General features: G+C 45.5%; 3 protein-coding genes across 5 annotated transcripts; 2 read left to right on the forward strand and 1 right to left on the reverse strand.

Annotated features, from left to right (window-relative positions):
* Positions 1 to 1,195: 1,195 nt before the first annotated feature.
* LOC118697142 (excitatory amino acid transporter 4-like) lies at positions 1,196 to 26,708 on the forward strand. Of its 3 annotated transcripts, XM_036399675.1 has the most exons (12): positions 1,196 to 1,342; positions 12,295 to 12,552; positions 13,428 to 13,565; positions 14,345 to 14,549; positions 15,383 to 15,425; positions 15,954 to 16,294; positions 18,612 to 18,845; positions 19,886 to 20,080; positions 20,510 to 20,644; positions 22,051 to 22,154; positions 24,348 to 24,374; positions 25,042 to 26,708. In XM_036399675.1, exons 2-11 carry the CDS (start codon positions 12,339 to 12,341, stop codon positions 24,350 to 24,352), a joined length of 1,614 nt encoding a protein of 537 aa, XP_036255568.1. In that variant the 5' UTR covers positions 1,196 to 1,342; positions 12,295 to 12,338; the 3' UTR covers positions 24,353 to 24,374; positions 25,042 to 26,708. The 3 variants fall into 3 exon arrangements, with proteins under 3 accessions (XP_036255568.1, XP_036255567.1, XP_036255566.1); XM_036399674.1 differs by lacking the exon at positions 24,348 to 24,374; XM_036399673.1 differs by lacking the exons at positions 24,348 to 24,374; positions 25,042 to 26,708 and having other exon boundaries at positions 22,051 to 22,407.
* A 1,943-nt stretch (positions 26,709 to 28,651) lies between these two features.
* Positions 28,652 to 50,210, forward strand: LONP1 (lon peptidase 1, mitochondrial). Its single transcript, XM_036399248.2, has 18 exons — positions 28,652 to 28,894; positions 30,884 to 30,972; positions 31,366 to 31,485; positions 32,628 to 32,856; positions 33,377 to 33,438; positions 34,033 to 34,162; positions 34,640 to 34,723; positions 36,432 to 36,652; positions 37,911 to 38,049; positions 38,827 to 39,005; positions 42,343 to 42,430; positions 44,273 to 44,395; positions 45,099 to 45,215; positions 45,506 to 45,646; positions 45,732 to 45,897; positions 46,849 to 47,057; positions 48,321 to 48,485; positions 49,829 to 50,210. The coding sequence occupies exons 3-18, from the start codon at positions 31,409 to 31,411 to the stop codon at positions 49,991 to 49,993; spliced, it is 2,295 nt and encodes a 764-aa protein (XP_036255141.1). The 5' UTR covers positions 28,652 to 28,894; positions 30,884 to 30,972; positions 31,366 to 31,408; the 3' UTR covers positions 49,994 to 50,210.
* Positions 50,211 to 51,268: 1,058 nt separating this feature from the next.
* Positions 51,269 to 53,019, reverse strand: RPL36 (ribosomal protein L36). The gene is made up of 3 exons (XM_036399249.2): positions 52,835 to 53,019; positions 51,957 to 52,091; positions 51,269 to 51,399 (listed from the first exon to the last, which is right to left on the reverse strand). Exons 1-3 carry the CDS (start codon positions 52,925 to 52,927, stop codon positions 51,310 to 51,312), a joined length of 318 nt encoding a protein of 105 aa, XP_036255142.1. The 5' UTR covers positions 52,928 to 53,019; the 3' UTR covers positions 51,269 to 51,309.
* Positions 53,020 to 63,643: the final 10,624 nt, after the last annotated feature.

Below are 63,643 nucleotides of genomic sequence, written 5' to 3' on the forward strand. Positions count from 1 at the left end.
AAATCTAAACAATTCTATGATCAATGTCTGAAAAAGCCATTTGGTGCTGGGAGTTGCTCTCTGTAACCTGGGCTGAAGAGGTCCAGTTCTCCTCTTCCTACAGCTGATGAGGACACAAGATTTGGGGGGATTTAATTTCCAGCGTCATCTATAAAATGAACATGATGCTTTGCCTTTGACCTATGTCTGACTAGATGAGTTCAAACTCTGTGGCAAGCTCCAGCTGCAGACACAACATAGCCTTGGTATGCCAAAGCCAGAGCACACAGCAAAATCCCTACACTGGGGCCACCTGAATTAGGGAGAAGGCTACTTTCATTAAACAACTATGTCCATTGTGAGGCATGTATCTGGTAGGACTAGAAACAGAGGTGCTGTTGTAACTTTAATGTTGTGGCTCGATTTTTTGATATAATTTTTCACTCTGCCACATTCAGAGGCCAGAGTGGTCTCTGTGGTGTTCACACCTGTAACCTGACTTGTGGTTTTGACATAGTGCATTGGTTGAAATTTTGAAGTGTGGGACTTTTATCTAAGAAACTGCATCAGGAATCAATATTTAAGAAACCAGTGAGCAGTGGAAGTTTCTCCTGCTTCCTTGGAAGCAGAGTCTGTTTCCCTGACAGACTCTACAGCTACTGTATTTCCTTTGCATGCTCAGTGAACTGATTCCTCCATAAGATGTGCCTAATACATTGAAGAGAAGCTGCAGCAGTTTGGCTGAGGCACAGACACATGTCTTATCCCCTAAGGCTGATCTGGACAAACCACAGGAGTGTCTGGACCTCAGAGGTCCTGTACACACAGACTGGACCAGTGAAGGACCTGCCTGTACAATACTCAGCTGTTGCTGCTGGATGCATGCAGCCTCCCTTGTGGAAGGAACCCTTGTAAGGGCAGGAATGGAATGGGGATGAGATTTGATTTTCATTTAACAGCTGCCTTGCTCTCTGTTATTGCTAGCTCTCCTTGAAGCTTGTGTGAGGAGACAGAAGAAAGTGCAAACCCACTGGTACTGTGAAACCCAATAAGGGCTCTATGCAACCTCCTGATGACAGGTGCTTTCTGTGCTCTGGTCTGGTGCAATCATCAAAGATTTTTTCTGTCTCCTCCTACATGCCACTCCCCCACCCCTTTCTGCCATGTATCCTGAGCATATACAGTCTTCCTTTCCTCTCTCAGGAGGTATTGCTCAGAGGTCTCTGCTAACACTGTACTTTTCTAGGGAGAAAATCCTGCTTTCTGCCTTTGAAAGAATTAAAGAACAAAACAACGCAGAATAATCCCCCAAGACGAAAACTACTTGCTTCCCTCTGTGCTTGGAAACCTGCACTGGTTCCAGGTGAGTGGTTTTATCAGTGAATCTGAATGCATGAATAAGAGTGATGCCAGTACCAGGGGCTGAAGCAGGGAAGATTTCCTTGGGCATCTGCATGAGAGTGGCAGGGATAGCTCTCATCTGCTTTAGGACAGGGAGCTGCCCAGTGGGGGGTGCTCTAAAAATGGGACTCTGTGTCTTGGGTTGGGGTTAAATGCCTGGTGGGAAGCTTGAGCGAGACAACCTTACCACAGGACCTTGGCATGAGTAGGGAGCATTGTGGAGAGTGGCACTTGTCCCTCCAGTATTGTACTTAGGTCCCAAACCCACTGCTCCACTGGTGATCACTGTCATTGTAGAGCTCAACTGGGCTGAAATTCCTGCCTATTGTAGATTCCTCTCCCTTTAGCTGGTACTCTCTCACAGAGATGGGCCAGTGGCTGGGCCCTGAACAGATCTGTTCTCTTCCTGGGTCCATTGTTGTGGTAGGAGTTGTCTGGGGGGTAGCTTACTGACAGGTATCAAGAAAGAGAAATGCCCTACTGAGCAGAAAACCCTTCCAGGGACTGCTTTAGCAATGCAAAGATGGCTGAGTTGGGCTTGTGAATGGGAATTTTCAACATAGGCTCTTTGATTGCACTGCTTTCAGCTTGTATTTCCCTTCCCAAGGGCAAGCAATAGGCCAGGCTGCAAAGGATCTAATAGCATGAGGGGTGAGGATGCCTTCAGCCAAGGGGAGTCTATGAACCCTGTGAGGATTGAGATCTTGGTCCTCAGGACTGAAAAAAAAAGCCCAGGCAGTAGCACAATGGCTGGATTTAATGCGCCTGATCACAGGCACTGAGCTATCGATGAGGGGATGTCAGGTAGGAGTGGGGACATCTGCTCCTCCTTTGCCATCTTTGCAAAGACAATCCCCACAAAGAGCCTCTTTTTACTCAGCTGGCAGTAGGGGGACTGTAGCTTCCCACTCTGGAGTGCCCATGGTCTGCTTAAAAGCCAGTAGAACTTGAGAGCTGCCAACAGCAACTTTCAGACCACTGAGCAGAGTGACATGCCCCTTCTTCATAAGCTCTGAGCCTCCCCTCCCACCATGTGAGGATGGGCTATTTAACTCCTCTCCCTTGGTGACCCAGCACCAGAAGTCCACCTCGGAAAGACTGGCACAGATTTTTCAGTAACCCCTTGCCTTGCCCTTCCATATCTGCCTAACTGTGCATAACTCTTTCCAAAGCCTCTCCTTCTGCAGAGATTTCTCCTTCTTCTCCCACTTTGGGTGCTTCCTTGCTGCCATCTGAAGAGACTTCCCTCACTGAAAATTCTGCTGGTTTTGATGTTGAACATAAAGCAGAGTTTCCTTGGAGACAAGAGAAACAGTGGACTCCAAGTACTGGTTATTTCACAGTCTTTCTGGCTTTCAGCAATGAAAACTAAAATGGGGTTGCATTAGCAGAGGGAAGAGGGAGCCTGGGGCAGCTGTCATTGAGGGGGACACCTGACATGCTTTTCCAGTGTCATCCTTTCAGCAGCATGGCTTGACCGAGTGCCATGTGCCATGCCCCTGGCAGGGTGTGATGGTACACACTGTACCAAACACTGCTGTCTTGGGATTATATTGCCTCTCTTCCACCAGCCCCTGGAGGCTGGTAAACCTGGGAGAGGGTTTGCAATGGGCATTTCTATTTTGGCTGACTTCTGCCGGTCCCAGGAGTAAAACTGGCTAATTAGATTAACCCCTTTTTGTGTTCTTCTACACAGACATTAGCAATAGTGGGACAATGTGTAAAGCAGCTGCATTTTAGTCATTGTTTCCCATCATTTTTTTCTGAATACTGACAGCTGCACCTGTCCCAGCCAAGTGCCTGAACCCTCTGAAGAGTGGAGCTCTCCTCTGCTGTGCGTGACATGCAGATTTTTGCCTCTCTTGGGGCAGCTTATTTGATCATCAACTGATATCTCTTGGACACATTAGTAATCAGAAAGCTGTGTTAGCATGTCCATGTGAGGGCAGGGGAAGCAGGCATGAGTGGCAGCTGTGTTCTGCCTCATGAGATAGTGGAGCACAGGGCAAGAAGGCAGACACAGTCTTCATCTGAAATTTTTGGGTTTTTTTCCAATCCCACACACCATAGCAAGAGTGCCCTGTAATGCCATGTCCTGCCAGTGGTCAGGACCTTCCCCTTTCCAAGAGGAGTATCTCACAGTGGATCCACTTGATTGATTGCTCCCCCTCTGCTGTGTCACCCCTGAGTCCTCACAATCTGTCCAACAGACACAAGTGGCATTTGGCTGTTTCAATGAAGCAGCATTTTCTTGTTTGTCTTTCAGTGCGGTACAGAAGTGCTGTGCAGGGGTCAGAGGGTCAGAGAAGAGTGGAGAACCAACCATGTCTCTGTGCTAATTATAAATGTAAATCACCTCCAGGACACTGCCATGGACAGGGTGTGTCAGTGCTGTCTGAAGTCTCGTAAAGCTTTGTCTTACAGCACATCAGCAGAAGGACGGTCACAGCATTGCTGAGGTTGGCAGGGACCCCTAAACATCATCCAGTGCAATCCCTCTGCCCAAAACAGAGTCAGCCACAGTTGGTTGCTCAGGACTGTGTACAGACAGCTTTTGAATACCTCCAAGAGTGGAGAACACCCCACTAGCCCCTTTGGGCGACCTGCCTCAGTGTTCAGTCTGTCTTGCAGTAGCAAAGACACTCTTTATTCTTAAGGAGAATTTTCTGGTACTTCAATTCATGTCTGCCACCTCTCATGATCACTGTGCAACACTGAGAAAGGTCTGGCACTGAATTCTTCACACCCTCCCTGCAGGTGTACATAGATAAGACCTACCCCAAGCCTTCTCTCCTTCAGGCTGAGCCATCCCAGATCTCCCAGTCTTTCCTCATGGGAGATGCCCCAGTCCCTCCATCACCTTTGTGGTCCTTCAGTGGACTCTCTTCCCTATATCCATACTGGGAAACCCAGACCTGGACACAGAATGCCAGCTGTGGCCTGACCAGTGCTGAGTCAGAGGGGAGGGATCACCTCTCTCAACCTGCTGGCACAAGCACAGAAGTGTTTCTGGACTCTAGTGCTGGTCCCACCTGGGATGTCATGGGAGTTCTGTGGTCCCAGGGGTGATGTACCAGATGCAGGCCTTAAGAAACTGTTATTAGGGGTTTGATGTTGAGTTTTATCTGGACCATTTAAAGTAGTCAGATATATTTCTTCATCCAACATGGCCTTTCTCTAACCATTACCTGGACAAAGCTAGGCCAGAGATCTCTGCAGCCCACCCCCATGCTCAGAACACTTGCTTCTTTGTGTCATCTGAGCTGTTGCATGTCTCTGGAATGAGGGCAGAGTTGCCTACAGGCATGAAGTAGATTTATTTTTATTTCCCTACATGTAGTTTCTCTTCTTGCCATGAAGCGGCATTAAAGCATGAGAAGCTCACGTGAAACAGAGAATAATCCCCTTTGGTTCCAAACAGTCAAACAGCTTCTCTGCAGGCAGCAGAACTGTCTATTCTCCCTGGCAAAACTCAATGTATCACCACTCCACAGAACTGACCTCCTCTGGCCAGCCCCACTGCCCTGACCTCTTGAGAGATGTTTTCCATGTGGAACTGTGCCCCCTGCAGATCTACATGCTGTCTATATCTGCATATGCAGATGCAACCTATCTCCTCCAGCTCTGCCCAGATCTTGCCTCCAGATGCGGCCCTACTGCCCCAGCACTGGGCTCTGCACTGTGCTGATACTGCCCAGTGACAGGCACCGCACCCATGGGGCTCTGCAGGGCTCCCCCAGCACCGTAGAACACAGAGACTGAGAGTCTGCCCGCCTGCCCCGGGGACAGACTGGATTCATGACCAGTGCATTTCTGAGGAAAGTCTGCCCTCCATCTCTGCGGATAGTCTGAAACGTGCACGGCTCAGGAGGAGCTTGTTTGTGAGCTCCCATGGATGCAAACTGTCTTAATACAGACAGTGCAAAACTTTGCAGCACATGAAGAGAAATTTATAAATACTTATAGCCTGCCTCTTGATGTTTGAATAACTGAATGTAGAAACATTTCAGTGATGACAGCTTTATAACAGTCAAACTTGGCTCGGTTTTTCCTGAAGCTGAGCCTGCACAACAAAGAAAGTAAGTAATTGAAGACTTGCAGAGCAACTTTCCTAGAATGTGAGTTAAATGCAAAATTTCTTCAGCAAGCAACTTGAAATTTGTCCGAATAATTTCATTTTTCTTCTGCTGTTGTAATGTAGCAATATTTAAGATGTGTATATGGGTTTCTAAATACAAGTTTCAAGCATTTAATATTGCAATGTGAAAGCTGTATCATTCCCACAAGTGAGATTCATGTCTTGGCATTTTCCCTTTATCAGAAGACAAAGTCTGAGATTACTCTCACTCTAAATTTCAAACACAGCACTGTACCAACTATTAGGAGGAAAATAAACTCCATCCCAGCTACCACTCATCGTCTCAGGGATGAAATATTTTCTTCTTTGTCCCCTAATGTCTCCCAAATAATTCCTAGTACTTTCTTCTGTCAGTCTGTGCTTTTCTGTGGTCTTTCCAGTTTCTTTGTGAGTCAACTCACAAAGAAACTGGAATTGAGAGTTTTTCATTCTGTGTTTACTGCTTTTCATTTATGCATAGAGCAGATCATTCTTCCTGTCACTTGTGTGCAGATGAACAGCTCAGCCCTATGCACACTTTCTTTTTTGAAATCTCAACTGAAATCTCTGTTGGCATCCTCTCACCAAAAGTGATGATGAAAAGGGGATCTCCTCTTTCATTCCCTTTCATATCCATTGCTTTAAAAACCTTTCATACGTAACCCTTTACAAAAGTTTTTAAAAACCCTAACTGATCTGACACTGAAGCCATATCCTTACTGATGTGGATTTTCCTTCAACTAGATGCATTTGAACATTGCTTTTTACTTCTCCTGCTTCCCTAGTTCTTCTTTTAAACAAGCTAGCCTTTTCTCTGGGATAGGGGCATGGTCAAAATATGGGAGGCTGTGTGTCTTTACAGAGCCTGTTGTCAAAGATTACATTCAAGATACTATTTCAAGAAGTTTCTCTGCTGGGTACAATATTTTACTCTCGGATTTTGAATGTGGAACTTTGTGGGACCAAAATTATACAATTTGTGAGAATGGGATGCAAATCTGCGCTGCTGCTTCCACATTTGGCTCTCCAGCACTGTGAGTGTGCCATGGCTATCTCCAATCTCCCTTCAACCAGAATTTTAATACCTTCTATCTTTAAAACATGCTCACAGGAAGATGCTGCACACTGAATGCTTTTTTGATGTCGGCTTTTCTGATGTTGGCTGCTTTAACAGAGACAAAAGATAAAGAGGACAGATGTTCTTCAATGTTCAGTACAACGAGGAACAGATGCATCTCAGTTGATGCAGAGCTTCCCTGTTTTCTAGCTCTTTATAAGTGCTTAAGCTCTATTGCACTCCTCCCCCCATGTTGGAAATCTCCTTGGGTAGATGGGGGAGATAAACACAGAAAAATCTGCAAAGAGCAGGACAAAATGTAATGCAGAAGCCTTCCTTCCCATTTTTTACTTTCACCAACATCAGACTGATACCTCTAAAATAGCCAAAATTCCTCTGTTTATGTGAAACCTCACTGCCAGGAACTAGGTATTAGTTTTGCAACATTGATTCTTCTTGCAAAATATCTTGTGCTCCCTGCTCAAACCTTGTCATTACCACCAAAAATACTCTGTCAAATATCTTGGTGTTTCTGGCAGAGTGGAGACTGGTGACGCAGTCACTGATAGAACAACCTTCACCGAGAGAGCAAAGCCACCTTCTTCCTCACAAGAAGGAAAATCCAAGCCATGGACAAGAGAATTTTTGCGACTTTACTGCAAGAGTCTGAGAACTTCCTGCTCATGCAATGGAACATTTACAAAATTCCAGACCAGCATCACAGAGAGAGTGTGCTGTGGAGGGGGCTGCTCTGTTGCAAAATATGCAAATAGACAAAGGGAGCAAGACAGCAAGAGGGTGGGGACATCAAAGGAGCAAAATCTGCTAATGAGTTCCTTCTGTGCAATAACTTTTGCTCTAAAAGGCAGCTGAACACATGGTGCAACATGGGATCTAATGATTAATCATGTACTTTCTCATATCAAAATAGAAATTTCATTTTGTTTGGACAAAAATACATTTTCCAGATGGGGAGACATCTGGAGAAAAAATTGTGTGAGTCCTTTTATATCTGTGGGTTCTGCTCCCACCTTCCCTGTACAGGAAATTGTGCCATTGCTCTGGTATGGTCCAACACTAAGAAAGGCAAGGTTTGCAGGAGGAGGAGCCCACTTTTCCCTACTGGGTCTTCTCTCAGGTCACCACAGCAAAGGAAAAGTTTGGTTTGTGTGTAGAAAGTCTGAAGTGGGTGATTTTAGAGTAATCAATGTGTCTTTTGACTTCTCTAAACTGTTGGGAGCTTTCCACGTCAAAGTAAGGTAGTACTTCACATTACCAATGTGTGCTGGGTCATTTGATGAAGAGTGAGTGGTTTGGGAGTAAGAAGAAGAGTGTCTGGGGCTTGAAAGTTTCTCTGGTGGTTCTTCTTTTGGAAGTGATTGCCTCGGTTGCTCTACTGTAAGAAGCCACATGGCATCCCTGCTGACTAAAAAGCAAGCCAGTGTTATTCTAATCCACCAGAAAGGTGTAAGGGAAGACACAAAGAACTACACAAAGACCGATGAGTCTAACCTCAGTTTCTAGAAAGATCATGGAGAAAGTTGTACTGAATACTACTGAAAAGTATTTGAAGAATAATGCAATCTTCAACATGGATTTACAGAGAAAAAGTCCTCTCTAACCAGTTTGATTTCCTTCTAGGATGAGGTCACACCCCAAGTTGATAAAGGAAGGTGGTGCATGCAGTTCTCCTGGCTTTAGTGCAGCTTTTGATACTGTCCCTCACAGCATCCTTCTGGACAGTTGTCCAGCTGTGGGAGGGGCAAGCTGATGATGTGCAGTGTAAAGAGCCGGCTGGACGTCAGGGCTTGAATGGTTGTAATGAATGGGGCTGTGTCTGGCTGGTGAGTGGTCACTGGTGGTGTCCTTGGGGCTTAACACTGGGGCCAGTACTGTTCAGTATTTTTATCCATGATCCAGATGCAGGAATTGAATATCCCATTAGCAAGCTTGCTGACAAAATCAAACGGGGAGGTGCCATTGACTTTCTTGAGGAACAAGAGGCCTCAAAGGAGAATTTTGATGAATTGGACCATTGGGCTATCTCAGGTATGAAATGGAAGTAGTCCAAGTGCTATTTTTTGCAGCTGGGAGGGAGTAACACTGAGTACAAGTCTAAACTGGGAGAGGAGAGTCTGAAGAGCAGAGAGGGACCTGTGAAGGTCCTCAAACATGTCCAGGGGAAGGGAATGTTGAGTGAACTTTCTGGTGAAGAGCTGGAAGGCATGTCCTACAAGGAGCAGTTGAGTGAGCTTGTCTTCTTCAGAGAAACGGAGGCTGGGATGCATTGCTTTCTGCAGCTTCCTCAGGAGGGAATGTGGAGAGGGAGGTGCTGGACTGTTCTCTCTGAGATCCTGGGGCATCACAACTGGGAATGGTCCAAAGTCGTGCCAGGGAATGATCAGACTGGATGTTAGGAAGTCCTAATGCCCAAGAAACAGGACAAGGAGTAATGGCCTTAAATGAAACCACAAAAAGTTCCATGTCAGAATGAGGTAGCACTTCCTGACATTAAAAGCGGGAGAGGACTGAAACAGCTGCCCAAGCAGGTCATGGAGTCTCCCTCTAGAGACATTTAAACCCACCTAGGTGTGTTCCAGTGTCACCTGTTCTGGGTCATTTGTTGAACTCTTTATCTGGAAGGCTATAAATGATATGAGTTTATTGTGGGACACAAGGGGATTGAATTCATAGTTTCTAAACCTACTGTCAGGTTCAGGTGGCACAATCTCAATGAACTGAAAGAATCTTGCTGTTTCTTTTTCTTATGTGTAGCTGTGAAAAACAGGACTGGCAGTGAAAGGAAGGAAGATAGGCAAATTTTCACACAGCCTAGTGTGTATTGTCTCCAACAGATAAAAGTGGGGTAATGGTAAGGTAATGGTAATAGTAAGGAATGGAATGCTTCGTCAAGCTGGAATGAGTGGATCAAAATCCATGGAATGCTGTTTGCTGACCTAAAAGCTGGGGTGACCACAGCAGCACTGCTAGGTTCCTGCAGCAAATACACATCCTCATTGCCAGTGGCCTTTGTGCAGCTTAGCCTTGGGAGGGCTTAGAGTCACCTGGCTGGGCCACCTCAGGTGTGTCTGCTGTTCTGAACCTCATGAAGGCATTAGCATCTATGCAAACAAACCTTGTCTCAGAATGGAGGTTGATCTCCACCTTCTGTGCACGACCTTGCAATCTTGTACCACTGTGGTGGTTTGACAGGAAATGTGTTTTTAGAGATGCTGTGTTTTTGGCCAATGGATATTCAGATTTTAATATTGGCATTTAACCTGACCATTGAGACATGGACACGCCTCTGAGAACACGGAGTTAAAAGCAGAGCTCTCCCCTGGGAGGGTCCTCTTGGGTTTTCGGCGAGAAAGAGTTTGGGTCTCTCCCCCGGCCCAGCTGCTGGCTGGGCAGGGGGAGGGGAAAGCCATGTGGCCGAGAGAAGTAGGCCTGACCCGGGGGTGGAAGGGTGGAAGAGAGAGAGAGAGACCGGGAGCCATCGGGCAGCCCCCCCTGAGAGACACAGAGAGAGAGAGAGAGAGAGAGCCGCTGCCTGGGACTGTAACCTTGAGACTTGATAAACATGGGCCTGTGCCGGCAGCACGGCTGAGACGGAGAAGAGGGGGGGGTTCAGCCGGCCGCTTGTAAGAGCTTTTAACCCCTTTTTGGAGAATGAGAACTTTACAGAACATTGACCTTTTCTAGAAGATAAAGTGGAAGATGAAGAAAGAAATGGGCCAGTGTGAAAGAAGTCTGGGCGAGTGAGAGATAGTAGAAGAATAGAGAAGAATCCTAGTGAGAAGAGATGATAGAGTAGCTTTTGCTAGACTCTTTTTGTATAGCCATAGACAGAACCATGTTCCTTGTGATACAGAGACTGCATTCTAGGGGGAGGCAATGGCCTCAGAACCAAGAAAGTTCAGTGTTAGTGCCCCTCGGCCCCAGGGGGTGAAAATATGGGGGGGACAGGTGTCCCAAAGGAGAGATTGTGGAGACAAGTGTCCCAAAAGAGAGACTGTGCCTTTTTTTAGAACGAGACAGAGCATCCTTAAAAAAAGACAACCCTAGAAGCAGTTCTGGTCCATGTTCAGTAGTGAGAGCACTGGACATGGAAAAGAAGAAGTCACGACGGCAGATGTACTCCGGGCGGTGCCACAAGTGACACAGAAACACACGAGGCTTCAGCTGTGTTTCCAGGGGAAGCCCATGGTACAAGAAAGACTCCTCTCCTCTTGATGAACTGAAGATTGATTGTCTAAAAGTAGTGCTAGACTGAGAGTTAGTGATTTGAAGAACAAATGTATTGAGTTAGAAATTTGGTGGGGGGAGGAGGAAATGCATTTGTGAAGTTTTCATTTTCCCTGTGTGTGTGTTCCTTTTTATCTGTAGTTGTAGAGTAGTTAATAAAGTTCTGGTTCTTTTCTTCCCTAAGTAAGAGCCTGCTTTGCTTATTCCTGGTCACATCTCACAGCAGCTACCAGAGAGAATGTATCTTCATAGAGGCACTGGCATTGTGCCAGTGTCAAACCATGACAACCACAAAGACGCTCCTCTTAAAGGCAATGTCTTCAGTTCACTATAGGCATTTATCTGGGTCCAAGTGGAAGATACTAGGTGTGTAATTTATGGAGAACATAGTCTCATTTGTAAGGATTTCTTTGATTTAAATTTAGGATTACAAATGGACTAGCTCTTATTTGACTTGCAACACCAAAGGTTTTCCAGCACTTGCTGATGTGCTAAGGTGACTTTGTTCTTCTTTGGTTTCATTTAGGTTTGTATTACCTTTGCAAATTCCTGGGAATAAGAATAATTTTCAGACCTTCCATCTGTTAAGGCACAGTGACAGAAGGAAAATGGCACCTGCATAGTCCAGCAATAATCTTCCTCACTGTGTGAACTGTTGGGTGGCTGGTGCCTTCTAGCACCTAGAGGGGACTGATTTGCCTGTGCAGCCTCCTTGTTCTTCTGTTCTGAGGAATATAGAAATAACAGTAAAAACTAAACAGATAAATTACAGTAGACTGTCCAGGCCTTTCAGCCAATTGGCAATGGAGCAGAATTAGTTCTTTATTTATCTCTTTAGAGTAGGTTTGATTTCAGTCTTAGTATTTATCAAGACAGAACATCAGGTTAATCCCATTAGTGGAGTTTACAAGAGATACTACTTGAAAGTCCTGTTGTGTTTCAAAGGAAAGTCAGTAAATAAAGTCTTATCCTCAGACTTCATGTAAGGCAAGGGGATAATGTTCCTTTCTACAGAAACAGCCAGCACCAATTGCTGTTATGGGGAAAGTTGTTGTGGTAGGGACTTGTCCGCCTTGGAGGTCCATCAGAAATGTTGTTTGCTGCTTGGTTTTGTTTGGAAGAGTGGGGTATGGGAAGAGAGTTTGTTGCCAGGTGATAAAAATTAATTCCATTCCAAAGTATTCAAACTTTGAACAAGCTTGGCTGGCTGCGGAACCCATTCTGGCTGCCCAGGCCAACATAAAACACTCCTCAGTCCAGCTTGGGTGCTATAGGGGCCAGAGCTTCTCTAGAGGCACCAAAGCAGTAGTGACAAGACCCTGGCAGCCCTTTACATAGCCTTCACCAAGGGCTGCTCCTTGCAGATGGTCAGAGGAGGTCATTAATCAACTTTAAATAAAGCTCTGCAAGCAGGCCCCAGGGAAATGACCTAAAGATGAAGGCAAGATGTGCTACAGCTTATGCTTTCCTGCCTGTACTTCTCCCTGCCCAGCCTAGGCAGAGCTGTGCCTGGAGGACTAAGCAGCTGTGCTGACCATGAGCGAGCAGACCCACGTCAACAGCCTGTTCCTCAACGAGGATGCAGCCAAGCGGCTCCACGCCAACAGCCGGGTGCAGCGGTTCCAGCAGGCTGTGCACAAGCGGGCAGCGCGGGCCAAGAAGCGGATGCACAGCATCACTGCTCAGAGTGCTAAAAGCTTCTTCAGGAGAAATGCCTTCGTCCTCTTCACCATTGCTGCGGTCCTACTAGGTATGGAGCTGGTGGCAACACCAGGCACCATTTATAAATATGGGGAAATGTTTGTTTATTTTATGAAGATTTTTATTTTATCACAGCGATTTGACTGAGGAGTTGAAGCTGATGAGCTGGCAGCTCAAAGTGCTGCCCACATCATGAGTACTTTTGTGCAAGATCAAGGGACCCAACAGAGAGTGTGTGTGTGTGGGAGGAAGTCCTTGTTGATCCTTTCTAGAGCAGTATAGAAACACTCTATGATAGAAAGAGTTTGATGGTCCAACTCAACCAATCCTTGTACAAATCATCCAGGTTTCTTCAGAGGCATCTTGTGAGTGCAGCTGTAGGCACAAGGGCATTTCAGATTTGTCCCAAAGGTGTAGCCTGACAGGACCAGAAATGCTGCAAATGGCCGTGATACAATGCAAACCAAATCTGCTTAGCAGATAGCAGGTTGTCCCTAGCTTTTGATCCAGGCTACATGACTCTAACTGGCTGAACTCAGCTTTAAGAGGTGGATAGACAAAGAATCTGAACTATGTAGTCACACTTATTTTAGTCTGTGAGATCATATCTCTCATCACAGCATTTTGTATTAATGAGCTTCCTGGGAACAGACTCCAGAAGAGCAATAGAGCAAGAGCAATAGAGAACAAGGAGACCTGTGGTTTTGCACAAGACTCCTCTGCACATAAATACGTCAGAGAGAGAGAGAGAGAGAGTGTATAATAAAAACTGGATGATAGCCTTTTAGAAAATGAGCATTTGTTCCTTTGTAAAGAAGAGCAACTGAGAGTAAATGAGAAGAGAAAAACCACATTGTAGGACTGAGGGACAGACCACTGGATCACACTGTGCCACTTCCATTCTCATCCCTTGCTGATCCACAGGAATTATCCTGGCCTTCTCCCTCCGGCCCTACCAGCTGACCTATCGCCAGATCAAGTATTTCTCCTTCCCTGGAGAGCTGCTGATGCGTATGCTCCAGATGCTGGTTCTTCCTCTCATTGTCTCTAGCTTGATTACAGGTGAGAAGTACTTTCTGCTGCTTTCAGCCAAGACAGTGGTCAGCAAAGCTGTTGTTTGGGTACCTCTTCATGACCCAGCTGGAGGTGCTTGCATTAGTTTGGCTAGTAGTGATGAGCCTGAATCTACAGCCATAGGGAACATGATCCACACTGAGACCTCTGCCGGCTCAGCAGTAGTGCAGAGAAGCAGAAGAACTTGTGCTTTCTCAGAAGACTGGGGAGAATACAATGCAGTGGTTCCAATGCCCAGCACTAACAAGAATTTAATCCAAGTTTGTTGCCCAAGTAAATTTCAGGTTTTCTCCAAACTAGAGAAGGTTAATTTTTGTTAGTACAAAAGGATTGAATTTGATCACCGGCTGGAGGGCTTGTTTCACCCAGATCCTCAAGTAAGACATGACAGACAATTTTTCAGACAGCAGTAGGGATTGCAAGGTGTTCCACCTGCTGAAACCTCCCACCATTAGGGATTGAAAGGCCCAATGTACTAGGAGGGGGTAATTTCCCTTCTGAGAACTTTAAAAGAAAATTGCTACATTCTCAAATGCAGACTAAGATCCACCAGTGCTATGCTTCTTCATGACCACAAGCCACATTCTTCCATATCAACATCACCCTGGAACTCCAAATTCTGTTCCTTGTGGGCTGTGCTTCCTAGAGACCTTGGCTCCCTGTCCAAAACATGCACGAGCCTTGCACCCTTTGAATCTTCCTCAAGTTTTCCTTTTCTCTCTAAGATGATAGGCTTCCTCACATAGTCTCTCTGTGTGACATCCCAGGAATGGCGTCACTGGACAGCAGAGTCTCAGGGAAGATGGGGATGCGGGCTATCATCTACTACATGGTAACCACAATCATAGCTGTCTTCATTGGCATCTTCATGGTGATCATCATACACCCAGGAAAAGGATCTAAGGACAAACTTCACAGAGAAGGCAGAATTGAGCAGGTGCAGACCACAGATGCCTTCATGGACTTGGTGAGGTAGGTAAACAAGATAGTCTCATGTTGAGACCGTATCAGTGAGATTACATTCCTCCATGGAGCATCCTTTTGAAGTATCACAGCTTTAGGCATACAGTCTTAGGGAAAGAGGTTAAAGGCTGAGTCTTGGCAAGCCTAGTATTTCTAGTTTAGTCTAGCTAACTGGCTTTGCCACTCTGAGACTGAGTACTTGGCCTGGAATCCAGCCCTTCTCCAGAGGTATTAATATAAGAGGTCATGGTGTGCTCCACAAAACAAGAAATGAAAACCATCAGTGGGCTACCTAGGTTTCAGAAATTCACCTGGCAAAGGCTACTCCAAATATCCATCTTTAATGACTAAGGAAATCAAGGAAGTGGTTCCCAAGACATTGCCTTTTCTTCCCTTGCTTGACCTTACTCAGTGAATTGCAAAGCTGTACCATGTCAAGTGGTTTTTGAGGTACAGGATAACAGAGAGCTCACATGACAGCTATAGAGGTGAGGCTGAGAGCAAGGCAGTGTATTAATCATTGTAGTATGGTACTGTTTCAAGGTCCGGTTTGGTTTGATGATGGTTTTACAATGTACCTATATCCCAGGGCAGTATGTGTGTCATCTCTTTCCACATACCTGAATAACCTTCTGGAGTCCGAAAACAGGTAGTGGAAGTCTGACAAGTTGCAAGATCAGCATATTCCCTTCTTCTGTCAGTCAGACCAAAAGGGCTTAAGTGGACATTGTGAAAGTTGTGACCTCAGACATTGCTCCAGGACAAAGAAGTTGGCCAGGAAGCCCATGTTTTCTTCCTAGTTCAACAGGACAATAACTCTTTCTTTGTTTTATCTACTATAGGAATATGTTCCCACCCAACCTGGTAGAAGCCTGCTTCAAACAGGTATGAAATCTCATCTTTGCACCTTGTACCCTGGACCATGGTCCTATCTACTTCTCTGAGGGATGGAATAGCACTTTATTCCCCAGGTCTGACTGCTGCAGGAGGCACTGTAAACATTAGTCTGTATTATAGCATCCCCCATGCAAGCTTTTCAAACTGTCTGTACATAGGGGCTTCAACCTCCCTCCCATCCCACAGAGGCAGGAAGAGTTTGCATGATCTCGGGTTGCAAGCTTGGGCTGGCAGTGATATGGAATAGATTCTCCAAGAATCTATCTCTTCTGCAGTGCTAGTGCCCTTAGAAGCAGCACAAAAGGTTATCAGAGAAGCCAGAATATCTCAGTTCTAGCGACATGAGATGCTCTAATGGTCTCTTTTGACCTTCTGCTCTATGAACTTTCTGACCTTTCTGGTGAAAGCACTAAACTGGGGACCTTGAGAACAGGCAAAGCATATAAGAGCCCAGCATGTGTCCTGATCATCTGAACTGGAGCCTGTGAGTGCATTTGATAATCTGTGTCTTTTCAGTACAAGACTCAGTACAGCACCAGGGTCTTCACCAGAACCATCCTCCACAGCAGCAATGCCACAGCAGGTGTGGCAACCACTCAGATCCCTGTGCCTGAGAATTTCACCAGCATCATGGAGAATGTCACTCATGCCCTGGGAACCATCTCCGAGGTGCTGACCTTTGAAGAAGTCATTCCCATCCCAGGCTCAGCCAATGGGGTGAACGCGCTGGGGCTGGTAGTGTTCTCCATGTGCTTCGGTTTGATGATCGGCAGCATGAAGCAGAAGGGACGGGCCCTGCGGGAGTTCTTTAACTGCCTCAACGAAGCCATCATGAGGCTGGTGGCCATTATCATCTGGTGAGGAGCACGGCCGGTTGGAGCAGGAGGTCTGCAGGTGCAGTTTCTATTGACATGATGAGAAGTGGGGTAGCTTTAAGGATTTCATGCACAAGACAGGAAAAGTAGATGGGCACAGCTCTACTTTGGCTCCATCAGGCTGGAGGGAAAAGTCTGGATGGGATATTTGTTCACATTTCATTTCCTGGGGTTTTTTTTGTTTTTTTTGTTTTTACCTTAGAAATATCAGGTACACCAGGACTTGCTTTTCTGGAGGCTTCTGGAAACATCCTTGAAAGACCAGAGATCTGGAGTGGAAGATCTCTTAGCCTTACCAAGAGGAGTAGGCTGTGAGGCTTTCTCACCAAAAGCTTTCCTTCCAACTGTGCTCCAGGAGTCTGACTTAGCTATGAATCACAGTAACCCTTTGCTCCTTTCCTGCTTTCAGGGTGGCAGCTGTATGTAGTAATGCAATAGCTCTGAGAGCTGAGCTGGGTTGATAGGATCAGCTCAAAGTTACTGCCTTTCAGATCCTTCCCAGATCATGACTCCTCTGGAGCTCAGCTGCTCATTGCTTTCTGTGTAAGGCTGCCTATGACACATGGTGCAGACAAACAAGGCATTGCTGAGACAAGACTACTCTAGAAGACAGCATTTTAACAACTATTGTTATTTTAAGCTTTTTACCCACTTAGGGCTCAAACTTTTGCCAGGTACTGAAAAATAGGACAGATGCAGCTTTGGCAGAATATGTGCAAATGTCTGACAGGGAAGAAAACTGTCAGCCTGACACCCTCTCCCATTTTAGATCACTCCAGCTTCCTTTCTTTGGAAGTCTTCTAAGTCTTATAAGTCACAGTCTTTTATCTCAAAGCAAAGTCCTGAGCACAGCAGGACAGGCCTTACAGAAAAAGGCATAAAGGGGAAGAATATCTCTGAGCTCATAGGAGATGTTGGGAAGCCCCACACCCCTGGGACCCTTTACTCCATGTCTGAACCAGAATTTGGGGCTTTGCTTTCCTAAGAACAGGTAAGACTTGCCTGGGGGCACAGAAGTGAGAGCATGAGCACAGTGGAACAAATAGACATGCACACTGCTCCAGAGACCTTTGACACCCCTCCTTAAACCTCTCTTTAGATGAAGGAAGGCAGGGTGTTTATGTATAGAACATTGATTACACTTGGGACACTGCCCATGCATGCCTTCCAGTAGCCACGCTCTGCAGACCATCTCCCAGGAGCTTGTTTTTCCTGGGGAGATCTGATCACTGGCTGTAGCCAAGGATGTGTTCTAACAGGAACATCTGAGGAAATGAAATATTTATTAAATCCTCTCCTGAAACTTTTCCAAACCTCCTGGGCTAAGCTGCAGTTTGGCATGTGGAACTCTGAGCCTTGTGCATGAGATGCATGTGAGCTCTTGAGATGCAGAGTCCCAGCCCTGAGAGATGTGGCCATGGAGCTGGAATTTTCTTTGGTCTGATTATTATATTAGTGCCCATGATTCTCTCCATATCTGACTTATGTCTTCTTTTCTGTGGAATCTCAGTGCTGCTTGTCAGCTGCGTTGTTATGGACGGGGGGGAAAAGACATGAGGAATGGAAAAGATAGCGGGATACCTCAAAATGGGGTTTTATCTGAGCCATGGCTGTTTTTACAGGTGTTGTGTGTCCAGTCCTTGTTACACCAGATCTGGAATCCCTAGATGTTCATATTCCCTAAATGTGAGCAACTGAAGGTAGCAAGGCTGATATCCCAGAGCCTATAGGATACTCTTGCTTTTACTCCCTGATTCCCTGTTTCTCCTGTATTTTCCTGTGCCTCTCAGGAAAAAAAAAAAATTCCCTTCTTCTGTCAGTCAGACCAAAAGGGCTTAAGTGGACATTGTGAAAGTTGTGACCTCAGACATTGCTCCAGGACAAAGAAGTTGGCCAGGAAGCCCATGTTTTCTTCCTAGTTCAGCCCAAGCTCTGGTAGGAGAGGAAGGGACTCTGAAGGTGTCTCTACATAATCTTCCTTATCCATTCTAGAAAGAGTGTTGTAGAAATGTAGAAAACCCAAAAGGAGGAGGAAACCACCACTGCCCATGCTGTGTGGAAAACAGAGTGCTGAGGTCTCCAGGCATGCAACAAGAGCTGATTTTTGATGGTGGGGTAAACAAGTCCCAGCTCTCTCCAGGTTTCTAGAAAAGAAACCAGCAGTGTAATCCAGTGGTTAGGCTCAGTGACCACTTATGGTATGCTGGCTTATTGGGGATTTATCCAGACAGCATGTGTTAAATCTGGTGTGAAAGTGTGGGAGCCAGTCCTGACCATCGACCTTGTGTTTCTGTCACAGGTATGCTCCAGTTGGGATCATGTTTTTAATTGCGGGCAAAATCCTGGAGATGGATGACCTAGCAGTGATGGGAGGCCAGCTGGGGATGTACACGCTCACTGTCATCGTTGGACTCCTCATTCATGCCCTTTGCATCCTGCCTCTGCTCTACTTCATTGTCACTCACCGAAACCCCTGGGTGTTCATTGCAGGGCTCCTTCAGGCTCTCATCACAGCCCTGGGCACCTCCTCCAGGTATGATGGCTATGTAGGAGTGGGGTCTGGGCTGATACTATGTAGATGCTACATCTCAGCATTCCATTGCTCTCAATGCAGCACTGTGGTCTCACAATTTCTAGCACTAGCAGCTTTTTGCTGTGAACCAGCCAAACTCATTTGGGAATGAGAAGGTTCCCACTGCCCTGCTCAGGAGCCCTACTCACATGACCAGCTCTGACCATCAGTGAATGGCCATATCCCTCCTGACCCAACAGGAGGGTGAATTTGCTTGCCACTGAAATACTGAGCTCAGGACAAATATCCTGCTGAATCACAGTACTATTTCACATGCACATACCTCTCACACACATGTACTTGCAGATATTTTCACGCCCGTCTCTCTCAGGCACACAGACTGTATGCAGCTGTCATTAACTTCCCAGAGACCTGGGCAAAGGCATCAACACCAGTATGTTCAGTGACTCACACTGCCATGTTGCACAGCCAAAGCAAGGGATGGTAGGTAACTTATTTCACTAAGTGCTATGTTTCTTGTTATATTGGTGTCCTGGCAAGCACATAGCAGGCTCTTCCACATACATTCTCATACTACAACACACAGCATTTTTCTTGCTCATGTTCTCTTTCAGAAATAGTTCTTTGCTTTCTCTGCAAGATATTTTCTCAAAATGTATCATTCTTGTCTTATGGACTGAGAGGGATGAGAAAGGGCTCAAGTATTTTTAACAGCAGAAAAAGGAGTTCTGGTCTTGACACTCTGCCCTGTGTACCCTGAATCCTCCTTTTTTGGTGTTATACCAGCATCATAGCCTCAGGGTTATACAGCCCCTGTCCCAACACCCTGAGAAAAGCCATGTCAGAATGTGTAACTGCAGCATGCATCATATATGAGGAAACTTTGCTTAGACTGTTCTTTCTTCTAGCAGCTTCAGGCCTCTGGCTCTCATGGCAGGGTGAAAAAGCAGGCAGGTAAATTCATAAACCAGGCAGAGGCTTAGTCCGTCTTCCAAAGTCGGCATACATGCAATTCATGTGGTTTTGTAAATTCCTTTCAGCTCAGCGACTCTGCCCATAACCTTCAGGTGCCTGGAAGAAAACAATGGTGTGGACAGGCGCATCACAAGGTTTGTGCTGCCTGTGGGAGCCACAATTAACATGGACGGCACTGCTCTGTACGAGGCCCTTGCAGCCATCTTCATTGCACAAGTCAACAACTATGAACTTGACTTTGGGCAAATCATCACAATAAGGTGACTTTTGAAAGAGTTTTGGGACTACAGAAAGGGTTTCAGTTTTGTTGGCTTATCTGAGGTGTGATCAGGTTCCTCTTTTGCTCAGAAGAGACAATAAGGAAAAAAAAAGTATGGGACAGAAGGGTTGTACTACAGATCCAGGTGTCAAAGCACATGTGGACACCATGTCTTTGAGGCTCCACTTGAGCCCTTCTCACATGTCCAGGTCTTAGGAAAAGCTGTGGTGTGCAGTCTTTTATGAGGGGGTGTCTGGCAGGGGCAGCCTGGCATTATGTTGATGTCCCATGTGTCACGATCCTTCTTGGTGACCAGGGCAGAAAGGCTGCCAAGACAATGATGAGTTTGAGCTAATTCCTGACATTATTGCAAAGGCGACCAGCTCTTTTCTTCCCTTTGCTGATAGCTCTGCTTTCCCATTCTCTCCAGCATCACTGCCACAGCAGCCAGCATCGGAGCCGCAGGTATTCCCCAGGCAGGACTGGTGACAATGGTTATAGTGCTGACATCAGTGGGGCTGCCTACTGAGGACATTACACTGATCATCGCTGTGGACTGGTTTCTGTAAGTTCCTTGCCCAGCAGCCATGCACGTCCCTGCATTCCTGCCAGTGCTTACAGACATCATCTGTATTCCCGATGTCTCTGCTAAAAACACGCTCACTAACTTGAACCATTAAGGTTAGAACACACCTGTATCCCTGAGACCTTTGCACAGTAGCCCTCTCTGCCCATGCTGGAGTCTTTGCCATATGCCTCAGTGACTCAAGGCATCAGAGGTCACTTGCTGATCAGCCTGGTGACCAAACAGAATGTCCTCCATTTGTTTTATTTAAAATGCATCCAGAAATTATTTGCAGAGTCATAGGGAAAAGCTGTGCCAATAATAAGCAAATCCACACTACAGAATGATAGTTCTGGGTTACCAAACATTGAAAGAGGGATGAGACTGGGCTGTACAAAGTTGAAGAGTGTTTACATGGGTGCAGCTAGTCAGCCACATTGCTACATTTCAGTTTTCTTTCCCTTTTAAATAAAATTACTTGGGACAAGTGATTTTATAGGAGTGCTCTTAGGAACCATATTGAAGAATGCATTTGTGCACAGTCCCACCTCTCTGTCTTCTCAAACACCAAAATCCTGACAGATGGATACTGTCAGTGTTATCTCCTTTGTTCTTCTGTATCTTGTATTGTTGGTTTGTAGCCAAAGCAGCCAAAATCTGCTCCCAGCCATGGCTTACCTGTTGGAAACAGTTTTGCGGAACACCTTCACTTCTCCTGTGGATTGTGCATAAGAACAGACTTGGCTGGGAAGAGCCCTGCCTCCTAATAAGCCAGGTTACTTCTTGTGCTTACTCAGAGTAGATTATTTCAATCAGTCTCTGTTGTTACTACTGAAGGATCTGACGGCACGCTGGACTGGTGACAGCTTCAGCAGCTCTGACATACTGTTGTGGTTGAGGAGAATATCTCATTGCAAAGGGTCTTTTAGATGTGCTGCTTTGCAACAAAGAATCTGGTGCCTTGTCTTACCCCATGCTGTCCATGCTGAAGAAATCTGTGTCCGCAGCAGTGCTGTCATAGGATTGCACCAGAATTTCAGCACTTTTTGTAAAACAAAATGCAACTTAAGTTAAACAGATGTGTTGAGGCCATCTGAGTCTGCAGCAAGGCTTTTGGAAAGGACAGAGTCCATGTATAAACACAGCAACCTTCATCTTAATTTGTGTCAAATCCAAAACTTTTCAGTAATAAATTGGGAATGCAATAAAACGGGAATGAATGTGAAGCTTGAGCTCAGGGATGTCAATCAAAGAAGTCTCTCTGGGAGTAATTTTCCTGTCAGTGTTGAATTATCCATTATTAGAATGACTTAGAAAAATTTTCACTGAAGATGTTTCTTGAAATAATCTTCATCCCCTTAGCTGCTACTATGAACTCTATTTTGTTTTTCTCTCTGATTTTTCAGGGACCGCCTTAGAACGACTACAAATGTCCTGGGGGACTCTCTGGGGGCTGGCATTGTGGAGCATCTCTCCCGGCATGAGCTGGATGCGCAAGACTGCGAACTTGGTAATTCTGGGATACAGGAGAAAGAACAGCTCTCCCACCTGGTTTGCCCACAGAATGACATCCACAGGCACTCCAGGAGGGAGACAGCACTGTGAAATCGGGCAGCAGAGTGCAGTTAATGCTGTAAAAAGCATTAATGAAACAGAAGTCCAGAGTGGAGGACAGAGAAAGATCCATTGTACAAGACGCTCACTTTTCTATTGCCTCTGCCACATGCAGTCTCTTCCTTAATCCTGTTGCTCTCTTATTTCTGACTGGCATTAAAAAGGAGACAAATAAAGTGCAAAGAAAGCCTGATTTAGTCATTCTTATGAGGCCCAGTAGTTAGACCTGAGTAAGGAAGACCTAGTGAAGGAGCTGGACTAGGAGCTCCTTTATTTCTGAACTAGGTAGCCAGGTGAGTTGGGAACACCACCATCTGTGGACTGGCACCAAACTGTTGCTGTAATTCTGTCCTGCAAGATACAGCTGCAAAGTCTTCAATTGGTTAGTACCTTCACCCAAATAAGCTTTTAGCATTTATCTCCTTGCTCACAGTCCTGGTGTTTGCACAGATATGCACTTTATACTTCCTGAGAACTCCACTGGCAACCTGTTTGGTTGCAGATACTAGAGTCACCCACTTCCTGAAGGAATGTGGGATCATACAGCTGGGACAGCTGGCTAGTAGCACCAATAGGGATCAATAGGCTTCTCATTAGTGGAAGATCCTAAAGGATTGTGAAAGAAGCATACAGTTACAAAATGTATTATATCCATTATTCAGTCTTGAAACAGCTCTCTCCTCTCCCAAGCTCTGCCAAAACCCAGTTAACTTAATTTCACTTTAGCAAGCTCTTCTCATCCTACTGAAACTAGGAGGGGAAACACAAAGTTTAAGAACAATTTGCCCATCTGAGCAGCTGGGTGGTACATCCATGCCAGGAATGACTCCCTTCCATGCAAGATTTGCTCAGAAAACAGTTTCACTCCTTATCACAGGATTCCTAAGGAAATGATTCCTGTGGTCATCTCTGCCTACTTTCAGAAGTGACTTCTCCTCAGTCACATTGCTTTAGAATGTGCTTTCAAACACCTCTATCTTTCTACAGATCCTTATCTTTTATAGGCAGAGACAAATCACTTAGCACTTGCACAGGTTTGCCAGATCCCAGACTTAAAAATTCAGGATATATTTTTCGATTCCAACCAAATGGAATTCAGCTTCTGTTTAACACACTTGGACATAAGCCCAAATTACAGCCATAACATCTCATAGTCTAAAGATATAAGTAGGGACCTGCTTCATCCATGCTCTCTCCCCCTTCCCTGGCATGGCCGGGAATACAGCTGGTATCTCTCACACCAGTGAAGAGGACCACTAGGACTTGTTCCATAACATCCAGGTCCATGAACATCCAGAAAAATGAATGTCTATAACTTAACCAGGAAGATGTTAAGGATCCACAGTGTTGGGGCTGCTGCATTATAGCTGTCCTGCTTTTAACAATGGCTAAGAGCAGGAATAGCAGTGAGCAGCCTCCTGACCCATCAAGGTACTATTTCAACTAGCTGGTTTCACTTGAAATCTGCTCATTATTCCCAACCCACTGTGTCACTTACACCCCTCTACCCTCTACCACATTGATGTTTTTCATACCTAGCCATAACCATACACTCAGAGGTGCACATTGTGGAACGAAGACCTCAGAGGCATTGCCGGAGTCAAGTTTGCCAATCACAACTGCACACCTGCCCATGCTGCCATCACCAGCGCTAACAAAGCTTCCTCAAACACATTTCTTGAGATGTTCAATGCCAGATCATGAGGCTCTTTTTAGTTGTTCAGAAACTGCAGGGTTATATATTGGTGCTGCTACATTCCACATCCTGTAGGCAGAGTATTCTATTTTTATGGACTGGACAATTACTTGGAACCTGAGATAAATACACAAATGCATCTCTTTCATGTTAGACTGGTAGCAGAACAGGGTAACTTGAAGTGTGTTGTAGCTCTGTTTAGCAGTGGCTAGCTCCAGACTGTAAGGCAGCAAGTTGTTTGCTCACTGTGGAAGGCAGGTTGCTTATTTTGACAAGAGATCTACTCTAGCAGGAAGCAAGTGAGCTGGATAACAAATGATTATCCTTCTCTTTGTAGCACTTTTTAAAATCTTGTTTGAATACTTTTATAATGTCTGCTTTTCTCCTTTCTAGACTAAACAGATCCTGTATATATCACAGGTAATAATCATTCATGTTCCTCTCCTCTGGACATTCTCCTTACTGTTCCACATCTTTCTTGAAGTGGAATGACTAAAATTTGATACAACAATCCAACTAAAGATTATTATTACTGAGCACTGAGGAAAGAATATTTCCTGTACATTAAGATTTAGACCTTGGACTCATGTTACCATGGTTGTTAGCAGGCTATGCATCAGCTGATCAGGATAACTGCCCCTGATGCATACATACAGCAAACTCAAGTCTGTTCATCTTATCCTAACTCTTAGCAAGGTTAGACTCTTACTTTAATGAGATGGCTCTATCTGAGGACTGGATCTTAATCAAAGAGTTTTCAGATACACTGCATCAGCTTGTATCTATAGTGAGCTAAAACAGCACTAGCTTATCAATAACACTGCTCAGCTGACGAGTCTAAACCTTCATTAAGAACAGACCTGCTTATAAAACTTAATGAAGTGCTTTATTTTTTAACAATAGCATGATAGCATTGACCCTAGTCCAGTGGTAATATATAATAATTCCCACATCATATTAAACAGGACTGCTGCCCATCAAGCAATTTCCCAGCTTGTGTTTGTGCAGTTGATTATTACTACTAAAGTATAGTAATTTCAAGTTGTCCATATTGAACTGCTTCTTGGTTTTCTTTTTTTTTTTTCAGACTACTTGTCCAACTTTTCAAGAAAACATTGAATTCTAATCTTGAAGTGACTTCCTGTATAAAAAGGGCAAACTGAAGGATGAATCAGAAGATTGTTGGATTGGATTCTAGCTCAAATGGGAATGAATTCTGGGAAGTCCTACGGCTTGGGTTACACAGACTAGATGGTCATAAGGGTCCCTTCTGGCTTTATAATATATGCACGTGCTTTCTGGCTTAGAGATATCACAAAGGGTTTTTCCAACCCAATCATTTCTAAAAGCTATCTGAAACAATTCTAATGATACTTTAATAAAACTCAGCAGGAGTCTAACCTGTTTTCAGTTCCTGTTAGCAGACATGTACATATATCACAAAAGGGACTCTCCATACCACATTGCATCCACATGTTCACAGATGTTCCCACAAAGCAGTATGCACCAAGCCTTGTCATTTGTGATTTCCTGCTTTCCACACAAGATTAACAGAGCACAAACAAGTAGATGCCTCATTTTCCAACAATGCAAACCAGTATTCCTTTGGGAATTTCAGAATTCAGTTTATAGCTCTTAGCTCTGGTGTTTACCCATGCTGTTAACCAGATTATGATTGGAATTATCTGTTTACAGTACCTGAACATCAAAGTATTGTCAGAAATTTGCGTATACTTACATATATATCTATACATATATATGAAAGAGGTCTGTGTGTGCAAGCATATGTATACAGAGAATCAAATTTTTTGTTACTAATCCAAGAAGAAAAGCCAATATTATAGTCTCACTATGTGTAAAGCTGCATATTTCATTTTGGTGCCCACCTGGATTTACTCATTTAACCCTGTACTTAAAAAAAAAAAAAAGACTGAGGCTGTTCTACTTCATTCCAGAAACGAGTCTTTCAAAGCCAGACTTCCCAGAAAGGAGCTCAATGCATGCCAATTTAGACTTGTACCTTCCGGTGATGAAATGAGAACTTCTCAATGTATAGAAAAAACTCTCCACTGTGTCCTTGTCTTGTACACATCCCAAAGACCCCCATTCGCACTGCATCAGTCTTGGCAAAGGCCAAGCTTTCAGAGCTCAGTCAAGAATACTAAAGTATTTGTACTTCTTCCAAATCAGTGCTGACCTTGTACTAACTCAGCCTTCAAAACTGGATAATTGAAAGGTTTTTTATAATTTTATCCACTTTCTTTTAAAATTACCAGATATTTGTGAGCTTATACACTCTTTACTGCAGTCCTGCTGCTTCTACTTGCAGAAACTTCTAAGTTTCTCCTATTTGCAAACAGATCTCTTCCTAATGGTTACAAATGGGATGAAACAGAGAGCTATCTCAATGCTAAAATACACAAGTAGCTCTTGGATAAGGACATACCTCTTCAATACTAATTTGAAGAGAGAAAATCCAGGAAGAATATGGATTTTCAGTTAGGCCACATGTCACTTTATGTATGTTGAACATTGCTCCAGGAGTAAGAGCTGCCCACGAAAACTGACCTGAAATTGTATGTTTTTCTGCTCTGCCCAAAGAAGAACTGGAAATGAGTACTGTACAGCGTGTTCATGGCATTTGTGCAATTTGACTGTGTTAATTCCTGAGGGCCTTTTCGTCATGCTGTTATTTTCAGTCTTAATACAGATAGTTTCCATATTTGAAAAATAAAGGGAATTTTTTCCACAATACTTTTACATTATTTTTTTTCTATTTTTTTCCTCAGTACTGTGACCTTCCAAAGTCAGAGACGTGACTTTTCGCATGATGTATTATACTTTCTTATCTCCATGTGCCTACTTCATGGGTCAAATACCAATCTCAGATTTTGACAAGGCCTTTCCCTAAAGCTTCTTCTTTGATGCCATCTTTGGCATATGTCCATAAACTGACAAAGCTACATGAGGTTTGCTTCATCTGCACCAAACAGCACATAGGCACATACTTCCATCTCAGAGGCTTAAACAATAATGGTTTTACATTACTTGCTAAAATGTTGCATTAATGGCATAGCATCTGCAGAAAGTGAAAGCTGTTTGTTCTCCTCTTGATATCCCTTGTTCTTGTTTTCTGTTCCCTAAGGGACAGGAATCAAGCTGAATAACAGGGATGATGGGGAAAGGGCATCCTCAGTCCCACAGCATCCAAGAAAGGCAACAGCACAGACTCAGAAGTCAGACCATAAGACAATAGCAAGGTCTGAGGTGTGGGTCCCAAGGGAGGTTGCTCAGGGCCATTAAGGCCTAATAGTCCTCTTGGGGTACATCTGCAATCTAGCCCACCTCTCCTGCCCCCCAGCCATGCAGACTCCTGTGTGGTAGCAGCAACTTGGCTGAGGGGTCTCTGAAGATCCCCAGTGCAAACCCCTCTGCTCAAGAGCAGAAGCAACTTGTGCAGGCTGCTCAGAACTTAGTCTGATTGGATTTTGAACATCCCCAACGATGCACCTTCCACACATTGTTCCAGCACTCAATCACCACCATTGTAAAAATGCTTTTATTTGTTTAAATAGAATTTCTTGTCTTTCAATGTGTGCCCATTGCCTTTTGTCTTTTCACCAAATACCACTGAGACAAGTCTCAAGGCTCCTTTGAATCTTTAAATTGAATTTAATCTTTCAACAGGATGGAAATACGGGCTGACAGGAATATCATGAAGTTCAGTGGAAAAAAAAATGCAATGTCCCACACCTGGGGAGGAATAATCTCAGTCACCAGGACACACAAGGGCCAAACTGCTGAAGAGAAGCTCTGCGGAGAAGAACCTAAGGGCTCTGCCGGTGCCTGAGTTGAACCCAAGCCACTGCTGTGCCCCTGCCTGTCCTGGCCTGGTGAGGTTCAGGGACAGGAGCCTTCCCTCAGCACTGCTAAGGCCACGGCTGGCGAGCTGTGTCCAGCTGTGGGCTCCCCACTATGAGTGCCCATGGACACACCATGAAGAGTCCGGAGAACTGCAGAGATGATGGAGGGACTGGGCATCTGCCCTGAGGAAAGGCTGGGGCACCTGGCACTGCAGCCTGCTGAAGGAAGGCTCGGGGGTTTCATAAATGTAGAGCAATACCTACCTAGGGGAGGTGTGAAGACAGAGCCAGGCTCTTCTCAGTAGTGCCTGGTGACAGGACAAGAAGCAATAGGCACAAAACGAAACACGCGAGGCTCCCTCGGAATATCAGGAAAGACTTTTTTACACAGAAGCTGCCGGAGCAGTGGCACAGGGTCATTAGAGAAATTACGGAGTCGCTATTCTTGGAGATATTCGGCAGCTGTCTGGGCAGCCGACTGCAGGGAACCGAGGAGGAAAGGGAAGGCTGGGCAGTGGCCAAAGCCACAGTCATGCCGGCCGCGTCCCTCCCCCTGGCACCCGCCCGGCCGGGCCCCGGACCGGGGCTCGAACACGCGCTCACGGGGGTGCTCAGACGTGCGCGCCGCCACGCGAGCCCGCGCGGGAGGGGCGGGCGCTGCCGGGAGAGCGGAAGTGAGGCGCGCGGGCCGGCAGCATGGCGGCCGCGCGCTGGTGGCGGCTGTGCGGGCGCTGGCGGCCTGCGGTCACCGGGCCCGCCCTGGGGCCCACGCGGCGCCGCCTCTGGGCCCCCGCCGCCGCCGTCCCGGCCCCGCTGGGCTCCGCGCCGCCGCCCCGCGCCGCCTTCAGCGCCGGCCCGTGCTGGCACCAGCGCAGCCCTGGCGGTCTGTCGGGGGGAGACGCACTGGAAGGCGGCGGCGAGGACGGCGGCGGTGGCGGTGGCGGTGCGGACGGCAGCGGGGCCGGGCCGGTCATAACGGCGTTGACGCCGCTGCTCGTCCCGGAGCATTTCCCCAACGTCCCGCTCATCGCCGTGACGCGCAACCCCGTATTCCCGCGCTTCATCAAGATCATCGAGGTGAGCTGCCGCCGAGCTCTCGGTGGGAGGGGCCGCGGGCCGCCGGAGCCGCGGCCGGAGGTGCTGCGGGCTGGCTCGCAGAGGGGCCGGAGGCGGCTCAGCCCAGCGTTGCGGCCTCGGGCGGGGGTCCCGGGGTGGTATCACCCCAGGCCGTGCGGGGGTCACCGCCCGAGCCCGCCGCTGGCGGCGCCGCATCTCCGGGCCGCTCTCTTTGCCTTGGCAGGTTCCTTGAACTGCAGAGCAAGGCAGCCGCGTGCGTGACCTCCACGGGCAGCCGCTGCTCGGCCTTTGGCTCGAGCTTTGTAACCGAGTCCTGTCAGGATAACGGTTTCTTTTGGGCCAGTTGAAGTTTCACAGTTATTGCGTCAGCAGCTCTGCTTCTAACAGAGAAGGTCGGCGATTCGCACATTATCTCTCGAAGATCGCTGTCATTTTTGTGTTCTCTGATGAAGGTTAAGCAAACGTGTCCTTGTTTCGGCGCCGTAGGTTGGTGTCAGAGCACCGAGACCCGTGTTGGTGAAGGCAGCAAGCTGTGAGCTGCAAGGAAAAAGCAGGAATTCGGTGTAGAGCAGTACAGCTGCGGTGGGAGAGGTGTTGAGGGATGGGGATGGTAAACACCATTTCAGAGTCTGATCTTTTCCCTCTGCACCCCATAAAGATTTTAAGAGTTATGAATTATATCACTGATGTGTGACTTGAGCTTACAGGCCAGAAATACTGGAACAAGTACTTGTATTTTTGTGCCTCTCTGGTATGTTGCTAGTCTGATTTTGATGTAAATGTAGTATGAAATAAATCAATATTTTCTTGTTCCTGTAGTATTATTTAGCATAATGTTATTTCTACTATAGTATTTTTCTGCATATCCAAATCTAATATGTGCAGCTTCTAGTGTCTTTATAGATGTGTCGGGGGAAGGAGAAGATTATATATTATTAAGAGCGTGTAGTCATACAAGACTTATGTACAGAAGTCATCAATTTCAATGCTTGGGTCAACAATGTCTCACAGAATTGTTAAATGTTTTCTCTTATCCTGTGAGTTCATTGTGCTGCAATTTTCCTGACAAGGTTGAGTCTCTATAGTGCCTATGGAATTACTAATTTTCTTCCTGTTAATGTCTCTGACATTGGTGAGCATATTTTTCTAAACATTGTGCAAAATTAGAATAGGTGTGCTGAGATTAGAATAGGCCAGCAGTGGTGGTATTACCTGTGCTGTTCTGTCAGAACCATGCTGGTTGTTAGCAAAGTGTTGAGCAATGCAGCTTATGTTCATCACTTTGAAGAGCACCCAGTGGTTGGCAGGGTGACTCCATGCAACAGCAGAATTCACATTGAGTTATTTCCTTGGTCACTGAGGATTCAGCCTGTTGTGATTACAGTTCCAGTGGTGCTGGGAGATCTGCCAGGGACAAGTGTGTGGCATCTAGAGATCAGAGGGGAGGAAGGAGGTAAACTAGGAAGAAATACTGGCTGAAACTCAAGGCAGGAACTCAGACTCGTGGGTGTAGGAGAGGAATTGAGCAGAGAAGGCTTTGGAGAAGAGGATTTTAACTAGAGTTTTTGGGCAGAATTCAGGCAACTGATAGGGAAGGGTGAACTAACTCCCCATCAGGCACAGAGAGCTAGGACGTGCAGGTATGGAAGGGGAAGGGAACAGTGATAGCAAAAGAAATTTATAAGATACTGTTCAAGTAACTCAGGTTTCTTGCCTGTAAGAGTTGTACAGATCAGGTCTAGTTCCTTCCCCAGCCTTTGAGCTTGTCTTATTTTGACTGGGAAGTGAGTTGTTCAAAATACTTAAATTTCATGTTTCTCTACCTTTTTTTCCACTTCTATATTACTGTGCTCTAATGGAGACAAGACTAGAACCGTACATGCTCCAACTTCATAATTTAGTTGTAGGGTGTCATCGTGCCTGGCCTTACACCCTGGGAGTGCAAAGATAACAGAAAATCCACCTCTGATTGCATACCTGTTGTCCTAGGTGAAAAATAAGAAGCTGGTTGAACTGCTGAGGAGGAAAGTTCGTCTTGCCCAGCCTTATGCTGGTGTTTTTCTTAAAAAGGATGACAAGTAAGTTGTTTGTCTTGATCTTTTTAAAAAATACAGAAATAAGCTGTCCAGGTTGCATTTACACTAAAAGCTGTCATCCTAAATGCCTGCCTTAGATAGCATTGCAGAAATTGTGGCCGGTCTTGGACCATCCTCATGCTATGAAGGTCTTTGTTGCCACCAGCAGTCCTGCTGGGAGCTGGAGTCTTGGTTTAGAAAAAGGTGTTGTTGTTTGGGAAGGAGATACTTGGGTGATTTAGAAAGGGGTTACATGGTGATAGCAATGGGGATTAAGTGTCTTTGCCCCTAAATCCAGTTGAAAGTTCTGCAACCAGTGATTGTTTTTTTCTTTTTAAATCTGACCTGCTATCTCAAGTTTCTGAATATCTACTCCAATTTTTTTTTGCTCAATAGCAATGAATCTGATGTGGTGGAGGATCTGAATGAAATATACCAAATGGGAACTTTTGTCCAGATTCATGAAATGCAGGATCTTGGAGACAAGTTGCGCATGATAGTCATGGGACACCGAAGGTTGGTTACTTGTACTTCACCGCATCTCACCAGACTGCTGTATAAACAGAGACATCAGTTTCACCACATACATGCATTTTTTCTACACAACTTGTGTATGGCAAGTTTTTGCTTTGTTACCATGCCATATCCTGAGAGTGTCAGGATATTTCATGTACTGTCACAACTGTGACAGGTTAGCTGCAAAACAGGAGAGACAGTGCATGTCATTGTCATATCAACTGTGATATGATGCAAGCAAACATTCATTAAGCTGAAGTTTAGCAGTTTGACAATTACAGCAAGGCTTAGTAATGGTGAAAAAAAATCTCTGGAATTAATTCAAGCCAGTATTTTTGCTTTAAAAAAGAAGGAGTGGAGGGGGGTCCAGAATTTTAATTATGTCTTGCCCCAGACATAATTTTGCCCCAGAACTGAAATGAAGAAAATACGATTATTGCTGAAAATCTAGTTTTAGCCATTTATGCTAGATATTTTTAACAAAGTTAAGAAATTGTATTTTTAAAAGCATCAAATAAGTAATTTCCATTAGAAGGAAAAATACAAGGACAGAAACATGGCAGAAGAGACAGATCCAGGGTGAGTTTTGCTTTGGAGCATGGGGTTTTTTCCATCTCCTCACTTTTCTTCACTTGCATTTGTTCTGGATAGCAAAGAATAAGCAGTCCTGTCTAAGCTAAATTCATGTGAATTCACAAGTCAATTCCTTTTCAAATGAAATCTTAGACCTCTTGCTGCATTATTAAAGCACAACCATATTTAAATGCATTTTGGAAATGAGCTACTGGTTTGGGGTTACTTGGAATAGAAATATTTCCCTATAACTCTGACAGGTTTGGTATTCCTAAGATATAACTTGGGGATTGGTCTTTATATTTGATTGAGATATGGAGCACTGGTCAATCATGTCCATAGGAACCACACTAGGTACCAGATTTGAGGAGCATTAATAGGGAAACACATAGAAAAGGAAACTCCTCTATAAAAGCCAAAATAATGAAGCATCATGTCTTGCAAATGTGTGTCCTTTCTAAATTTTAGCTTGCTCAAAATACAACTTAGTCTTTGTCCTTTTCCTGCTGAAGAGCTGAAATCACATGTGATAGGGAGATAGATTGTTGCTGGTTTCTTTTGGCTTTCAGGATTCGTATAAACAAACAACTAGAGGTTGAGCCTGAGGAACCTGAGAACAAACAAAAAATTAGAAGGAAACAGAAGCGATCTAAGAAGGAGGCTGAAGATGAGACTGGAGCAAAGGACCAAGCTGTGGAGTTGGTACTAGATCCTGTAGCTGCTTCTTCAAAGGAAGTTCTCATGGTAGAAGTAGAGAATGTGATTCATGAAGATTTTCAGATCACAGAAGAGGTTAAAGTAAGTGAATTAGTTTACAAACTTGGACTCGTCCTGTAGAATTGCACCTACACTTCTTGCTTAAAAGAAAAAGTTCTAAAATCAGGCTCTAATGACGCCTGCAGAAACTAGCACATACTCCCTTCTTCTCACAGTCACTGCACAAGGGGATTATATGAAAGTAAAGAATTTTCATTATAACAGCTCAGTTCCTTAAAACAGTTGACTTCAAAAAGTTGCTGAATGAAGAGGCTGGTCTGTGCTTAAATCTGTGTGATCACCTCCATCAAACTGAGTGTTTCCTCAGAGGTGGCTTGGGTGTTCAGCCAGATTGTATCTTCTGGCCAAGAGCCAGTCAAGTTCTGTGCATGCAGAAAGCCAGCTTCTAGGCCTTGTTGCCTTTCCTGAGAGCAGGAATTGCCCCAGTACCAAGAACCATGACAGCCCACCACTGCAGTGAGTGGCTGGACTATATATTTGTACTAAGATCTTCCCTATCCTTTTCCATTCTTTTGGTGATTAGATTTTGTTGTGTTTATAGGCACTTACTGCAGAAATTGTTAAAACAATCCGGGACATCATTGCCTTGAACCCCTTGTACAGGTATGTCCTTCTCATGCTGCCCTGCTTTGGGAATAGCATGTTCTCGGACTGGTAGATGCTGACATTTTCTATACCACTTGCCTTTCTGTTGTAATGAAGTAGAGATATTTGCTGAATTGTTACATAGACTTTTGGTTTGGAATGTAAACTCTGTCTGTTGTTGGAATCAAAGTTTTGAAAACCTGATGGGCAATTTAGAAAAATCATAGAATGATTAAGTCCTAAGGCAGGTGATCTGGGTCTAAGTGAAGCCCACTGCAATAAGCTGTGGGTTTCACTTCACAATAAGCATCATGATCTGATCCATGTCTTACAAGCAGGATCAAAGTTTTGGAACCCTGGCACAAAAAAATCCTACGTAACTGTTTGGAGAGCATTTCAGATACTTAGTTTTATATATTGGTGATCATTCCTCTAACCAAGTGATTTATCTGTTTGTTACTGAGTATTGATGCAGTCAAATTTCAAAAATAGTTTGCTATGAAACTGAGCTATGTTTCATTTTATTGCACTGTCTTAACAAGTAAATTAGGATATTCCCTTTTGAATGTAAATTTACACAGCATTTTGGGGTTTTTTACCTTTTATTTTCAGAGAGTCTGTACTTCAGATGATGCAGGCTGGACAGCGTGTGGTAGATAACCCTATCTATCTGAGTGACATGGGTGCAGCCCTAACAGGGGCTGAGTCACACGAACTTCAAGACATCTTGGAAGAAACCAGTGTAAGATGAAGTTTTTAACTCAAGCAATGTGAATGGAATCAGTACATCTGTTGGATGTCACCTTTTCTTTACCAGCCTCAGTACAGAAGAGACTTCAGTGCTACTTTTGATGATGTGTTAATATCAGTGACTAGATTCCTGTTGAAGGAAATAGTAGGTCATTAGTACTGATTTACTGTGGGTAAATCAGAGTGCTGTACATCTTTGGCAGCAAATAATTTTCTTTGCATGCTGTGGAGTTCCTCCATGTTGGTGTTTCCATATCTGCAAGTGCTGTAAAGCTCTCCCAGACAACCTGTTGTTGGAGTTTTTTATTCTGCCTTTCTCTCTGGGACGGAGAAAGTATGTATATATATGAGTGTGAGTGTGTATATATATATATACACACATATATATATATATATGTGTGTGTGTGTGTGTGTGTTACTTAACAAGGGTATGGCATCTCAGAACTCATTCTGTGTCTATCTTTTGCAGATTCCCAAACGGCTTTATAAAGCTCTTTCCCTTCTGAAAAAGGAGTATGAGCTGAGCAAACTTCAGCAGCGTCTTGGAAGAGAGGTAAGCTTCTGGAGTAACAAATACCTTGTGTGTATTGGTATTGTGTCCACCACTGTGATGCTTAGTATGGGTATGTGCTCTAAAGGGTGCATTATTTAGATTTAAGGTTTTCTGTTCTTGTGTTAGAAACATGTTTTTTCATGCACATGGTAAAAGTAACAAGACAGGAGGCTACAGCATCTGCTGTTAAATTGTGTCTAAGTTGTCATTTCATGCAAGCAGATAAATCTAGAGGTCTGCAGTTTACCAAGCATCGGTGTAACAATATACAGCCTAATACTGTCTGTAGCGTGCACTAATGTAAATTGCACAGTGTTATTTCAAATTACCTTCTGCTAACTCTTGTGAATTGCAATAATTTCTGTCTGTTGTAAGATTTAATCAGAATACAATAACTGCCTCTAAATGGTAATGAAGTATGTGAAGTGCAAATATCTGAGAATATTGAGTTGTGTTTTGTTTGTTAACTCCCAGTAACTGGGGCTTTTAGAATTCATATTAAGTGCAAAATGCTTTTGGACCAGGATTGGAGTGGTTGGAGACTTCTTAAGTGAATTGAACAGATGCAGTCTGTGGGACCAGATATACATCCAAGGATGCTGAGAGTGCTTATCAATGTCATTATTTTGTTTTTTCACTCATCATTAAAGCACTGTGGTCATGGGAGAGGTTTCTGGGAAACAGAAAAAGGTAAATGCCATTCCCATCTCCAAGAAGGAGAATTGGGGAGACTGTAGGCATGTTAGCCTGCCCCCAACCCCTGGGAAGATTATGGAGAAAATTCTCCAGTAAGTCCTGGACAGGCACATGCAAAAGGACATGGAATGGCCAGATTTCCCAAAAGCAAACTGCCTAATTGTCTTCTCTTATGAGAAGGCCAAGAACACAGAAAGGAAACATGGTTTAATGGTGTGCTTGGCAGTGCTAGGTTAATCGTTGGACTCAATGATCTCAGAGGTCTTTTCCTACCTAAATGATTCTAGTATTCTAGCAATGATTGTTGTATACCTTGACATTTGCATGGCCTTTGCTGAGGTCAACTGTAATAGTATTCTGACTAAATTGGGATATTACAGACTGGAAGTATGTAGTATGTGGTTGGTGAAAAAAAAATTGGCTAGAATAATGGGCAGAAAAGGTTGTGATCAATGTGGTAACTTCAGCCAGCTACTAGTGGTATCCCCTTGGGGAGTCAGTAAGAACCTACTTAAGTTCTGCCACAAGAAATTCATAGTCCCAGACCAGGCCTGGAATAATCAGGATAGAAAATAGCTATACAGGAAAGGATTTTGAAGCCCTGATGTGAGGGAAGCTGACCGTGAATTAGTAGAATTAGTAGAGGAAGGCCAACTGCCAACTGCATACTGGGCTTCAGTTGTCCTGTGTAGGCAGCAGGTAGAGAGTAGTGGTTAGCCCTCTCTGTTTGGTACTTAGGTGGTCACATCTGGATTACTCTGCCCAGCTTTTGGTCTCCCCAACACAAACAGAACATTGAAGCACTGAATCATGGCCAATGAAGGCCACCAAGATATGGAGGGTGCTGGAGTATGTTATTAAGTCACTTCTTGTGTTAGAATACACTGCAGATGAGTTCCACGTAGTATTTTCAGTTGCTGGGAATGTCATAACTGAGAAGTATTTGGAAGAGTTTGAGGTAGATGGGCTGTACCAGGAGCACATTAGTTACTGTATTTGTTGCTTTGTCTAGGTTGAGGAGAAGATCAAGCAAACACATCGCAAGTATCTTCTTCAAGAGCAGTTGAAGATCATTAAGAAAGAACTAGGTCTGGAAAAAGAGGACAAGGATGCTATAGAAGAGAAATTCCGTGAGCGACTAAAGGAGCTGATAGTGCCAAAACATGTCATGGATGTGATTGATGAAGAGCTGAACAAGTTGGGCTTGTTGGATAATCACTCCTCAGAATTCAAGTGAGTGCATGGCCATGTCATGCTGTCAGGGTTTGTTGGGAGAGTGAAACATCAGTGCAGTTCTGTTAAGCACTTACCTTAGTCCCTCCCCGCCCCTCTGTTCCCTGTAGCATGTCATTGCATTATAGTATTTTTTCTCCAAATTGTCTGTGTTTACTTATGTAGTCTACCTCTTTTGATCATTTTAGGTCTTCTGTCTTCTCTTGCAGTCTGATGCTAGAGATACAAAATGTGCAGTTAGTTCCTCGTGAAGTGTGCAGTGATTCTTTTTCTGCCCTGTTTTGGCTCTTCTTTCTTGTACTTTGGTGTCTTCGGCAGATGTGAGAGAAGCTGATACATGTCATTGGCTACCTGAGCTGGTCCCTGAAGTATTGGGGCAGGGTTGGAATTGCTAAGAAGTGAATGAATAGTTTGTAATATGTGTTCTGTGATGTGAATTGTCAGAAACTGAGGTTGAAGTGAACATTTCTTGTCTGTTGAGTCAGGGTGTGCTATATTATACAGCAGTTGGTGTACTCATCAGCTCTCTTAACGTTCTGCGTCTCTGCTTTTAAAAGTATCTTTTACAGAGTAAAAGACTGTGCTTAAGGGCAAGCATGCCTTTGGATGAGCAGCATCTTGGCAATCATAGAAAAGACATACTCAGCTTCACAGTCAGTGTTAGTACCTTTCCCTTTCCTTCAGAGTTGTAACAGTGGTTGCAAATTTGCAAAGCAAGTACTTGGGAGAAAAAAGCCAAAGCTCTGGTGGCATGGCAATTGTCCTCAGGTGGATCCTGGGCACAGACAGCCCGGCTGTGCTTCCCTGTGTCCATGACTGTGCACAATTTGATAGTTACTGCATTGTGCAGACCTTCCTGTAGACTTGAATTCCTGATCTAAGTACGTAGTTTTAGAACAGTGAGAAGTGGTTGTCGTAGTAGAGTGCTGTGTTCTCTTCAGTTTGTTTGTGCTGATTATCTCTACTGTTAACTTCCATACTGGCATCATTTTCCTCATCTTAAATCTTTCTCTGTGGTGTTGGAGATTCTTTATTTCAGAAAAGCAAAAGCTGTGAAAAAAAGCTTTGTTGTTTTGGTTTTTTTTTTTTGTGGGAGGAGGTTGAAGACTATGAAAAAGGTTAGCAGTGACAGCCCAAATAGTGATGGCTCTTTTCCATGAGTAGTTTATATCCCACTTGTTCTGGATGAGGTTGTTTTGGAAGGTGGTGGAGGAAGACATGAGCTGGTCAATCACTCTCATTTGTGTGTTTCTGTCAGTGTTACACGGAACTATTTGGACTGGCTGACATCCATCCCATGGGGTAAGTGTAGCGAGGAGAACCTGGAGCTGGCTAGAGCCCAAGCAGTTCTGGAGGAGGATCACTATGGAATGGATGACGTCAAGAAACGAATTCTGGTAAGGCAGGAGTAGGCCCTGTGTCCCATTTAACATTGCTTAACATCAGGCATTTTGGATGTGTTTTAGATTGCAGTTGCCATTTAATTGGTGTTAATTCATGCATCAAACAGAAAGTTGCATGAGAGACCCAAATGTTCTGGTAATCAGTGCTTAATTACTTGTGGCAGTGAAGGTCGCATTCTCATTTCAAACTGCAATATTCTGGTTTGCACTAAATGCTGGGCGAGGATTCTGGTTTGCAGTAAATGCTGTGGAAGAAATAACTTGCACAGTTATTTCTTCACTGTAAGTGTATAATCAGTTGAGGTTTCAGTTTTGAACTGTGATCTTTTGATTCCTCAACTGTTCAGTGTTACTTGAGGGTTGTCTGTCACAGAAGTGTGAAATAAGACAAGCTTAACTTAGCGCATGGGAGTGGTACAGTAGGAGATGCTCACATGTAGCTTGAAAGACTCAGGTGAGAACAAGAGAAGCTGGGAGAAGAACTTAAACTCTGTCTTCTCACTTCAAGGCAGTGGAGAGAGACTGCTTCTTCTGGTGAGATTGATACAGAGCACAGAACCTGGGGACAACCAAGCATATAAATAACCAGAGGCAAAACAGATGCATCAGTATCCTGACTTAGCCTCTCCCCTTGCCTTCCCCCAAGTCCTTTGAGAACCAGTTTTGTGTATGATGCTTATTTTGTAATCACTGCTTGACCTGATAACAAATGTGTTTTGGTGTTGCTGATGTTCCCTTCTGTTCACTGCTGGTGCTTTATCTGTTCTACAGGAATTTATTGCAGTCAGCCAGCTGCGAGGAACCACCCAGGGGAAGATTTTGTGTTTTTATGGACCCCCTGGAGTTGGCAAAACCAGTATTGCTCGCTCCATTGCCAGAGCCCTAAACAGAGAGTACTTCCGCTTCAGTGTTGGAGGGATGACTGATGTTGCAGAAATAAAAGGACACAGGTCAGTGTAACTTGAGAAGTATCTCTATCCAGCAGTTTTTTACTAAAGTAAATAGGAATCTAACTGAAGTTGGACAATGTATGTAATTCTCATCTCTGTTCTGCCAACCCTTGCTGACAGAAGTTGAGATACAGAAGGAGGTGAAAAAGGTAACAAAGGGTGGAGTTTGGAAGATAATTATATTTGTGCTTTTAAGTGCAGTTTCTCCCTGTTTCTTGTGTATTCTCAGCTTTGAAAAGCTGAGTGAGCTACCCAAAACCATTGGACTGATGATAAATGCTAATACATGAGTTCCTGTAGATGTCAGAAGTAGAGAATGGTGACAGTTTAAACAGGGTCATTCACGTGTGTGTTCAGATGTGATTGAGACTTGGTTTCCAAATAATCAGGATAGAAATGATGCATGAGGAAAACCTGGAAACAAGAACATTCATGGGAATAACTATAAGTGAATAAAAAATTGGTAGATTCATGGGGAAAACAAGAAGTTAATAAAAAATGGGTAGATCTGACCCTTCCATAGGTTTATTTTCCTTCCACATACAAAAAATCCTTGAATGGTTGGGATTAAATTGACCTCTGGAGATCGTCTAGACCATTCTCCTGCTAAAGCAGGGGAGAAGGCAGAAGTGCTTAACACCTTCTTTGCCTCAGTCTTTAGTGGAAATATGGCTTGTCTTCAGGACAGCTGTCCTCCTGGGTAGGTAGATGGTGTCAGGGAGCAGAATGGGCCCCCTGTTATCCAGGAGGAGGCCGTCAGAGAACTGCTGAGCTGCTTGGATGTTCATAAATCTATGGGACCAGATGGGATCCACCCCAGGGTGATGAGAAGCTGGCAGATGAGCTTGCTAATCTGCTCTCCATCATTTACCAGCAGTCCTGGCTCACTGGGGAGGTTCCAGATGACTGGAAGCTGCCCAATGTGATGCTCATGTACAACAAGGGTGGGAAGGAGGATCCTGGTAATTATAGGCCAGCAGTCTGACCTCAGTATCCAGTAAGATAATAGAACAGTTTATATTGAGTGTCATCACACAGCACTTACACGATCGCCAGGGTATCAGAGCCAGTCAGCAGGGGTTTTAGGAGGGGTAGGTCGTGTTTGACCAACTTCATCTCCTTTTATGACCAAGTGACCCACCTGATGGATGCAGGAAAAGCTCTGGATTTTGTGTGGAAAGGCTGTGGATGTTGTCCGTTTGACTTCAGCAAGGCCTTTGACACTGTCTCCCACAGCAGACTCCTGCAAAAGCTGCAGCCCATGGCTTGGACAGGAGCACTCTGTGCTGGGTTCAGAACTGAACTGCATGGCTGGCCCAGAGAGTGATGGTGAACGGTGCTGCGTCCAGCTGGCAGCCAGGCACCAGTGGTGTCCCTCAGGGCTCTGTGGGGGAGCCAGTTCTGTTCAATATTTTTATTGACCAGATGGATGAGGGGATTGAGTCTTTCATTAGTAAATCTGCAGATGACACTAAGCTGGGAACGTGTGTCCATCTGTTAGAAGGTAGGAGGGCTCTGCAGGGAGACCTGGAATAGTTGGAGGGATGGGCAGAGTCCAATGTGATGACGTTTTATACGTCCAAGTGCCGAGTTCTGCAGTTTGGCCACAATAACTCCCTGCAACATTATAGGCTGGGGACAGAGGGGCTGGACAATGCCCAGGCAGAAAGGGACCTGGGGGTACTGGTTGACAGCTGACTGAACATGAGCCAGTAGTGTGCCCTGGTGGCCAAGAAGGCCAATGGCTCCTGGCCAGTATCAGTGTAGCCAGCAGAGCCAGGGAGGTCATTCTGACCCTGTACTCGGCACTGGTGAGGCCAAACCTTGAGTGCTGTGTCCAGTGCTGGGCCCAGTTTAGGAAGGATGTTGAAATTCTTTAGTGCATCCAGAGAAGGGCAACAAGGCTGGTGAGGGGCTTGGAACACAAGCCCTGTGAGAAACGACTGAGGGAGCTGGGGTTGTTTAGCCTGGAGAAAAGGAGACTCAGAGGTGACCTTATCACTCTCTACAACTTCCTGAGAGGTGGTTATAGTCAGGTGGGGGTTGGTCTCTTTCACCAGGCAGCAACTGATGGAACCAGAGGACACCAGTCTCAAGCTGCGCCAAGGGAAATTTAGGTTGGATATTAGGAAAAAGCTTTTTACAGAAAGAGTGATAAAGTTCTGGAATGGTCTGGCCAGGGAGGTGGTGGAGTGGCCATCCCTGGATGTGTATAAAAAAGGACTGGATGTGGCACTCGGTGGCATTGTTACACAGGATGGTGTCCAGACAAGTTTTCAATGTCTCCAGAGATCTAGATCCCAGAGCCTCTCTGGGCAGCCTGTTCCAGGGCTCTGCCCCCCTCAATGTACAGAAGTTTCCCCTCGTATTCAGGTGGAATTTCCTGTGTTTCAGTTTGTGCCCATTAGCCTGTGTCCTGTCACTGGGCACCACTGGCAAGAGTCTGGCCCTTTCCTCTTGATACCCACCCTTCAGATATTTTTACACCTTGATAAGATCCCCTTTCGGTCATCTGAAGGCTAAACAGGCCCAGCTCCCTCAGCCTTTCCCATGAGAGATGCTCCAGTCCCCTAATCACCTTTGCAGCCCTCCACTGGACCCTCCCCTGCAGTTCCTTGTCTTTCTTGAACTCCTAAGTCCAGAACTGAGCACGACACTGCAGGTGTGGCCTCACCAGAGTAGAGGGTCTGCATCTGAACATAAAACCAGCGGTGTTTTCAAAACTGTAAGAGCAGCCACTCTGCAGAGTAAATTGAACCTGCAGGGCTCTGCCTTACCCAGAAGCAGAGAAAAATATTTTTTATGTTTTTCAGTTGTTCTCTGTTCTGTGCCTCTTGGCCTTCACTCTGTTGTTACCCTCTTTGCTTCTGCTTGTTTCTGGATACCAGAAACAATCTCTAGCAGGAAGGTTATATTTTGCTATTAGCAATTTGTTCCTTTAGTATCTTTTGATTTACTCTGGTCTTTTTGTCCCTATCAAGTGAGAAGGCAAAATGTTACCTCTTCTAACATTTCTTTCCCAAATCCTATGAAAAATCAAACATCTCTATTCTCAGCCTAACCTCTTTGCTTTTCTCTAATTGAGAAGTGGTTTAAACTAAAGATAAAAACTGTAGTCCAGGAGTGTTTTGCCAAAATTCATGACTAGAAACAGATTAGGTGGGTCTTGGTGCTTAATATGGTGACGGAGAATGCTTTTGGAGATGTTGAAGAAATAAAGGCTTGTTTCCCAGCAGGATATTCTTGTTCTGTCACCTGTGTGATATATGCTCTGACATATGCTTGATATATGCTGTGGTTTTCAGTGGTTCCCTAAATACAATCTCTGGTAAAACAGGAGGACATATGTTGGAGCAATGCCAGGAAAAATCATCCAGTGTCTGAAGAAGACCAAGACAGAGAATCCACTTATACTGATTGATGAGGTGAAGTATTTGGTCTTTCTTCTAAGTTTTGCTCTTAAAGACTTGTATCAATTTGTGATCCCCAGAGAACAGGTGAAGCAGTAACTCTTAAAAATCCCAGGATCTTTTTGTTCATATGAGGCTGGGCTTTTAAGTTCTCTGGGTGACACTGGTACCTTAGATGCTTTGTTTTCTCTCCTTATAGCAGACTCCAGCTTTAAAATTCTAGTTGTGTCCTTCTGATTAAATTATAGCTGTTTGGATTGTAATGGACCTGGCTGGATATTCAGAGTTTCTGTAGTTCTTGTGTTTCCTTCATAGGTGTGAGCACATCACTGTGCACAAATCCACCGTTGCCTGTGGGATTATTAGCAAGAGTCACTCTCAGTAGGTCTAAAGCAGGACTCTAAGGAATAAGATGCTCACAGTCAATTTGTGGTCTGATTTGAGAATAAATGAGTTAGGGCTACCAGCCTAATACTTTGTCAAAAAGCAAATAAAGACAGGATATAATAGCAGGTGTTCAGAATAGACTCAAGGTATGGCCTTCTTGTGTGCCATACCTGGGAAGGACCAACAGCAGATGTAGCCTCCGGTCTCTTCACAGAGAGCAGCAGGCACAACTCTGTCCCGGGATTTTTCCTGGGAAAGGCAGGGAGAAGTTCAGAGAAGAAGAGATAACAATTCTTGTCTCTACTTGCTGCTCCTGTGGTTTGGCACATGTGGAATGTGTTATGGAGATTGTTTACCAAAAGGAGTTTGTTAATTGGATTCTGCTGATGATTGTTGGGATTGATTGGCCAATTGGGTCAAAGCTGTCTCCAGACTATCTCCAGACAGTCACGGGTTTTTCTGTAGTATCTTTCCAGTATAGTATCCTTTAGTATAGTATCTCTTTAGTATATAATTTAGTATAGCATTAGTGTAATATAGTATAGCTTAATAAAGCATTTGTTCAGCCTCCTGAATCATGGAGTCAGAGCACATTATTCCCTGGCTGGGGGATTGCCTGTTTCTACAATAAGCAGATTCTTGGGAGGAATGGTATGTGGGACCAATAAACTGTCATCTGTTGCAGCATGATGTAACCAATGAGTATCGTGATTTGAAAGGTAATGGAACCTGTAGGTTATGATACTTGACTGGTGTTGGCCAGAAGACCTGCCTTGGCTGTAGCAGTGAATTTCATTAAGGCCATCCAGTTAATGCTACTCGTAAGGGAGAAGAAGCAGCAGCCCTGTTTGTATCCTGAGAAGGAAAGTTCACATTGCTAGACAAGCCAATGACCTTGGCCATGGTCCTGGGCAGCTGGCTCTAGTGGCCCTACTTGAGCTGTGGGGTTATTCAAGATGACTTCAGGAAGTCCCCATGAGCCTCAATCAACTTATAACTATAACAACAGCCCAAGCCACTAATGTGGCTCTGCTTGAATGGCTGTGTGTAGGCTTTTTGCACCTTGAGCAGAGTAAGGAGTGTGTGTGCACTTGCATATTAGGGAAGTGGTGTAAGCTAGCACTCTAGTCCTCTCACTGTGGAGTAAGTGTTCTGGTCTGTGCCTGTAGCTTATCTCAGTTTAACGAGTAGTAGCCCAGCAGTAGTAGTGCTTTTTATTGTATGCACATTGCCTAAGACTTCATAGTGATTTTCTGCAACATTCAAAAGTCCTGTGTCTTCTCAGGCGTGTCATGTGCTCACACAGGAAGATAGTGGGGACTTGGATGAGTGCACAGAAAAGTGGTAGACTGGTATTGGATGTTAATGAACACTCATGAACATTTTCAGATGGAGCCTTGAAAAAAATCTTGCTTGAGAATTTATCATGGTGGGAAGCTTCTTAGATTATTAAATTTTTTTCTCCCACAGGTAGATAAAATAGGAAGAGGCTATCAAGGGGATCCATCCTCAGCCCTTCTAGAACTATTGGATCCAGAACAGAACTCTAACTTCTTGGATCATTATCTTGATGTTCCTGTGGATTTGTCAAAGGTATTTCTCTTTTCTGCAGAGATTGTAGAGCCAGAACGTCTGAATGTGTTTCATTGCAGAGATTTCCTGTCCATGAAAAGATGCTGACATTTTATTCCATTGGAAAATCAGATGGAACATAAATGGTACACAGCTGTCTCTGTAGGAGTTGGTTTTAACTGAAGTGTCTGTACATGAAAGAACACGATCACCCACATATGTCCTGTAGCCCTAACTCCTTGTAAAGCCAGGGACAAACAGATGTGTGGTTTCCACTAGAAAAGGCAAAAGTTTTCCTTTACGTGATGATTGGCAGAGCTGCTGTCAAGGGAGGTGGCCTAATGCTGTGAAGCTTTTGAAATTGGTCATCTTTGCACACTGTTGCACTTTTTGTGCAGCTGACATAAATTACAGAATTGACATATTAGGAATAGGTATAGATAATTGGGGTCATTCTGAGCTAATTTCCTAGAAGGTAGAAAGAACCTCTGAGTGAGATCTAGATCTCCCATTTTCTGGTCCCTATCAAACCATTCCAATTTCCCAGTTTGTGCATTGTATATTTCTAAACATTTATTTTGGGAGTATGGAACATGCTATTACATAATTCTAAAATCCAGACTTTGATTAAAAACTAATTCCACAGATAGGGTGATCTTGCTAGTACTTGGGGTAAAGCAACTGGTTAATTAAAGTTCTTAATAGGATCTTTTAATGCTTCCAGGTACTTTTTATTTGTACTGCCAATGTAACAGAAACCATTCCAGAGCCACTGCGAGATAGAATGGAAGTGATCAATGTGTCAGGATATGTAGCAGAGGAGAAACTTGCAATTGCAGAGGTAAGAGAAATCACTGTTGTGCTTTACGTGAATTATATCTGGTAGATTTTTTTTTTTGACAGATTTAGGCTTACATATTTACATCCAACTATGTCCTAAAAAATTAGGCACATGGTATTTTGAACAGAGTTCCTTTGATTTGAACACATAGTTAAAGTAACTCCAGTCTGCCATAGGCTGTGGACACCAGAAAGCAGCATTGAGCTAACAGCAGAAAGTTGAGTGAATTGGAACCACTAGGCTTTTGTCACAAATACTAAGAGAAGGATGTGGGGGATTATTTCTTTCAGAGATACTTGGTCCCTCAAGCACGAGTTCTGTGTGGCTTGGATGAAAACAAAGCTCAAATCACATCAGATGTCCTGACTGTTCTCATCAAGCAGTACTGCAGAGAGAGTGGGGTGAGGAATCTGCAGAAACAAGTAGAAAAGGTATGGGGAAGTTATGTGTAACTATGACCACTGTGCATCAGCTTTCTCAGCTTTTTTTACAGAGATAAATTACTATCTCGCCCAGGTATTGAGGAAATCTGCCTATAAAATTGTGAGTGGAGAAGCAGAGATGGTCCAAGTAACACCCGAAAACCTGCAGGATTTTGTAGGAAAGCCCATCTTCACTGTGGATCGCATGTATGAAACCACTCCCCCAGGAGTGGTGATGGGTTTGGCCTGGACAGCTATGGGTGAGACAAAATTAATTTTGGGTGAATGCCTACATTTCTGTGTCATTTTCAAAAGTTGAATGTAATAGTCAAACAGAACTGAGTCCAGTGATGTTCTTCTACAGGCATCAGTAAAAGGAATTGCCTTTGGCCTTTGGGTCCTGAATACTACTTCCTTGAAGAAGGGAGCCTTTCTTTGGCCCTTACCCAGGCTCATCTTAGCTTAGGGCCAGCATGTTTTCTCTTCAAGCTCCATACTCCATACAAATGATGTACATTAGGAACATCAGCAGCAGGAGGTGCCACTGTGAGACACGGCACAGCTGAGGCACAGCTGAGGAACGCCGTGTCTCGTCAGTGATGTGCAACACTGACTTGGCTTCTGGTGTTGAGGGCAGGTATAGGTGTTCCAGCACTCTGTGGAGTGGGTGCAGTTGGCTGCTACCATTCATTGGATTACTCCCCTAGTAACTTGTGGGCTTATGTGCTCTACAGGATGGAAATACAGCACACAGCAAAGGAAATGACCTCTTCATACTCAAATTGACCTTGGGTAGAATTCAAGTAGTTAAGAGGGAAATTATCAGTATGGCAGAGAAGGTAAATAGATACGTGGCACTGGAGAACTGAAGAATTGAAGTGGCTAAAAGTGTTTTGTGAACTCAGCTTACTCTCTGGAGGAAACAAAGAACATGAAACCATTATAAGAACTTGTTTTTTGCCATTAAGTAGGGATTGCATCTGTGTTCCTAGAAGGTGAAGTCCAAAAAAGCAATGAATGGAGACTGTTGAGATTTCTAGCTGGCCTTCCTGAAGGTATTTAAGGAACAGGTTTCAGCTGCTCTCTACTCAAGGGCTAGTGTCTCATCAGAGAGCAGCAGTTCCAAATGCCTGACATAGCTTCTGCATCACCAAAATCTTCTAGTTTAATTTGCCTTCAACTTTTTTCAGATGTTGTTTTTCTTTTTTTAGGAGGTTCCACTCTGTTTATTGAAACATCCCTGAGGCGACCCAAAGACAAGGAAAACAAGGATGGGTCACTTGAAGTAACAGGGCAACTGGGAGATGTAATGAAAGAGAGTGCCAAAATTGCATACACATTTGCAAGAGCCTTTCTGATGCAGAAGGACCCCAACAATGATTTTCTTATATCTTCTCATATCCACTTGCATGTGCCAGAGGTAAACTGATGCAGAGTTCACAGAGCATGTACAGCAACCCGACTGGTTTGCTCCCTTAGATGTAAAGCTGGAAGGCTCTTCATTTGTCCATATGTTGTGCAGAATGCTCTCTTCTAGCAGTAAAACCAAGGAATTAAGACATTTTCTTCAGGCTCCTGTGAGGGTCTTCTTATGAGCCATGTTTCCATTCCTTTCTACAGCAAGCATGTGGCAAGAATACACGGGCTTGGATAATTTTCTAAAGAAACCTAAGCTTTTGTTGCAGCTGTTTGCCCTGTTGTGCAGGTGGGGAAGCCATGACATAGAGATAAGTGATTGGGATAAATGCTTGGATGAAGTTACAAAGACATCAAAGTTTAGGTCTCTGTGTTACCAGGCCTTCTTAAAGGCTTCAAGTCATTTACACATGATTGGAAATACTATTCCTGATCTCCGTGCCATGCTTCTAGTCCGTGTAATGGCAGTGGTTGCTTTTGTCCAATATTTGGGGCTGAAAATAAATGCCCACAGTGCTCAATGGCTCACATGCTGTGTAACAAGCTTTGGGCGGGTGCTTTACTGAAGACAGATTTTGAGCTGTGATTGTGCCCCAGCTTTACTTCTGGATCAATGAGTGCTCTGTGTGCAATGTCTTTGTTGCATCTTGCTCTGGGTCTGTCCAGGTACGCGTTGTTGTCTGTGAATTCATTCCCTGAAAGATGAGAAAACAGCAGACATGATCTCTGTCTCTACTCCCTCAAACATTGATTTCTTCTGTTCTTACTACAAAGAGGTTTGATCTCAGATAAATCCAGACTGTCACTAGTTCAGGCCTGGATTTTGTGGGGCTTTACATACTGATCTTTTCTGCCTTGAATGATTTTTGATATTGTCTTCCACTACTTTGTTACTCTTGACACTCTCCCCTTGTGATGTTAGACTTGGGTCTAACGAAGAGCTTCAAAGTGTTTGTGCTCTTTTTTCCAGTGATTTTGCTTACTCAAAGACCTGAGCTCAGTGAGTATGGCGGTGGCATCAGGCAGAAACCACATTTGTGAACTCATTTGTGGATTATTTCTCATGAATAAGGTGAAGAATGTCACAGTTGTTAATATATCAGCCAATTCAAATAGTGGATTCCATCACACACATACGCAAAAAACTTTATGAGGCTTCATGAAATTTGGACAACATTAAAACAACAAGGACAAGAGTACTGACTGACTCTGCTGCTTCTTGAATGAGCAGAGGAGTTGTGCTTTGTTTTTTTTTTTTTTTAAACAGGGAGCAACCCCGAAGGATGGACCAAGCGCAGGATGTACCATAGTAACAGCTCTGCTGTCCCTGGCCATGAATTGCCCAGTGAGGCAGAATGTAGCCATGACTGGAGAAGTGTCACTGACTGGAAAAATTCTTCCTGTTGGTGGAATCAAGGAGAAGACTATTGCAGTAAGAGCTCTTATCTCTGTGCATTGTCCACAGCAGAGCCCTGGGATGGACTCAGTGGGGACAGGGACAGCCAGGGGAGGATTGCTCCTTGAACTGGGAGAGGCAGATTTCATTCCATACACAGGCTGGAAAAGTCTGTGGGATCTTGGTTGTGTCCCTGGCTGTGAGGAAAGGGATGGGACCCCAGGCTTTGTGCCAAGGCATGTATGTTAACCTAGCTCAATTCCACCTACACTGGCAGAAGTGAAGGTGACTGACAGCTTTAACTGGCTGTCAGAGCTCTCTGCTCTATCAGACTAGCGCAGTGCAATCACCTGTGCTGTGTTGAATTGCTTGTTTCAAGAGGGCATCAGTGGAGCTTTGACAACATCTCTAACTAACATTCTTAAAAATCAAGGCTCTGTTCCCTAATTCCAGTGTGAACTTGTTTGAAATTTTATACAGATGTCTTAGATAAGAGGAACTTAGATTTAGTAATTGTAGTTTTGGCTTCATCTATTTTGTTTTCAGAATTTCTTTCCAAGTGTTCAGGCTCTCTCCCTACTTTTGACCTGCACAATGCTGGCCTACATAAGCCTTGCACCACACATATTTTTCAGTCAAGAATGTTATTAGGTCTTCCTCCATTGAGCTGGGGCTTCACATCAGTGTTCTGTCACCAAATATATTTGGGCTACAGCTTTGTACAGTGTGATTTCTTTTCCTTGTATGACTTAAAAACAAGTAGTTGTTTGTAGCAGTCAGTACAGGACTAACCTGTGCTATGGCACTGACTGGCTGCCCTTGCAGGAGGAGTGTGAGTGGCCACAGGCCTAAACACAGGATCATCCCTAAAGCAATGGGTACAAACCTGTCCTGGGAGGAGCAGCTCTGCTTTCTGTGCTCCTTCCAGGGAAGGTGTCCCTATGAAAAGGTTCTGTAGAATTGTACTAAGGGTATTGTTGGGGTAGGTTGGTTTGACAAGCTGTTTCTAACTTTGCTTTCATCCAAGGCTTTATCGTCACCCAAGCTGGAACAGATACTTAGAACTCTGTAAAATAGTATGAATGTTCTGAACAATCCCCCAAGCTGCTGATATAATCCAACTAAAATGCCTCCCCTCCTCATCTGTCCCTGCTACTGAGATGGCACTGGAGACTATGTTTTGAGGCTTGAGGGGGGGATCCAGAACATGCTTCACCCTGGTGATAACTGTCATGAATGCCCTTGGTGCTCTCCATAGAAGAGAGTAAAGCTGGATCATGCTCCAGAATAACTGCTCTTGCTTTCAGAAATGGGGATGGGTGTTCCTGGTACATGGAAGGATTCCTAGGACTCAACAGCCCAACTTTTTCTCCCCACAGGCAAAGAGGGCAGGTGTTACCTGCATCATTCTGCCATCAGAGAACAAAAAGGATTATTATGACCTTGCTGGATTCATTACAGAAGGACTGGAAGTGCATTTTGTGGAGCACTACACAGAGGTATTTGATATAGCATTTTCACAGCTGGATCTCACTGGAGGATGACATGCGGTGCCCTTGATGGCTGGAAGGTGTTCTGTCCCTAAGCACTCGGCCCCCACTTAGAGATGGGTGACATGGAGCAATCCTGAAGTGGGACATGAAGCTATTGCTGCTGCGCAGCTGCCAAAATGAATTATGGCTCTGCTAGAATAAAGTATTTCTCAGTCTTTAATACTGAATTATGATCCACAATAAAGGATTTCCAATTTTGCCAAAGGAACGGGCATATTATCAGCCACCAGCAGGGGGGCTAGTCTGGTCTTTCCTCACTGAAGATGTTTCAGCTATTTCACTGTAAATTTCTGTATGACTTGTGGGAAAGGACTGAACAGTACACCCAGAGCTAGGCTGATGTACAGCTTTTATTCCTGATGTGGTAGAAGGCAAGTAGCTCTCACAATCTGTCTCTGTTTAGAAGCCTGGGCTGGGCTGAAAGGACACTGAAATCCTAAGATAGTTCAGCACAGCTAGTACAGTCAGCTGATAAAGGGACATGGTTCTCTAGGTTCAGTCACCAAGTCAATACCACCAGAAGGAACTCCAGGCTAAAGAGGGCAGATCAGCAACATGCTCAGCATCACCAGTCAGCAGCACTGTGCTGCACCAGCAAGGGCCTGTGCCCCTCTGCAACAGCTGTATGATATTCAGGGAGTCAGAAAAGGAATTAAATATATTGACTGTTGTACATCAGTAAACACAGGCTTGGAGGCTGGAGAAATTGAATACTTCATCTTCAAATGAACTCTTAAGAAAAAGTACTTTCTGAGCCAAGAACAGCTCTTGTCATCTCAGCAAAGGAGCCCGTAGGGGACAATAAAGAATCCAGCTACTGCAGTCCAGGGAGCTCTTGCTGACTCCAGGTGTCATGACTTCTTGCTACCACACTGCAAAACACAGGCCTGAATAGAGTACAAGGGGAAACACAGGAGCAGGCTAAGCTGCATAGGGAATGGGCTGATGTGCCCTGGGGAAGAAGTGCAAAGTAGTTACTATTTTCAACAGCCATTTTTGCCCACTTCCCTCCTACCACCATCTAGGTCTGGAGACAGACTAGGAGGTAGAAGGCATTATTCCAGAGATTTCCACGTCCTGAGACTACACATAGTCATAGAGGATTCCCCTCTAGAGTAGGTCACAGCAGCACCAGTATCAGTGTCTCCACCTGCAGGTACAATAAACCCCTGACCCAAATTCTTGATGGCTGGAGTTCTGGACCTTGTCAGCATCCCCCAGCAGCACCCACTGAAGTAGATGTACCAAGAACACTCACTACCCTGGTTTTGGGAGAAAGGACTTTATTGTGTTGCAGCCTGTGCAACTCAATCCTTCTTTGCAGCAGCTTTCCTCATGGCTGCCAGGACATTACTGAGTTCCTCCCGCTTCCTCTTGGCCCGAATGTGAGTGCCAACCTGCAGGGAGAGAGCAGAGCTGTCAGTCTTTACCCAGTGCAGACTCGACAGACTGGGAATGCTGCAAGTGGTCCCTGCTGTCACACCTCAAAACCAGGCAGGACAGTAAAGTCCTAGAAAAATGGACCTCAACCTCCAGCCAGGAGTTTGCCATCATGTCTCAGTAATACCTCAACAGTTACTTGGACATGAAAGGGGCTACTTTCAGCTCTCATAATCATTACAACTCAAGGAACCCTATTTAGTCTCCTGGTTAATGGCATCCAACCACTATCAGTGCTGCTCTCATTCTCCCCACAGCAGACATGCAAACCATGGAAAAATAGCCTTAATCCTTGAGCTCAGGGCCTTTTTAGCAAAGTACCTTTGCATCCATCTCCTGCTCTCCTGCCCAGCCCAAGAACATTCTCTCTACTCCATCATATTACACCAGTTACTTCCAAAACCAACAAAAAAATAAAGGTAATTAATTAAAAAGCCAAATAGTCCTAGGTGAGGGCAGAAAACAGAAAACTGACATAGTAGTTTCTGCCATCCATGTTAGTTGACTGACTCACCCGCTTCTTGATGAACTTCAGAGCACGTTTGTCCTTGGACACCTTCAGCAATTCCATTGCACGTCGCTCATAAGGCGCAAAGCCACAGACTTCCCTGATCATGTCTCGCACAAACTTGGTGTGTTTGGTCAAGCGCTGTGGGAAGGGAGGGAAGACTTTGGTCAGCGGGTTACAAGGCACTGCACAGAGGGGACTGCAAGGGGCTGTGGCATACTCTCAGCTAGGCTTCAAAACCAGCCCATGCTGTTGCCGTGTCCCAAGAAAACGTCATCCCTGACAGATCCTGTGGAGCATGTGAGCTTAGCAAAGTGTGCCAGTCTGTCTTCAGGCTCAGGTCCGGCTGTGTCACACACTGGCATAAACCAGCATTTTTGGAAAAAAACAGGTCCGTGAGCTAAGCAAGATTTGCACTGCAACACACGGGAGACACCACAGCTACACAGAGCATTTAGTAAGAATGAATAATGGGCCCAGATGCATTGCATCGTGTCCCGTAACACGCATCTATCAGACCCAGACAGCTCCTAGTACGGAAATTCGGAGCAGTTTTATGAAGATTGCCTGTCGTTACCAAGTGAAGCAAAATCGCAGAGACTCAAGAAGGCACACAGTTCACATCTCCCCGCAGCCCTGCCCGGCCGAGCCCACCACCCCGCCCGCCCCGCAGTCAAGGGCAGCGCGCGGGTTCTGAGCCGCTCCGTCTTCCCGCGGCGAAAGCGCAGGCCGCAGCCTCGCGGACGGGGCCGGAGGCCATGGGCGGCTCCGCGCCGGACACATGAACACAACCGCGCTGCACACCGGGAGCAGCGGGCTCGTTCGGCCCCCACAGGGGGAGAGGCAGGCCCAGGGCACCGCGCCCAGCCGAGTCTCATACTCACCCCGCGGCGGCGACACTGCCGGGGCTTGGACACGTTCTTAGTCACTTTGTAGCCCTTGTTAAGGCCCACGGCCATGGGGTAGCGGATGGCCATGGCTACGGCGCCCGGGCCCGATGGACACGGATGGACACAGACCCACTCGGCCTGACCGCACCGCGATGATGGCGCCGCACCGGAAGGAACGAGCTCGCGCGGGACTCCGGGACGTGGCCATTTCCGGCGGTGGGCGGGGCCGAGGGCGCGCTGGGGAAATTACGAGGGAAAGGGCGCTCCCTGGCGGCACGGCTGGTGTCACAGCTATGAGGGGCCGGGGATCAGCCCGCGGTGGGGTCATTGTGGCTGTGAGGGGACAGCGGGGATGAGAGGAGGATCAGCCCGCGGTGGGGTCATTGTGGCTGTGAGGGGACAGCGGGGATGAGAGGAGGATCAGCCTGCGGTGGGGTCATTGTGGCTGTGAGGGGACAGCGGGGATGAGAGGAGGATCAGCCCGCGGTGGGGTCATTGTGGCTGTGAGGGGACAGCGGGGATGAGAGGAGGATCAGCCCGCGGTGGGGTCATTGTGGCTGTGAGGGGACAGCGGGGGTGAGAGGAGGATCATGCCGCGGTGAGTGGTCCGACAGAACTGCTGGTTCCCCTCAGCTGCGGCCGGGGGGCTTTGGGTGCCCACCGTACAGAGCCGCGCAGCCCCGCACGTAGATTTTTTCCCCATAAATTATAACTTTGGTATCACTTGGCCAGGATTTGATAACGTTTGACAGACAAACCTTAAGGAATAGATTAAACGATTTTGTTGGAATAAAATATACTGGGTTTTCTTACTTCTGAAAGAGAACTGCTGTGAACTTGTGCAACTCAACTGTTTTCTGCTTTCAAAGACAATTTAATTTGTTGAAATGGAAAATATTGGCTTGAAATTGAAAACCTTGGATTTTGAAACAAATTATGGAACTTTACATCCTGCTGTAGAGCTCATCTTTGCACGACTGGTTCCTTTCATCCCAGGGCAGCAGTCCCAGCTCACGCACTCGGAGCTGCTGGACTCTGTCACCCCCTCACGGCACGGATTGCAGGCAGGAATGTTCATGGCTCAGATGGTGGGACAGGTCTGACTCCGATGCCTTTCTCCACAGGAGGGCAGCGTATGAGCAGGCGTCTGCAGGGTGGGGGTGACTGTCCTACACAGACAGAAGGAGCTGCCTTTCTGATATATTTCCTAATGTTTCTGAAAGTCAACAAAGAAAAGTTACGAATGCCAGTTTTGTTGTCAATCTGCACCTCTAAAATCAACATGAGTTTGATATCATCTTTGCTACTGAGAACTATCACACAGGACAGCTAAAGGTCTCCCCATCCACGAGCTCTGGGTTCCTCACAGGAGGAGCTGTTGCAACCCTGGGCTGGGGGAGGTGTCACCTCTCCTGTTACCTTTCCTGCCCCTGCCGATGTGCATGGAGCTGCCTTAGGATGGCTGCTCACTCACCTCTGAATGTGCTGAAGGGCCCTCACCCGCTCTGGCTCTGTGACCTCATGAAATACAGGTGGCCCTAAAATAAACTGTGCCTGGAAGAGGAGGCAGCGGAACTGGCTGCTTCCCTCTGCCTGGTCTGTGAGCACCAGCCCACCAGCAGCATCTGCATGGGGCTCTTCCCTCTCACACCCTGACTATTGCTACCATCCTCTCAGGACATCTTTTCCATTCATGCAGAAACATATGGATCTATAGTTCCCAGACTCCCAGTGGGTTACTCATAATTGGATCTTTCTATGCTGCACTGGACACCCCTCAAATCCTGCCTTTTTCCTAAGACAAGGGTTCTTGCCTCCTATTGTTGCCTTCACCAAGTTCCTAATAGAAAATCGAGGGTTTCAGTTTCCAGAAGCTTTTGCCCCATTCCAACATTGCTAAATGCCTTCTTCCACATCTCAGTGTTTGCAAATGGTTTGCATCTCTACTAGATCTTTCTTTGGATTCTGCATTACGTCTCTTCACTCTTTGTCTAATTACTTTCCTAAAGGTATTACAAGTAAAGTATTACCCATCAGGTGAGCCCAAGGACAGGGGGGCAGAAAAAAGGTAGAGGAAGCCTTGGGATTTGAGCTGAATCCAAAGCTGGGACAGACTGGCTCTGCTGAGATGGACAGGGAGGGCTCAGTGGACCATAAATAGGATGAACATCTGCAGTGTGCCCTGGCTGCTGCAGTGATGTCCTGGCCTGCATAGACAGATGCACCTGGCAGAGGCCAGGAAGGGATTGTTCCCTTTACATGGCACTCATTAGATCGCACCAGTGATGCTGTGTTCAGGCCTTGCAAAGCAAGAAAAACTTGGATTAAGTGGAATAAGTTCAGAGGAAAGCCATGAAGATGTCTGAAGCTTGGAGCATGAGGAGCAGTGGAAGGAACAAGCCTTTTTCAGCCTGGAGAAGTAAAAGTGAGCTGAGGTAGATGTAAAACAGCCACGTGAATTTCTGATTAACCAATGGAGAACAAGTGTAAGAATGATCAATCCCAATGTTCGGCAAGTACAACAGGAGGCCAGACAGACTAAGTGGAAAATTCTGGATCACATTTAAATACAAAAATTAAGAATGTGGGGGGTGGAAGCAGCATCAAAAAAAGTACCCAAGAGACATACAGTGGCGTTGCAAGGACATCAGGAGTAGAACTAGAAAAGCCAGAGTTCCTCTTGACCTCACTGAAGACCAAGGAAAGAAGGAAAAGTGCCTTACCCTCCCCTGGCTGCTCCAAGTTTATGAAGAGAGAGCCTATTGAAGGTTAGGATTGTTCTTTTTCTCTCAGGGATTTTTCTCCCATCTGTTGCTAAGAGAAAATAAGGACAGGTACTTAAGAGAGGAAAGAAGAGGCCAAGGTGGGGAGAAAGCCAGCAGTGTGCCCTGGTGGCCAAGAAGGCCAATGGCTCCTGGCCAGTATCAGTGTAGCCAGCAGAGCCAGGGAGGTCATTCTGACCCTGTACTCGGCACTGGTGAGGCCAAACCTTGAGTGCTGTGTCCAGTGCTGGGCCCAGTTTAGGAAGGATGTTGAAATTCTTTAGTGCATCCAGAGAAGGGCAACAAGGCTGGTGAGGGGCTTGGAACACAAGCCCTGTGAGAAACGACTGAGGGAGCTGGGGTTGTTTAGCCTGGAGAAAAGGAGACTCAGAGGTGACCTTATCACTCTCTACAACTTCCTGAGAGGTGGTTATAGTCAGGTGGGGGTTGGTCTCTTTCACCAGGCAGCAACTGATGGAACCAGAGGACACCAGTCTCAAGCTGCGCCAAGGGAAATTTAGGTTGGATATTAGGAAAAAGCTTTTTACAGAAAGAGTGATAAAGTTCTGGAATGGTCTGCCCAGGGAGGTGGTGGAGTGGCCATCCCTGGATGTGTATAAAAAAGGACTGGATGTGGCACTCAGTGCAATGGTATAGTTGAGGTGCTGGGGCTGGGTTGGACTTGATGAACTTTAAGGTCTCTTCCAACCTGGTAATTCTGTGAATTCTGAATTCTGTGAAAGGCACAGCTGCACTCTTGTAGCTGAGGGGGCTTTCTTTTGGAAGAGCAGAGATATCACGAGATTTTGGCTGGGGTGTGAGGGGATGGATTCAGTTCTTCTCTGTCTCGATCTCAGGATTGGAGGGAACAGTTCTGCAAGGCTCAGGATTGTGTGGTTCTGCCCTGTGCTTCACATGTCCATGCACAGTATTTCCCCAAGTGATGAAGCCTCTCTGTCTTCCAGGAAATCATTACTCACAATAGCAGCCATCAATAATCTCTGCATGGGGTTCATCACACATAATATTTCTGCAACTGTGGCCCTCTCAGTCAGGGATGGAATTACTCCCATGCACAACAGAATATGGCTTTGAAAAGAGGATGTGGGGACAACAGAAATGATATCTCTCTTTACTAGCTAATAAGTGGCTGTGGCCGTAAGACACAAAACCTGTGATGATGATGAGCAAGGCCTCTCTTATAGGCACGCAGTGCTGTGATGCCTGTCCTAGGGTGACGTTATGATGCTTGTATCCCCATCCGTGTGTTCTGTTTATGCTGGATATCATGTTCTGTGCCTTTAAGACTGGCTCTGAAGAGCGAATGTTTTGTTTGGTTTTGCTCCCCCACGGCTGGCAGGACACAGAGACAGGGCAGTACATGGGTGCTGCTTTTGCTTTTTGCTTTGCTTTTCGCTTTGCTCTTGCTTCTGCTTTGCTCCTGCTTTGCTCTTGCTTTTTTGCTCCTGCTCATTAGTTAGTTTAGCTAAGCAGTCCAAATTTTCCCTGGACTGTTTCTCCTTTCCCTTTTTTGGACCTACTCGGACCTGCTCCGGACTGGGACCTGGGAAACACCGAGAGTTTGCACCTTGTGGCTGCAGCAGCTGCCCCAGCACAGGAGGGACTGAGAACAGAGCGACCACCCCCAGGAGAGACTTTCTGAAGTCGTCTACTTTTTCAGAGTGGTGACAGAGTGGTGTCATCTGGTATTGTTCCTTTTGTGTGCTGGGGGTTGCTGTGCCTGGTAAATAAACAGGTTCTTTCCACTTCTCTCCGAGGAATCCTTCCCGACCCGGTTGGGGGGAGGGGCCGTGTGGGTTTGTTTTCTGGAGGGGCCCCTTTTGGAGGTTTTCTCCCAAATTTGCCCTAAACCAGGACATGGCCCTGCTTGGGCACTTGATGGTAATTGCTACTAATATTCCATTGTGCTCTTTCATTGTCCTGTTTTGGGCAGGAGAGAGCTGGACAAGGGTCTGTTCAGCCTCTGTTGGTGAGATGACAGAGGTGGATGAGTCCCTGGTGTGTAATAGAACCAGGGAGCAACTAGAGCCAAACTGAGATTTTGTCCCTATTAAGAAATGACACAGACTCACCAGAAGGCTGGTTTGCATAGCACCCCATCTTTACTTCAGATTCTCTTTTTTTATACATTGTTCTGATACAGATAGACCTGGTTGGTCAATTGATCAATACATTTCACCTGACTGGCTAATTAACAAGATGCCTTTCTTATAAAGAATCTTTGAGAAAAACAAGAAAACAGAGAGTAGGAAAACAGTATCTGCAGGTTGTTTATAATAATAATCTATCATTGTTTATCTTCAACTCCCTAAAGTCTCTCAAGACAATTCTGGGAAAACTTATCTAGTTTTCTCGCTCTCTGACCAGGCTGTCACATCCACAAGGCTTCTTTGCTTAAACTCCATGGTAGGCAAGTAAAGGTCACTACAGAGTCCTTACTGCTACCTCTTTTAATAAAAACAGCCCTCTCCCACTGGAACGATCATGCTGCCTTTGGATGCTGTCTTACTGAATTTGTGTTGCCCTCAGACGAAGGAATGATGAATCTGACTCCATGTTCTCAGAAGGCTAATTTATTATTTTATGATACTATATTATATTAAAGAATACTATACTAATCTATACTAAACAATACTAAAGAATACAGAAAGGATACTTACAGAATGCTAAAAAGATAATAATGAAAACTCGTGACTCTCTCCAGAGTCCTGACACAGCTTGGCACTGATTGGCCAAAGAGTCAAAACAACCCATAGCAGCATCCAATGAAACAATCACCTTTGGGTAAACAATCTCCAAACACATTCCACATGTGAGCAAAACAGAGGAGAAGCAAATGAGATAAAATTGTTTTCCTTTTTCTCAGAGGCTTCTCAGCTTCCCAGGAGAAAAATCCTGGGTGAAGAGGTTTTTCAGAAAATGCTAATGCCACGCTGTTTTCTCTCCCACACAGTGATTGCTGCAGCATGGGGAGCTGCTGCAGCGATCTCAGCTCAGCCAGGCCAGCCTCTGGCTGCCTTGTGCTGTGCAGCTACTGTGTTCCTCACTGGCTCTCTCAGAGATTTTAAGCCCTGCTTTGAGGCAGTCAGAGACTTTAACTACTGTCTTTGATGGCGGTTTATTAGTTAGGCTCAAGCACATTTTTAAACAAAACACTGCCCTGCATATCACATCACATCCTATCACATCACATCACATCACACCATAGGACAGTTTTCGCAGTGGTCCTTGGGTCTTCTAGGTGAAAGAATTTGAACCTGACTTTAAAGAAAATGCTCCTGTTAGTAAGTAAACTGAGGTCTAGACAGTCTTCCCCAGAAGTATTTGGTAACTTGCAAGACTTTGCAGCCAGATCAGAAACCAACAGCCTCTACCACCAAAACCAGAAGAAACAGCAGGCTAAATCCTTCTCCTACATCACCCCACATGCAAGGGCACCAGCAGCTCTGCTCAAGCCATTGTCTCCCTTCTGGAGCAGCACATGTGCATGGACACAGGCACACACAGAGGAGACATGCAAGTGCCCTCCTGTGGGGAGGAGAAAGGCAGCTGCCCCTGCAGCAGCTCCCTGGTCACTACATATAACACCCATGAACAGGGTATTATAGGTGCCTGTATTTCTGATGTTCTGTTTTGTGCAAGGTCTTCTTTCACAGCACATGCACACTGCTGAATCTGTCATCTACGTTGCCACAGACAGCAACTGTTCCCAAATCCAGCTGCTCTAGGAAAACCCAGAAAACAACCCTTGCCTGTGCCTTGGAGCCTCTGCTGAATTATGGTTTCTGACCACTTGGCCAGTCCAACTGCTTGCTCAGCCTGAGCAGAGGACTGCAGCTGCCAGTTCAGGCAGGCTGCTCTTGTCTTCTGAAGGAAAGGATTTAACCCTTCTGGGGCTGCACTGAGCCTTATAACACTGATTTAACAGCCTCACCTCTGCTGCCATGCGATGGAATTCCCTGATTTTGTAGCCATTTCTGCAATTATTGATGCCTTAGTTTTGGTCTTCCAAGTTGCTAATCACTTCCAAATTAAAAGTATGTCCTTGGATAAACTACATTTATTTTTGTCATTGAGAAGGCAATGCCCTGCCTTCTCTGAGGGACCCACACAAAAGAGGTTTCTCCTACAGCCATTGGTACAGGGAGTTTTACACTGCTGCTCCCCTGGTTATGGTGCAGTGTGACTATGTGACCTTTCCTCCTTGCTGGTCTTGCTGGGGATGGAAATGTTTCACCCTTATCAGATGGGAGACACCATTTACAGACCCACAGATTTCCCTTGGAAGTAGTCACTTTGGACAAATGCAAGTTCCATTTGTATTCCTGCTGCCTTTTACAAGGTGGCCAATGCTTTGCAATGGCCAGATGCCATGTAGCTAGGAATGGCTTCTGTGGGGATGGGGCTATACCTCAGTCCCTTGGTGGGGCAGCTGAAAGTCACTGCTGTCAAGGGGGAGCAGGCTGGATGGTGTGGCTGGAGAAGCCAGGGGACATTGCCTCTTTGGGCAGCACCAGGAGGCTGGATGAACTCTGCCCAATTGTCACTCTGTACCAGTGGGGTCCTGGGCTGTCCAGCCATAAAGAGCTTCCAGAGAGAGGCAAAAGCACAAACCAGCATCTCAGTGGAGCTTGTGAGGACCTCAGACTTCAGACAAATGTTTGAAGCTGGTCCTCATTTCTAGCTTGGTATGTTCTTGCCCCGCCCCATACCTCTCCCTGACCCAGTATGTTGGTTTGGCACAGCCTGGTTTTTGGTAGCAAAGGGTGGAGGGTTGGGGAGGGGAACAACAGGGGTAGCTTCTGTGACAGGTTGCTAGAAGCTTCACCATGTCTGACAGAGCCAATCTCTGATGGCTCTGAAGATGGACATTCTGCTGGCCCAATTACAGATGTTGGTAACACCTCTGTGATGACATATTTGAGAAGAAAATCAACACAGCACACACAGAGCTTTTTTCAGGGATAGTGAAGCACCGCCACTGGGGCCATCACTGGCGTAGCATGTAGCAATGCACTGCTGTAGCTGCTGCCGTCTTGGTGCGGTCCGCGGTGAGCCTTGCCTCCCTGGCCACTCCTAGCCAGCTGTGCCATGGGCAGAAGGGCAGGGGCAGCAGCAGCTTCCCCTTCCCATTGCCCTGCAGGAGGAGAGGCATTGAATGGTGCCAGCGCCGCAGCAGCCGCCACTGCCTGTGCAATGGCAGCAGAGCCGCATGGCTGGCAGCAGAAGCATGACGAGTGATTCCCAACGTGGAACCTAGACGAGATCAACTTCTCAGCGCTGCAGGATCCTGCAGGAATCTTTGAATTCATGGGATTTGTTGGCAGTGGTACCTACAAGCAGTAGCTCCTCTTCTAGTCAGAGAAGAGAGGAAGTGAGGACTCATGAGGGAAAACAACATGGAGGCACCAAGATCAGTGGTAAAGAAAGAGGGGAAGAAGTGCTCCAAGTGTCAGAGCCAAGATTCCTCTGCAAACTGTAGCGAGGACTGTGATGAAACAAACTGTCTACTTGTAATGCATGAAGTCCACGGGGGAATGAAGAGAGCCACTTGTAGCTCATGGGAAAAGTGCTCACACTGGAGTGGGTAGATGCCAGAGAAAGCCATGATCCAGTGGGAGACCTGAATAGAGAGAAGGGGCCCCAGCTTCCAGAGATAGAGAGAGAGAGAGCCCTTGCTTCCAAACTAGAGCAGCCTATCCTTAGGGGACTGCACCCCTTGGATGAGTGACCCACACCACAACAGTTTTGGGATGATTGTTTGCCCATGGGAGGGACCCCATGGCATAGCAGACAAAAGACTCCTCTCCCTGAATGAACAGAAGATCTCGAGTGATGAACTCACCAAGACCCCCACACCCTGTTTCCCTGTGCTCTTGGTGGGTAGGAGGGAAGGTCTGGGGGGAAAAAAGGTGCACTTGCTTTACTTCTCATTATCCTCCTCTGACTCTGTTAATAAAAAATTTAATTTGTACCTTTAAATTTAAACCTTTTGCCCTTAGAGTGTTTTTCTCCTAGTTTTTATCTCAACTCATGAGCCCTTCATTAATTTTTTTCCCTCTCCTTTGCCCAACTGTAGCAGGAGAGGGTAAGCGAACGACTCTTGTGGGTGCCTGGCATTTGGCCAGTGTCAAACCATGACACCCGGGCATGGTGCTGGGGGCCCAGGCAGGAGCAGTCCTCCAGGGCCAGCATGCAGCTCTTTGCTGTTCAGGAACATCGCACAGGAGAAGGGGTTGCCAGTATGAGCCTTTGGGTAACCTGACTGTGAAGGGGAGGTTGGAGGGGAAGATGGGTTGAGATGCTCAGTCTGCAGCATGGACAAGAGACATGGGCAGCACTTACAGCCAGTGAAGGGGACAATTGCTGCAAACTGCTGTGCCCTGCGCAGGTGGACTCACATAGGTGCTGCAGAGGAAGAAGGTAGGCATATCTGCAGAGGCAGAGTGCCTGTATGAAGGATCCTCCACCATTTTGGCACAAGCTTTCCTGCAGCCTCATGGTGACGTGGGCTCATTTACCTGAGCAGCCCCAGGTGCTTCTTGTAAGAGAAGCTGTTTGGACACTGCCTGCCCAGGCTGAGTCCCACTGAGCAATGGTAAATCTCTTACCCACCCCAAGAGGGCCTTGAGTGGCCATGGTGGAGGCAAGAAGAGCTCTTCTTCATTCTCCAGTCAGTGACACCATTCCAGAGGAGCAGCTGTGTGTGAGCTGGCTCTCAGCTGTGCTATTTGCTTGTACCATACACCACCAGGCAGCTACAAAGCAGTTTTCATGACTGAGCTCATGACACAACATGGTTAACAAAAGCTTAGAATTCTAATATTTCTTGCTCCTTGTTAACATGGAAGGATGCCCACACTTTATCCTTGCAGACTAGGAGCATCTGCAGTGTCTGGGGCATACCTGTGACCTTCTGCAGGGCAGGCAGCAGCCACTGGTCACTGAGGTACTGAAGCCAAAGGAAGTCAGAAAAGCAGCAAGAATGATGCAAAGGTTGAGGAAGATAGGGGAACTGCAAAGGGGAGGTCCTTCCTAGAGTGAGTTCATTCAGACAAAGACTCACCAATATGCCAAGGACTGCAGGGACAACCTGGCAAGACTGTTTCCTGGGAAGATAAAAGTAATGGGGTATCCATCTTCCAATAAGATGTTGGTCCTTCCTTGTATATATATATATATATATATATATATATATATATATATATATATATATATATATATATCCCAACAGCAGAGTCCTGTAGAAAGCAAATGTTGCTATTTCTTTTACATGAGAAGGTATTTTTTACAAGAACTAAAAGGAAAATTGGTCATGAATTGGCTGGTGTGGCCAGGGTGCTACCTGTCATTGACACTGAAGGAGAAACGTGCAGGGTGAGAAGGAGAAAACTAGATGAAAAAGTAAATGAAATTCAAGAGATTTGTGCAACAATAGAGCAAAAGTAAAGGGCTCAGTAGTCCCAGTGCCCATGGGTGGCCCACAGAAGTATGGATTCTTCACACAGAATTATCTCCTGGGAGTCCTAGTTATGAAGCCAAATATATCCTGAGGCTGGCTGAGCACCTCTAGGCACTACACTGGAAGGTGCCCAGGTACTACAGTGGAAGGACTCCCGGCTCCTTGCCAGATGTAAGGTGAGGGTATTCTCCCCACTGGCCTCAGGCCAGCCCTCCAGACCCTGCCACAAGTTGGGATGGCCACTGAACCAGAACAGCCAGGGATATCCAAACATATTTGCTTAGCAGGGGTAGAGAGGGAAAATAGTGATTTATGTTCTGCAACATGCAAACTTGCCAGGCTTGAGCAGATCTGAGCTTCTGCTTCTCCAGGCCCGGTCAGATCAATACTGGCACAGATGAGAAGATGCACACTTCTAGCCATTTGCACTATGACTCCTGCAAGTGGAGGCTCATCTACACGATGTCCAGCATGCATCATTGACTTAACTCTTTATTGGTTTTTAAGTTAAATTGTCAGTATAAACTGTCAATGGCCTCACTGGCCATGTAGCCTCAA

The sequence above is a fragment of the Molothrus ater genome, chromosome 26, assembly GCF_012460135.2.
Source record: "Molothrus ater isolate BHLD 08-10-18 breed brown headed cowbird chromosome 26, BPBGC_Mater_1.1, whole genome shotgun sequence".
NCBI classification, from domain to species: domain Eukaryota; kingdom Metazoa; phylum Chordata; class Aves; order Passeriformes; family Icteridae; genus Molothrus; species Molothrus ater.

Excerpts from the sequence above, each read along its gene's own strand:
- LOC118697142 (XM_036399673.1), top strand. The coding sequence starts at position 12,339 with ATGAGCGAGCAGACCCACGTCAACAGCCTGTTCCTCAACGAGGATGCA. Across the intron at positions 14,550-15,382 it reads GCCTTCATGGACTTGGTGAG|GAATATGTTCCCACCCAACC; the intron begins GTAGGTAAACAA and ends TATCTACTATAG. Across the intron at positions 18,846-19,885 it reads GCCCTGGGCACCTCCTCCAG|CTCAGCGACTCTGCCCATAA; the intron begins GTATGATGGCTA and ends AATTCCTTTCAG.
- LONP1 (XM_036399248.2), top strand. The coding sequence starts at position 31,409 with ATGGGAACTTTTGTCCAGATTCATGAAATGCAGGATCTTGGAGACAAG. Across the intron at positions 42,431-44,272 it reads CACTTATACTGATTGATGAG|GTAGATAAAATAGGAAGAGG; the intron begins GTGAAGTATTTG and ends TTTCTCCCACAG. Across the intron at positions 45,216-45,505 it reads AGAAACTTGCAATTGCAGAG|AGATACTTGGTCCCTCAAGC; the intron begins GTAAGAGAAATC and ends TATTTCTTTCAG.
- RPL36 (XM_036399249.2), bottom strand. The coding sequence starts at position 52,927 with ATGGCCATCCGCTACCCCATGGCCGTGGGCCTTAACAAGGGCTACAAA. Across the intron at positions 52,092-52,834 it reads GGCAGTGTCGCCGCCGCGGG|CGCTTGACCAAACACACCAA; the intron begins GTGAGTATGAGA and ends CCCTTCCCACAG. Across the intron at positions 51,400-51,956 it reads TGAAGTTCATCAAGAAGCGG|GTTGGCACTCACATTCGGGC; the intron begins GTGAGTCAGTCA and ends CTCTCCCTGCAG.